The 72,089-nt window shown below is 36.7% G+C and overlaps 5 protein-coding genes and 2 non-coding genes across 8 annotated transcripts; 5 read left to right on the forward strand and 2 right to left on the reverse strand.

The window, feature by feature from the left end:
- Positions 1–2,038: 2,038 nt before the first annotated feature.
- LOC141682479 (small nucleolar RNA R71) lies at positions 2,039–2,143 on the reverse strand. Its single transcript, XR_012559794.1, has one exon. It is a non-coding gene; the product is annotated as a small nucleolar RNA R71 (small nucleolar RNA).
- Positions 2,144–19,388: 17,245 nt separating this feature from the next.
- On the forward strand, positions 19,389–20,936 carry LOC141691301 (uncharacterized). The gene has a single exon (XM_074496051.1). The coding sequence runs from the start codon at positions 19,389–19,391 to the stop codon at positions 20,934–20,936; it is 1,548 nt and encodes a 515-aa protein (XP_074352152.1).
- A 1,438-nt stretch (positions 20,937–22,374) lies between these two features.
- LOC141691360 (uncharacterized) lies at positions 22,375–23,010 on the forward strand. Its single transcript, XM_074496110.1, has one exon. It carries the CDS (start codon positions 22,375–22,377, stop codon positions 23,008–23,010), a length of 636 nt encoding a protein of 211 aa, XP_074352211.1.
- A 7,441-nt stretch (positions 23,011–30,451) lies between these two features.
- On the forward strand, positions 30,452–34,389 carry LOC141665309 (uncharacterized). Of its 2 annotated transcripts, XM_074471296.1 has the most exons (3): positions 30,452–30,549; positions 30,819–33,019; positions 33,971–34,389. In XM_074471296.1, exon 2 carries the CDS (start codon positions 30,898–30,900, stop codon positions 32,836–32,838), a length of 1,941 nt encoding a protein of 646 aa, XP_074327397.1. In that variant the 5' UTR covers positions 30,452–30,549; positions 30,819–30,897; the 3' UTR covers positions 32,839–33,019; positions 33,971–34,389. The 2 variants fall into 2 exon arrangements, with proteins under 2 accessions (XP_074327397.1, XP_074327394.1); XM_074471293.1 differs by lacking the exon at positions 30,452–30,549 and having other exon boundaries at positions 30,556–33,019.
- A 1,490-nt stretch (positions 34,390–35,879) lies between these two features.
- LOC141665318 (uncharacterized) lies at positions 35,880–40,237 on the reverse strand. The gene is made up of 2 exons (XM_074471300.1): positions 39,219–40,237; positions 35,880–36,334 (listed from the first exon to the last, which is right to left on the reverse strand). The coding sequence occupies exon 1, from the start codon at positions 40,150–40,152 to the stop codon at positions 39,247–39,249; it is 906 nt and encodes a 301-aa protein (XP_074327401.1). The 5' UTR covers positions 40,153–40,237; the 3' UTR covers positions 35,880–36,334; positions 39,219–39,246.
- A 4,364-nt stretch (positions 40,238–44,601) lies between these two features.
- On the forward strand, positions 44,602–46,678 carry LOC141665322 (polyubiquitin-like). The gene has a single exon (XM_074471305.1). The coding sequence runs from the start codon at positions 44,602–44,604 to the stop codon at positions 46,432–46,434; it is 1,833 nt and encodes a 610-aa protein (XP_074327406.1). The 3' UTR covers positions 46,435–46,678.
- Positions 46,679–65,848: 19,170 nt separating this feature from the next.
- LOC141682674 (small nucleolar RNA R71) lies at positions 65,849–65,955 on the forward strand. The gene has a single exon (XR_012559906.1). It is a non-coding gene; the product is annotated as a small nucleolar RNA R71 (small nucleolar RNA).
- The last annotated feature ends 6,134 nt before the right edge of the window (positions 65,956–72,089 follow it).

A 72,089-nucleotide genomic window follows, 5' to 3' on the forward strand; every position in this document is an offset into this window, starting at 1 on the left:
GACGATCCGGATCCCCGACCCCGGATCTGGGGGTGTTACACTGGAAGCCCTAAATGCAATCCCCACCTTCACTGGAAGCCCTAATTGAATAAACACCTTCACTGGAAGCCCTAATTAGATCCCCAATTCAATTGAAGAACCTGAAGCCCTAACTAGAAAGTCCTAATTTAACTACTAGAGATTTGATATGTTGAGATTGGTAAGAGTGGCGGCGAAATTTAGCAGAGAGGGGTGAGAGAGGTGAGCAAGAGAGTGAGTCAGAGATAATGGAAAGTAAAGTCAGATATGGAAAGAGCGGGGGGAGAGGGAATTTTTGTCCAAAATTTCAAGACTGAAATTTGGAGCCCAAATTTTGGGTTGGAGCCCAACATACTGTCCAGTTGTGCAAGTCCCAAATTAAATTTTTATTTTTATAAATTTTAATCATAAAATTTGTTAAAAATAAAAAAATATAATTATTTATATATTTTATTATCTTTATAATTTAAATATTTATAATATTTTTTATTATATATTTTTGAAACATATATATGAGTATTCGTACAACACTCTTGTAAGATTAAATTCATATTAATATTTAATCTTAAAATTTATTATATTTATACTTTGATACTCTAAGATAACTCTTTAACAAAAATGTTACAAGCTGCAACACTTTCTACCTAATGTAACATCACATTTTTGGATAAGGTAACACAAAAATCACAATGTTACATTAGACCATCTGTAGCATTGCTAATGAAACATATTTGGGTAACATATTTTTTGGAGGGGGTTGCGATAGGCTATATTTGGTGTAGTGTAAGATTATTTGTTAATCTCTATTGAAGAGAAAGTGAATATAGAGGTTTAGAACTTGCCATGCTAGCATAGGTTTATGTATGAGTTGACATACATAATTTGTGGGTAATTTTAACCATCTTATTCACCCTATGTAATCATGATAGATAACTTGCTCTTAAACCGATATGTTTTCAATCTTTATAGACATATAGGGACTAAGCATAATTAGTGTCTGCTATCTTCTATCTTAATTGTCGATGCTTAGTAGTAGGGTATATGTACAACGAAAGTTGGCGTATACTAGCTTCGTGTTATCTGATTAGTTGTCATCACCATCACATGCTAAGGTAAAAAAAATATAGACTTTGAATGAAGTATTTAATGAAGTTAGAATCCCATATTTATTCTCATATAAGTAATTCAATCGTAATTCTCTTAGTTAATGATATTTAGTATAATCTCTTAGTTAAATCAAAACTCAATTTATTACTTGTCTTAGCATTAAACGATAACCATACATTATTGCATAGGTGCATAATATGAACTTAACCTAAATCATCCCTATGGGAACGAACTTGACTTATATCTTATATTACTTGTGATCACGTGCGCTTGCGTGTATTTTCGTGTATATTTCAGTGCAAACAAGTTTTTGGCGCCGCTGCCGGGAACATCGGTGTTAAATTTAGTTTATGTGCTTGACATCAGTGGTTGTTAAAGTTCACTGACTCAGATATTTTACTTACTTGTTTACTTTGTTTGTGTTTCAGGTACTCTAGATAGCGTGAATACGAACGCGTTCTCAATCTCGTAAGGAAACACTGGACGAAGTTGAAATAGTTGAAGTTGAGAAAGTTAAAGAAGAAGTTCTTATTGTAATGGGAGAACCAGTAGTGAATCCGAAAGGTTTGATGGATTATTCTCAACCAAAGATCAATGACATTCAGTCTAGCATTGTCAGACCGGCCATCGCGGCTAATACCTTTGAAATCAAGTCTAACACGATTCAGATGGTGCAGAACTCAGTCCAGTTTGGGTGTTCTCCAACTGGACATTAGAGATTTCATAGAGAGCTGCGACACCTTCAGGTTCAATGGTGTGTCTGAGGATGCGGTGAAATTGAGACTGTTCCCATTCTCTCTAAGGGATAAAGCTAAGTGTTGGTTGCATTCTCTACCACCAGGTTCTATCACTACTTGGGAGGATCTTGCTCAGAAATGTTTTTACTAAATTCTTCCCTATGGCGAAGACAGTTGCAATCAGGAATGTTCTTACTCAATTTACAGCAATCAGGAGAATCTTTGTGTGAAGCGTGGGAGCGCTACAAGGAGATGCTTAGGAAGTGTCCTTATCATGAAATGCCTGAATGGATGATTATCAATTGCTTTTATAATGGTTTGGGAGCACAGTCCAGACCCATGCTCGATGCAACATCAGGTAGAGCCTTATGGGCTAAGAGCTACGATGAAGCTTATGAGCTAATTGAGTTGATGGTTGCTAATGAATATCAGAACCCAACTCAGAGACTACCTCAAGGCAAGGTAGTAGGAATTATAGAGGTGCATACATCTACGACTAGAGTTGCTCAGCTAAAGGCGTTAACGATGAAAGTAGATTCTTTGACTAATTATGGAGTTATTCAGTTTATAAGTATTTGTGAGCTTTATGCAGGTGCCCATGAGACGGAGCAATGTGCTATATATAATGAGGTAGCCCAGTTTGTGAGTAACTTTCAAAGGTCACAGCAACCAGTTCCTATCATGTATCATCCTAACAACCGCAATCATCCTAACTTTAGCTGGAGCAACAACCAGAATGTGGTACAACAGCCTTATCAGCAGTTTGGAGCCAAGCAATTCAACCCTCCTGGTTTTCAACAACAGTATACACCAAGACAATAACCCTAACTTCAACTTTAACAACTACCGCATGGAAGTGCAGGTCAATCTACTAATAAAAAATCTGAATTGGAGGAGTTGAGGCTTATGTGCAAAAGCCAAGCAGTTTCTATCAAGACTCTGGAGAATAAAATAGGACAAATTGCCAATGCTTTGTTGAATCGTCAACTAGGAACTCTTCCTAGTGATACAAAAGCTAATCCAGGCTAGAGGGAAGTCAAGGAGCAGTTGAAGGCAATCACATTGAGGTCAGGAAAGGTCACGAGCCCCCAAATTCAGCAAGATGAAGATTCTAAAAACTCTTGTTAGGAACATGTTGTAAACTTGATGATAAGTTAAACAAAACACCTTAGTAGATTTCATGTTGTGAACTTGATGATAAGTTAAACAAAACACCTTAGTAGATTTAACATAGTGTATTTTGTAGCACTCGATAGATGATCAAATATAGTCCCGAAGGATGACTTAATATAGTCTCGACGGATGATAAATTTATAGCCATCGAGTGAATAGCTTATGTAATAATAAGTATTATAGCACAATTTTGCAAACAACTTTGTGTAGATTCTGTAGTAGCATATGAGTCATGTTGTCTATATGCAGAATAGGTTGATTAATTGTAAATATGAGATGTCTTGTAATTCTGCATAAGTGAAATGGAGACAAGTGACAAATAGCTACCCGACGGATGATCAACGAAGCTACCCGACGGATGATTAACAAAGCTACAAAGCTACCCGACGGATGACAAGCATGTACCCGACGGATGATCAAATTCAAATATCTTTTGACAGTGACAACACAGTCACATACGTTGGGTGTTTGCAAAAGGAATGTGGCAGCCTATTAAGCAGGGATTTGAGAACAAAGAAGCATTACCATTTCCATGCTATTTTGAAGATATTCAAAGATGCTGGAATAGAGTAGTGAAGTAGCATAGAGTTAGACTAGATGTGTTTTGTTATATTATCTTGTCTTATTTTCATGTAAATCTGGTAATATATAAACCAAGTGTAGCTAGTAGAGCAACAAGCAACTAACTAAGTACACACATTTTCAGAGAAACATTTTCAAGCTGTATTTTGTAGCATTTCTCTGTAAGTTTAGTTGTTCTACTTGTAAGCAGCTGTGAGCTATTCAAGCTTCACAGGGTTATCATTCGATATATATATAAATATATATCTGGTGGATACTTTCAAATCCACCATAAAGTTTTAAAAGCTTATGTTTTTATTACTTTGTGTTTTGATTCATATAAATCATTTATTCCGCACTCTGCAAATCAAACACATATATATTATCAAGTAAGAACTGTTTAAAATCTTGAAAAAGAAGCCAGAATTACATTCAACCCCCCTTCTGTAATTCTTGTTGTATTGTTAGGGAATAACAATTGGTATCAGGGCAATCTCTTGAAGTACAAAGAGTGTAAAGATCACAACAAACAACAAGATGAACAAGAAAGATGTTGGAGTCAAAATTCCATTTCTGGACAAAGACAATTATCACCACTGGAAGGTGAAAATGCACCTACATATTCTTTCCCAAGATGAGGCCTATGTGGATTGCATAGAGAGAGGTCCTCATGTACCAATGACAACTGTAACAGGCAATGAGCCATCTGTTCCCAAGCCTAGGCATGAATGGTCAGATCCTGATATTAAGCAAGTTAGGAAAGACAAGAAGGCCATGAATATACTGTTCAATGGAGTTGATGGTGATATGTTTGATAACATCATTAAATCCAAAACAACCAAAGAGGTTTGGGACACAATCCAGATTATTTGTGATGGTACTAAGCAAGTAAGGGAAAATAAGATGTAGCTGCTAATTCAGAAATATAAGCACTTCCACTATGAAGAAAGTGAGTCTCTCACAAACATTTTTAGTAGATTTCAAAAGCTACTAAATGCTCTGAAGCTGTATGAAAGAGTCTACAAAAGACTCTAACCTCAAGTTCCTTGGATCTCTTTCAAAAGAGTGGAAGCCAATGACAGTCTCATTGAGAAATTCTTAGGATTACAAGGAGTTCACTTTGGAGAGACTGTATGGCATCCTAAAGACTTATGAGCTTGAAATAGAGCAAGATGGGAGGATGGAGAAAGGAAGGAAGAAAGGAGGGTCCATAGCACTAGTTGCTGAGTTAGATAAGGAGAAAAAGATGAAGGTAAAAGTTGTTGAGTCTACATCAGAGGTATGTGAAAGCAAGGGTAAAGGGCTGGTAGTTGAAAATGAAGATCATTTGATCCAAGATGACATGGATGATATTGATGAACATCTAGCATTCCTATCCAGAAGATTTGCCAAGATTAAATTTAAAAAGAATTTTGGAGCAGCCAAGCCAAGTAGAAACATGGTGGATAAATCAAAATTCAAATGTTTCAAATGTGGCTTGGCAGGGCATTTTGCAAGTGAATGTAAAAACTGTGATTCTAGCAAGAAGAAGTTTGAGCCTATTGATTATAAACAAAAATACTTTAAGTTGTTCAAGCAAAAGGAAAGGGTTTTCATCACACAGGAGAATGACTGGGCTGCAGATGGTTTGGATGAAGATGAAGAAACAAACTATGTCAATCTAGCCCTAATGGCCAAGTCTGATGAAATAGAAACAAGTTCTTCAAGTAATCAGGTAATCACCACTAACCTAGCACATTTATCTAAAGTTGGGTGTAATGATGCCATAAATGACATGTCCACAGAATTATATCACTTGTGTGTTACACTTAAGTACCTCACTAAGGAAAATGCTAAAATTAAAGAAAACAATTTGTTTTTAAGTGAGAGGAATACTGTGCTAGAGTCTCAGTTTATTGAATTTGAAAATTTGAGAATTGAATGTAAGATTGCTAAGGATGAATTAACTGAGTCCTTGAAGAAAGAAGAGATTTTAAAGAAGCAGCTTGAACGAGAATAGGAAGTAATTAAAGCATAGAAATCATCCAGAGATGTCCATGCTCAAATCACTAAAGTTCAAGGTATTGAGTCCTTTTGTGATGCAACCTGGAAAAAGAGTAAGGAGAAGCTGGAATCCAACTTGGTTGGAGGATTGTTGGCAGATGTGGACTCGATGGATGATGAAAATCATATGTCGGATAATCAAAAGGATTATACATCGAGTGACAAAGAGCCACATATGTCGGCTGTGAGTAAACCTGTGAGAAAAGCCAAGCTTGCCAAGCAGAATGAGAAATATGGATCAGTTTCTAAGAACTTTATTCCAGGAGAATCAAGTCAAGTGAAGAAGGAGAAGAAAGTTAATGTTGGTCATATGTCCATCAAGCAATTGAATGACAGATTAGAAATGATTGAGGTTAAAACAAAAACTAAAAAGAAAAATAATAGAAATGGGAAAGTAGGAATTAACAAACATAATAACTACACACCTGATAAATATGCACCAAGAAAAATATATGTTAAGTGTGGTAGTGTTAATCACCTGTCTGTTAATTGCAAACTTGCCATGCCTATTCCTATGTCTGTACCTCCCTCTTTCCCCAACATGACTGACATGCCTACCATGCCTATGAATTCTATATCTACTCAGAATATGAATGCACAATTTGCTAATATGCCATTTATACCTAATCCTTACTATGATGCATTTAGTATGCCACAAATGCCATTTAGCATGCCTTACTGGAATAACATGTTTGCAAACAACATGCCTTTTCCTATTAATCAAAATGTGCATGATAATTCTGTTTTAATGACTGGTTTCAAAGATCCAACTCAAATGACTAAGGATGAATCAGAGATTCCCAAGTCAAATGAAATTAAACCTAAGAAACCAAAGAAGAAAGCTAACAAGGCAGGACCCAAGGAAACTTGGGTACCAAAATCAACTTGATTTGGTTTTGATGTGTGCAGAGAAACAGAAAAAATCTTTGGTATCTGGATAGTGGTTGATCAAGGCACATGACTGGAGATTCTACCCTGCTCACAGAGTTCAAGGAAAGAGCTGGCCCAAGCATAACTTTTGGAGATGACAGCAAAGGTTATACTGTGGGATATAGCTTGATTTCAAAAGACAATGTCATCATTGAAGAGGTTGCCCTAGTGGATGGTCTCAAGCATAATTTGTTGAGTATCAGCCAACTTTGTGGTAAGGGCAACTCAGTAACCTTCAATTCAGAAGCCTTTGATGTGACAAACAGAAGGAACAACAAAGTGGTTCTCATTGGAGTAAGAAAAGGAAATGTGTATCTAGCTGACTTCAACTCATCTAATGCAGAATCTGTCACTTGTCTTCTCAGTAAAGCAAGTCAAGATGAAAGTTGGCTATGGCACAAGAAGCTATCCCATCTAAACTTCAAGACCATGAATGAGCTTGTCAAGAAAGAACTAGTTAGAGGTATTCCTCAAGTGGAGTTTACTAAGGATGGATTGTGTGATTCCTGCCAGAAAGGAAAGCAGATCAAAGCATCATTCAGAAAGAAGCTTGATTTAACAATTGAAGAACTTTTGTAACTGTTACACATGGATTTATTTGGACCAATCAATGTGTTGTCTATCTCAAGAAAAAGATTTTGCCTAGTTATTTTGGATGATTTCTCAAAGTTCTCTTGGACATATTTCCTAAACTCTAAAGATGAAGCTAGTGAAATCATCATCAATCACATAAGGCAAGTCAACAATCATCCTGATTTTAAAGTAAGGAGAATCAGGAGTGACAATGGAACTGAGTTCAAGAATTCTGTGATGAGATCATTTTATGAAGAGAATGGGATTATGCATGAGTTTTTTGTAGCAAGAACCCCACAACAAAATAGAGTAGTGGAAAGAAAGAATAGATCTCTTATTGAAGTTGCAAGTACAATGCTTGAAGAATCAAAGTTACCAACATATTTTTGGGCTGAAGCTGTGAATAATGCATGCTACACTCAGAATATTTATTTGGTTAATCAAGCAAAATCTATGGCACCCTACCAATTGTTCAAGTATAGGAAACCAACTCTAAATTTTCTTCATGTCTTTGGATGCAAATGTTATATCTTGAGGAATCAAACTGATCAACATGGGAAGTTTGATGCTAAAGCAGATGAAGGAATTTTTATTGGATATATTGTGGGAAAGGCATATAGGGTCTACAATCTAAGAACCAGCATTGTTATGGAATCAATACATGTTGTATTTGATGATAAAAAGATTTAAGGACTGCAAGATGGAGATTTCCATGAAAGCCTCAAGTTTGTTAATATGGAGATGGTTAGTGATGACAGTGATGATGAAAGTGATCAAGAAACAGTGAATAAGGATAATGCAGAAAAATCCACAACTAATGAAACACATAATTCAACATCTGTAGAGTTGCAAAATGCTTCATCCGTCGGGAGACAATCTACCTTATCCGTCAGGAGACAGTCAGCTTCATCCGTCGGGACATAAAGTGCATCATCCATCGGAACATTAAGAGAAGCTGAAAGTCAGAATAGATCACTTAAAGAAAGTTCCCCTTTCTCAAATCATGGATTCACAAACTCAGGGGGAGTTTCTAATAATTAAAACTCAGTCACACATCAAGACAACAATGAGGCTTCTTCATCTAGAACTAATCTACCTCAACAAAGGAAATGGACTAAAGATCACCCTTTTGACCACATCATTCGTGATGCATCTTCCAGAGTTCAAACAAGAAGAGCAACTCAAGAAGAATGTCTATATAGCCGCTTCCTATCTAAGGAAGAACCAAAGAAGGTAGAAGAAGCTTTGTTGGATCTTGATTGGATTTTAGCTATACAGAAGTAGCTAAACCAATTTGAAAGGAACAAGGTATGGAAGCTTGTACCCAAACCTAAAGGAAAGAATCCAATTGACTCCAAGTGGGTATTCAGAAACAAGATGGATAAAAATGGCATAGTGGTCAGGAACAAAGCTAGATTAGTTGTTAAGGGCTATTGTCAACAAGAAGGAATAGATTTTGATGAAACCTTTGCTCTTATTGCAAGACTTGAAGCCATTAGAATCTTCTTAGCCTATGTAGCTCATGCCAATTTCAAGGTCTATCAAATGGATGTCAAAAGTGCTTTTCTGAATGGAGATTTGGAGGAGGAATTCTATGTTAGTCAGCCTCCTGGTTTTGAAGTCCCAAATTTTCCAGAATATGTCTACTATCTTTTGAAGGCACTTTATGGACTGAAGCAAGCACCTAGAGCCTGGTATGACACTTTATCAAAGTTTCTTTTGGAAAATCACTTCACAAGAGGTACTGTTGATAAAACTTTATTCTTTAGAAATGTTAATGACTCTAGCATACTTGTTCAAATTTATGTAGATGATATTATATTTGGCTCTACAGATGAAAAACTTTGTAAAAAGTTTGCCAAATTGATGCAAAGTAAGTATGAAATGAGCATGATGGGAGAACTAACTTACTTTCTTGGTTTAAAAGTTAAGAAAGTTAATGATGGAATATTTATTAGTTAAACTAAATATATTCATGATATTTTAAAGAAGTTTGATCTAATGGATTGCACATCTGCAAAAACTCCCATGGCCACTGCAACCAAGCTTGAATTAAATACTACTGAAAAGTGTGTGGATATTTCAAGCTATAGGGGCATGGTTGGCTCACTTCTGTACTTAACAACCAGTAGGCCAGATATAATGTTTGCTACTTGTCTTTGTGCTAGATTTCAGGCTGATCCTAGAGAATCTCACTTAGTAGCTATCAAGAGAATTTTCAGATATCTCAAGGGAACTCCAAAACTTGGCATTTGGTACCCTAGAGATTCTAGTTTTGATCTAACTAGTTATTCAGATGCAGATTATGCAGGTTGTAAAATAGATAGGAAAAGCACAACAGGAACCTGTCAATTTCTAGGGAACAAGCTTGTGTCCTGGTTCAGTAAAAAGCAATATTCAGTTTTTACTTCTACAGCTGAAGCTGAATATATTGCTGCTGGTAGTTGTTGTGCACAAATTTTATGGATGAAAAAACAATTATGGGATTATGGTCTACAAGTGGATAGAATTCCCATTTTCTGTGATAACACAAGTGCAATTGCCATCACTGAAAATCCAGTGCATCACTCAAGAACAAAGCGCATAGACATCAAGTACCACTTCATAAGGGAAGATATGATGAATGGTACTGTGGAACTTCATTTTGTTCCAAATGAAAAGCAGCTTGCAGATATATTTACCAAGCCACTTGATGAATCCACCTTTTCAAGGTTGGTAAGTGAGTTAGGTATGCTTAATTATTATTGAATTATTTTAGATATTTTTGCAAGTTTTAATGCAGCCAGAAGAATAATTGATTTTTCAGCTGTGGATGAAATTTTGGCTAAGCCAAAATTTACATCCCGATGGATGTTTATCGAGTTTGATCATCCATCAGAATATTATTTGCTAATAGAAATCAATTACTTTTCTGGATTATTTTATGACCTGACGGATAACTGATTTATCCTCATCCGTCGAATAGTCTCAATCTTAGCCGTTAAAACTCTGAACATTATCCATCGAGTATACTTACAGTCTGTAAGCATGACACGACAGATAAGTGACATAATTTTTACAGTTTATTCATTTTTAAACTGCTATTTTGGGCTATTTTGATTGGTCACTTTATTTTACTTTATTATTTTTTACAGTTTATTTCTGAGATAGTATAAAAGCAGAATTCATTTTTATTTTACTCTTTTATCATTCTCAAGAATTAATTGCTCTAACTTATTTATTCCTCAAAAGAAAACTCTCTCTGCATATTTCAAATCTTTAGCAATGGCTCCTGTAGTAAAAATCATGTCTCAAACTGGATATATCTATGAAAAGAGCAACTTCACAGCTCTTGTAAACAAGGAGATTCTCAGTCTGGAGATTATCACAAAATGATGGCTTTTGTGAAAGGTTGTAAACTCAACTGTGTTATGCTGGAATCTCCCACAATCTATTGTGAAGTTGTGGAGGAGATATGGACAACTGCAGTGTACAACTCTACTGACAAGACCATCACTTTCACTCTCAAAGGTAAACAGTTTTGTATGAATAGTGACATTGTCAAGGCATGCTTTAGAATTCCTGATAATACTGCTACTATTCCACACACAGAAACAGATATAGCTAACATGCTAAATTCCATGGGCTATGCACTTACTACCTCTAAGTTAAGTGAAATTAGGAGGTTAGGTCTTAGAAAGGAATGGAGCTTTTTGTGTGATGTGGTAACTAAGGTATTCTCTGGTAAGATTAGTAACTTTGATTCTATTAATATTTCCATGCTTAACATGCTTTACATGCTAGTTACTGATAAGTACTTTAATTTCAGTGACTTGGTCTTGTTTGAGTTAGGTTTTAAGTTAGAAGAACTCAATAAGAGAGTTAAAAGTGTCTATTATGCTAGATTCTTTATGATGCTTGCTAACCATCTTATTGAGAATATTGTAATTGAGAAACCAACCAACAAGCTGAATTGTTCGGTTCAAGAAAAAAGAATTAATGCAAATCTTAATAGAGCAAATCACCACAAAGAAGGGCTAGTAATGGAAGGACTTCAGGTAAGTGAGGTAATTTCTATTGTATCCACTCTCCCAACCTCACACATTTCTTTGCCTTCTAGTGTAGCTATGGCATCTGTATCAATGACCCAACAAATGCCTACCCAAGCTACTAAACCGCAAATTTCAAAATCCAAGTCTAAGAAAGCCCCCTCTGGTTTCTTTCAAAAGAAACCAGTTGCAAAATCCACTTAAAACCAAAGAGGGGAGTGTGAAGGAGGGTTAGCAAGGTGAGGGACAGGGTGAAAATCAAAGAAGCCCTAAGAATAAGGTTGGAGAGGTGAGTGTTTCAGCCTAGCCACACTGCAGCTTCTCAACAAATTGCAGTGCTTAAAAAGGACTTAAGCTCATTACTAGTTGCATCCTCCCAAAAGGAAGTGACTATTGAACAAAGCTCTCAGCCAAGAGCACAGGCCAAGAGGGTAAGGGACACTAGCTCACCCCCAAACTTATGCCAGAAAGAAGAAATCTAAACCAACTGGGGATACACAGGGTGCACACACTGTGCAAACTGAAACAATAGACTCGGTCACTGCACCCTCTCAAAGTTAGTTTGATGTGGCTCCAGTAAATGTGGAATCACAGCCAAAATCTCTAGTGATAGAAGCACCTCAAATACCAAACTCACCCACACACTCACTGGATGTTGACATGATCAATACATCACTTCCAAATTCTCCATCTTTAACTCTTTTGGAGAAGCCAAAAATCCAAGCAAGTGAGCATCATCTTTTAGATGATTTGTTGGCTCACTTGCCATTTCTTTCTGAGTCTGTTGAGATATATGTGCCTAAATTTTCATCAATCTGCACAGAGCCTACGATAGTCTCCACTCCAAACTCATTCATTTCTTCTATCCCGATGGATATTCATCATCCGTCGAGTAGTGATTATATCCCAACAGATAAGCCTAACAGCAGGCATCCGTCGGATAGCCATACTACTATCCCGATGGATAATCCTCATCCGTCGGGTGTCTCTGCACAACTTCAAATTTCTTCAATTCTCACAAGTGTAGAAGACTTAGTAGTAATGCAATCACTCTTAGGACTGAGGGAAGGGAGTGAACTGGGTGAGAGGCTGGGTTGCTCCCAGGAAAAAGGAGAGAATATGAATGAACAAATGCAGCCCATTTCTTCAGGACTGGCAAAAGTGAGTGAGAGGAGTCCCACCTTAGATGGTGAAGGTGAGGGTGTGAGGGTGGGAAGCCAATGGGAGCCTTTGATGCAAGAACAGAGAGATCATGAGAGAAATGCAGGTACAGGAGAAATAAGGGTGGCCATCATTGTTAGTGAGTCAATGAATGTCAATGAAGCAAACAGAGAGGAACTACCTCGGCATAGTCAAGCTGTTATAGATCCCACCTCTTTGGATGCTGAGGCATTTACTCATCCTGTTCCAGCATATCAACTTTTGGCTGGACAGGGCAATAAAAATGCAGAAAAGATGCTAAATTTGGTGCACACCACCCAATCCATGCAAAGAGCAAAGGATGCCATCACAGCTATGACTTCTACAGCTGGTGATGACATAGATTATGAGGCTGGTGGTTCAGAAGAATTCTTTGGTGATGATAGTGAAGAGGGATCACTGGACATAGGGGGAGAAGTAGGCCCTAGTTCCAGATCTGGTATGCCAACTTGGGCATTTTCAAAGCAATATGATGAATATTATTTCAAGACCACCCTCATTAAACTCATCATTCAGACACAATCTGCTCTTCAATCAACATCAAATGCCAACACCAAGAAGCTCCTACAAGCACACCTTGCTTCTCTTCAGTTACAGCAAATCCAAGGCCTTCAACACAGTCAGAATGTCAATTCTATCAAAAATGAGGTTGATCAAATGAAGAAGGACATTTTTGAAAGATTGGATGCTAAACTTCCAGAAGCAACAATGATTGATATTAAGAGACAACTAAGAAAGAACTCTGATCTTGCCACAAAGGTGGAGTCCTTGGATAAAAGGATGACTACAATGGAAGCTTCTCTAACAGTTATACATCTACATCAAGCACAACAAACTCAACTGCTGCAACAATTGGTGGCTGCACAATCTTCTTCCTCCAATCTACTTAATGATAACAAAAAGGGGGAGAAATCATTATCTCAAGTCAGTCAAGCAGATCCATCGAGTGAGGGGGAGAAATTGATAAATGTACAAATCAGCCAAGTAATTGTTCCAAAAATTACTATGCCAAAACCACCAGTATTGGACAGTATTGATCTGATCCACATAGCAGCTGCTAAGCTTGAGTCACAGTCAATCCCTAAGAAGCTTGATGTTGCAGCTGTGGAGAAGGAACTAGATGATAAATAGGGAAAAATATAGGCAGTAATTCAACAAAAGTTTGGGCCAGTTCAGAAGCTATACAAAACATTCATTCATCCTTCTCAAGTCAAGAATATTTCTGCGAATGAAATGAGTATGAATTATCTGGAAAAAGGCCAAACTTCTTGCATCAAATCTCCAAAAGCAGATCTCATCATAAAGCCTAAAAGAAACTACTTAAGGTTTTCAGACAAAAATCCTATGGATATTGTGTATGAGACACCTAGGCCAGATGAGAAGAAGCTATTGGTTAGGTCAATTATATTTTTCAAGGATCCTACAGATTCAGCACTTAAAAGAAGAATTGCCAAGATTTACAGAAATGGTAAAGAAATCTGTGTGGTGGTCGGACACCCTCAGTTTGTAGAAGCTAAAAAGGAAGAGAAAGAAAGAATTAGGCAAGAACAGAAGCAAGCTGCCTTAGATGCTAAGAAGCTCAAACAAAAGAAGGAGCAAGCTGCTATCTTGGCCAAACTTCAAGTTGTAAAGTCTACAACTGAGATTTCTGCACAACCATCTGTGATTGCTGACATAAAATGCAACAGAAACCCTAATAGATAAAGAAACCAAGGTACAAGCAAAGGATCAAGAGAAAACTGGACTTCAGTGATGAGGAAATGGAAGATTATATTCCCAAAAAGTCTACAACTTCAACTTAGACATCAAAACCCTTAGTGGTATTTGAAGAATTCAAGGTGGTGGATCCAACTAGGAACATTCATGGTGAACCCATTATTCCTTAGGATGAGCCAGTAGACTGGGATAGTTTTCCAATTCTTGAGCTAAATTTTCCTATCTTCAACAAGCCAAAGAAGACAAAGACTAGAGCAAGCAAGAAAGTGAAGCATGTAACTCTCAGATCCAAGACCCTAACCAAATCTCAATCTACAGTCAACAAGAGAGATTTGTTATACATCTGTGACATCAAGGAGTTCTCTGACATAAACCTTTACTTAGATGAATTGGAAGAAGTAAGAAGAATTGATGCTCACAGACATCTTCCTGAAAGACTAGTGTTAAATATAAGGGAGGAAATAAGATGATATGGCCACTTCATAGGATTCTTCTAAAAAGCCAATCAGTTCTAATAAAGATCTACTCATCTTTCAAAAAGAACTTTAGATACAATGTGACTATAAGGAGATTAGTTCTTAAGAAGATTTAGGAGTTGAGGAGTAATAGAGCCAAAGATGCACTACCAAAAACTTTGTCAATTCCCTTCACAGGAAAGAGAGTGCATTTGAGGCCCTATTGGCTGATGGAATTCAGGGATGAAAAGGGATTAAGAAGATTCTTCAGATTGGAGGACCAGTTAAGTATCTCTAGCAATGAAACTCTATTGGAAATGCAAGAAATGCTAGATCTCTTAGAAGCTGATGAACTTGAGTTCCACAGACAACTCCAAAATCAGATAGAAGAGAACAACAGGAGGCTTGGGAAGAAATCCAGACAATCAAGGAAATAGACTTATCTGCTCAGACTAGAAGAGCACCTTGATAATGATTGTGAGAAACTTCTTTGTATACTTTGCTTTGTTCAATTTTCAGTATATTTTGTAGCAATTATCAGTTTTATCTACTATTTTCAAATCTGTATTTTTAGGGTATTTTGTTATTATCAAGTTTCTCTTAATTTATGGCTACAATTCTAGTAGACATAAATTGGGGGAGATTGTTAGGAACATGTTGTGAACTTGATGATAAGTTAAACAAAACAACTTAGTAGATTTAACTTAGTGTATTTTGCAGCACTCGACGGATGATCAAATATAGTCCCGACGGATGACTTAATAGAGTCCCGACGGATGATAAATTTATATCCATCGAGTGAGTAGCTTATGTAATAATAAGTATTGTAGCACATTTATGCAAACAACTTTGTGTAGATTCTATAGGAGCATATGAGTCATGTTGACTACTAGTAGATATGCAGAATAGGTTGATTAATTATAAATATGAGATGTCTTGTAATTCAGCATAAGTGAAATGGAGTCAAGTGACAAATAGCTACCCGGCGGATGATCAACGAAGCTACCCGACAGATGATCAACAAAGCTACCCGACGGATGACAAGCATGTACCCGATGGATGATCAAATTCAAATATCTGTTGACAGTGACAACACAATCACATGCGTTGGGTACTTTCAGAAGTTACTTGTCCCCAAAAACATATTTAAACAATATTTCAAATACAGGGGATACATAACTTAAAATGTTTATGTTCCTGTTCGAAAATAAAACAACATTTCATTCATATATACTGAACCATAAGAGTATGGTCAGGGGTACTTGCCTTGCAGAGCTTTACAACTATCTCTGATTGACCTCGAACCGATTTGGACGCTCAGTTTTATCGCCTTACTATTAGACTATCCTCGATCCGACCTCAACACTTGGCTCTTCGATTGGAACCTTGCGTAGCTTGTCGACTGATCACTAGGTTATCTTTAGTCCAAAGCCAACTCTCAGGCTTTCCGACTAGAACCTACAAAGTCGAAATACCCTAATTTAGATATTCGATTATGCTTGACATATCCTCGCTAACAAACCTACCCATTTGATATCAAACCCCGACTCATAATTATACATATTACAATAACATATGCAACAATTAGGGTTCACGTTTTCGAAAATCGGTTAGGTGTTCGTTTCCAGAAAATACGTATACTCGTTATTTTACGAAATTACGGTTACTTTTGGCAAAATACTTCACCACAACATACAATCAAGTTTGGAATAAGATATATATTTATATATTTGCTCGATATCCCGATAATTACCGGATACGCTCCCGTATTTCCGTAGTTTGATTTCCCGGAAATCGGGCAGCACTTCCTTTATTTATCAGACTATCCTGTCGAACCAATTCGACGTCTCAACAACCAATAATCACAATCCAATCTAATAACACAATCTAAATTATCCAGAGAATAAATATTTATCCACTACTATTATTTCGAGAATCATAAAAATAAAATTTATAATTTATTATTTGGCTCGCGAATCATCATCGCCAATAATCCGTCGGCTCAACGAGTTCATCACCGACGGCGGCATAATTTCGACGGTGCCCATACGGGTTTCCTATCGGAATTTCTCCAATAATTTACAAAATCCACTAATACCCGATTTGAATTAATCACAGGGGAAATAATCATAATCACAGAATCAAATATACGAACCAAACTTGAAAAACACTATGATCAACCCACAACATAACGTCCTCAGTCACAACAGCGGCAACACACACGCGCGGAAATACATACACACGCGCGTGCGTGTATATACCACCATCAAAACTGAGCAAACCGGCGAAGTCATCGGAAAGAATGAAAAAAAGGCAAACGGAGAAGCAATAACAGGCAGCAGCAGGCGGCACAAATAATTACCAGCCACAGGAAGTAGTCGGGGAAAAGGATGAGGGAGTTATCATGAAAAACGGAGAGATATGGGGTAGGAATTCGGCGGTAAAGGAACAGGGGATGGGGGGTGATGGGTTTTTTTTATATATAAATAACCTTCCCCGATTAACAATTGACACAGCACATAACAATTTCTGAGAACACAACATGTGTCCCTGCTTACAAATCTGATTTTTCCTCGTCTCGTTTTATACTGATTATCGAACAAAGCTGCGGGTAAAATTGATCCAAAAAATTACCAACTAAATAATAAAATTCTCAGAATAATTAAAAAATTAATAAAATAAAATTTTCATAATTTTATAAGCCTTTTTGAAAACACGACATACCCGCAATTCGATAGTGCACATAAAACAATTTCAGAAAATTACGAGTATAAAATCCAGATCTAATATCCAGCAGTTTATTCACTTTATTGTCCTTTCTTTCCATTTCTGTCTCCCACCCATCACATTTGTTTTCCCCCCTCTTTTCCTTTACCATTTCTAGTAATTTCTCTCATCTTCCTTACTCCTTCACCATTGCTTTTCTTTCCCGAGCTCACTATATCTGCAACTTCTTGTTAATTCTAATTAACTATGGGGTCTAGAAACTCAGAACATTCAGGAAGTATGAACTCATATGAGTTTTCGAATTTTATTGGGCATAATTATATAGAACCACCTATGCTTGCTCTTCCTGCTATCGACCACCAAGTTTTCTTGGCTGAAGCTGCAAGGAATAGTGACTGGTCTCCCACTACATCACAAAGGATCCATGATGAAACACGACTGATTCTTAAGGGTGGTTCAACTAGGAGTGAGTCTGGACCAAGCAATGCAGTTTCCTATAGGGGCTCAACAAAATCCTCAAGCTCAACAGCTAACAAAGGTACTTCTAGCCCTCCTATGTTAGAGGATCTTCATGATACTATCTCTGTGTAAAATGGTATACTTACGGTTTATATCCCAAAAGAGACTGTGATTGAATCTAGTGCACACATGGAACCTTTACCAAATAATGATGCTAGTACTGAAAACAATAAAACTTGGAGTTCCATTGTAACTAAAAGCATTCCTTCTAAGGAACCTACACCTAATGATGCTGCAAAAATTACTTTTAATGAAGATGGTTCAGCAACAGTTAGACCACCCAAGGATTTTCTGGCTAATGCTCGCAAAAATTGGAGTACTAGTATCATAGGACATTTCATTGGGGGAAGTTTCGATTTTAGTTTTGTGCGAGAGCAAGCTTTCAAATATTGGAAAAACCATGGCTTGAGCAGAGTATTTTATAGCTCCAAGGGCTATTTCACTTTTAAATTCAATTCTGAGAAAGAGAAGCAGGATATTCTTAATCTAAATTCGGTTGTTATGGGAGGTAGAACTCTCTACTTACTGCCTTGGATGGAAGCTAACAAATTTAAAAAAAAAATGTTATAGAATCAGTTCCTTGTTGGTTGAAACTTGAAGATGTTCCACATTCATATTGGTCTCGGGATGGTCTCACTCACATTGCGAAGGCAGTGGGTTTGTCATTGAAATTTGATGAAACAACTGCAAGATTTGAGCCCACTAAGTATGCATCTGTTCAGGTGATATTGTCCTACTCTAGCCCCAGGCCAGACTTTGTATGGGTGCCAGTTCAAGATGAATTTGGTGAGAAGGAATTAGTCAAGGTTAGCATAATTTACCCACAATTACCTTACTCTTACAGCCACTGCAAAGCATTTAGGCACTCATTCTCGAGGTGTGCTCATAACCCTAATGTTGTTAAACCAAATCCTAGACCAAGACCTGGGGGAGCTAATCAGGGTGGTTCAAAATTGGCAAAGAAAAATCAGCCTTCCAATGAGTTAGCCCAAATACAACATGCTAGTCCTAGTATTGCTATTAATGAAAATAATGAAGATGTTAACCCTGTTGGGCTGTGACCTGGTCTTGGATGGTGATCAGACTCTTGAGGTTGTTCAGCAACAGGAAGACAACACAGAAAATATTGATGATTTAGAGGAATTTGACAGAGAAATTGATACTAATGTTTTGGTGAATTTTACGGCTCAGTTAGAGGAGCCAATGGTGGTACCTTCTGTGGTGGAGCTTCCTACGACCCCTTTTGTGGAACCTACTAGCACAAATGATGGCACAGTTGTTGAAACTATTGTTACTAAATCTCCAGGCCAAAAAATAAGAAGGGATCGTAGTCAGGATGCTACTCGAGTGGCATCACAGCCTTTGTTTGCAGCACCCGCAGCGCCTATAGCACACGCAGTGTCTGCAGCGCCTGAAACACGCACAGCGCCTGTAGTAGCTGCAGCACCCGCCCCTCAAACCCGCTCGGTGGTAATTGCCCTCAAATCCCCCATTTCAGACTTGGTCGATGAGGATGGATTTACCAGGGTAGTCAACAAGAAAAGTCCAGCACACAAGAGTCCCAAGCTGGTTGTTCAGCCAGTAAGCTTAAGACGTTTGAAATGAGATTTGCCTCATGGAACGTGAGGGGGCTCAACAAGAGTCCGCATCAAAAGGAACTTCAAAATTTTGTCACCATGAATAAAGTTGGTTTAATGGGTGTTCTTGAAACAAAAGTAAAGGCTCATAATGCCTTAGTAATTTCTAAGAAAATTAACAGAAATTGGCGTTGGTTATTCAACTATGAGCATCGTTATAATGGTCGAATCTGGGTTGGCCGGGATCCTGGGGTTTGGCAAGTTTCTCTTCATTCTAGTAATGCTCAATGTATCACGTGTTTTGCTACTTTCCTTGAGAAAAATATAACTATTCTAGTTTCTTATGTGTATGCTTTTAACGATGCATGTGACAGGGTTCCCCTTTGGAACTACTGTACAAATTTGAATCAAAGTTCTTTGCCTTGGTGCTTGCTAGGTGACTTTAATTGTGTTCTTGGCATCAATGAGATTTCTGGAGGAGGGGAACATTGGACTCCCGACATTCAAGTCTTTAAAGATTGTGTTACTGATTTAGGCTTGGGGCATGTTCGAACTCTAGGTAAACTCTACACTTGGACTAATAAACGTTCTCAAGACCTTGTTCTTAAAAGATTGGACCGTATGATTGCCAATGCTTTGTGGTTTAATACTTGCACTGAGGGTAATGCTGTTGTCCATCATCGAGGCATTATAGATCATAATCCCCTCCTCTACGAAGAACATCTTCAGGTTCAACTTTTTGGGAAACCATTTCAATTTTTCAACTTTATGCTTGATTTGCCAGGGTTTACTGCTTTGATTTCCAGGGCATGGTCCCTTGACTGCAATGGTAACCCTATGACTCAGTTCAACTTCAAGCTCAAAAATGCTAAACAAGCTCTTCGAGTTTTTAATAAGGAACATGGTAATTTACACAATACTGTGCATATTGTGAGGAACCAGCTTGTTGAGGTCCAAACTACTTTAGTCTTGAATAAAACTCCCGATTTGATGCATGAAGAACAGACCCTTGTTGAGAAGCTTAATGTGGCTATTCTTCAGGAAGAACATTTGTTGCTCCAAAAGTCTAGAGTCAAGTGGATGAACATAGGTGATGGTAACAACTCATTTTTTCACCAGCAATGTAAAGCCAACAGGATGCACAATAAAGTGCTCAGCTTGGAAGATGATAATGGGGACTTGGTTTATGGGCAACAGGAATATGCTAATGTTGTTGTTTCTTACTATCAAGGCCTCTTAGCTAATGTTGCAACTCAAGACTCAATTGATCTCAACTCAATCAACTGCAACACTGTCACCAATGAGCAATCAATTGCATTGGTAGCCCCTGTGAATAATTCCCTGATTCTCAAGACCTTGAAATTCATGAAGCGTAATAAGGCACTGACACCTGATGGTGTCAATGTGGAATTCTTCATAGCTACTTCGGATATCACAGGTCCTAGCTTTTGTAAAGCAGTGAAGTTCTTCTTCTCTACATGCACACTGTCTACGGGTACAAATTCATCCTTTATCTCCCTTATTCCTAAGGTTCCAACACCTTCCAAAATGAAAGATTTTAGACCTATTTAATAGTGCACTGTTATGTATAAATGCATTTCCAAGATCATTGCTAATAGGCTTAAAAAGGTGTGCTCCCTCGCATTGTTAATATTACACAATCAGCTTTTATTCCAGGACGCTCTATTTCTGATAATATCTTGCTTGCACAAGAATTATTTTGTGGATATGACAGAGAGACAGGGGCTTCTAGGTGTGCTCTAAATATCGACTTACATAAGGCATTTGATACCCTGAAATGGGAATTCATTTTGGCAGTTCTTCAAAAAATTCGGGTTCCTGATCTTATGATCTCCTGGATTAAAAGCTGTGTCTGTTCTCCTAGGTTCTCAATCAAGCTAAATGGAATTATTCATGGCTTCTTCAAAGGCACAGTGGGCATTCGTCAAGGGGACCTCATGTCTCCATACTTATTTTCCCTCTGCATGAATGTTTTATCTTGCCTTCTAGCCCAAACTCCTATAGGGTTTCAGCATCATTGGAAGTGTAGAGAGCTCAACATCTCCCACTTATTTTTTGCGGATGACGTGCTTCTCTTTTCCAAAGGTTCCAAGGACTCAGTGTTATATATAATGAATAGCCTTGCCAAATTTTCAGTGTAGAGTAGTCTTAATCCCAGTGTGCACAAGAGTAACAATTTCCTTTGCAATTGTGACCCTGAATTTGTTACATGGTTTGATGAAACTTATGCCATACCAAGGGGGACTCTACCCGTAAGGTTCCTGGGAGTTCCTTTGATCTCCTCCCAACTCAGCATAAATGACTGCATCCCCCTCATTGAAAGAATCACTTCTAAGCTCAATTCTTGGGCTAATCTGTTTCTTTCATTAGCTGGTAGAGCTTTGCTTATCAAGACTATTGTCCATGCCATCCAAGCATTCTAGAGTAATCATTTTCTCCTGCCCTCAGCAGTGCACCAATATATACAGTCCTTGTTAACTAGATTCCTTTGGAAAGGAAATATTAATCATAAGGGTGGAGCAAAGGTAGCTTGGGACACCTTATGTCTCCCCAAAGCTGAGGGGGCCTAGGTTTCAAAAATATGATGCACTGGAATAAAGCTCAAATTATTTATCACTTTCTTAAGGTGGTGACAAAATCAAACTCTATCTGGGCTTCATGGATTAATCGAACAGTGCTCAAGCATAAGCACTTTTGGATCATGGACCTCCCAACAGATTGCTCAGGGATATGGAAGAAGGTTCTCAGATCTCGGAGCATAGCCTTACAGTTCATGTCTTACTACATTGTGGATGGTTCATCTATATCTCTTTGGTTTGACCCGTAGTGGCAAAATTGTTATCTTGCAGCATCTCATACTTCTCCCATTATTGGCCAATGCTCTCTCACTGCTAGTGCTATGGTTGGCCATATAATCCATCAGGGATCATGGCTCTTACCTCGTCTAAACCCGAGAGTTCACCACATTGCACCCTTACTAACTAGATTAATGGAGGATAATAATCTCCCTACCATTCATTCTAGTGGTACTGATCACATTTTGTGGGAAGGCTTAGATGCTTCTAAAATTAAAATCTGGCATATCTGGGAGGCTATTCGAGACAATAGGCCTGTGGTGCCTTGGTACAAAGCAGTTTGGCATCGCTTTCAGATTAACAGGTATGCTCACTTCCAGTGGCTGACTTGTTTGGTCGGGATTAGCACATTAGCCAGGCTCCATAGATTTGGCATCTCCAGCTCTCAACAGTGCTTTCTCTGTATCCTTGGACGAGAGACCACAACACATTTGTTCTTACATTGCAACTACAGCAAGTGGATTCTACATCAACTTTTTGACACTATTGGCATCTCCACTATGCATGAATCATGGAACCACTTCTTGGTTAGTTTGATTGATTTGGAGGATAAACCTAAGGGAACCATTGCCCTTTGCTATGCTCAGGTGTTTTGCTATCATTTGTGGCGAGAGAGAAATGCTAGAGCCCATGACAGAGGTGTTTGTGGTCCTTCGAAGCTCTTGCAAGGAATTGTTCTCGATATCAAGGCTAGGCTTGGTACTTCTAAGTGGTTCAACTCGGTTATTTGTAATAGGCCAGATTTAGATTTAGATAAATTGTGGTTGTAATTTCCTTTTGCTTTCTGCATTTTTTTTCTTTCTCCAATCTTTCCTTGAGATTGGTTAAAGATAGCATTATCTATGGCCTGTCATAGATCATAGGGTAGATCCCTTGTATATTCTTTTTCTCTTTTTATAAAATCAATTTAGCAAAAAAAAATGTTAGAAATATCCCCAAGTAAATAAACACGTAATTTTCATAATTTTAAAATAATTTCTGAAATGAAATTTATACCCACTTTTAACAATTAAACGATTTAACGCACGGGTGAAATTAATCCCAAAAATTTCCAAAATAATTTTGAAATTCTCGGAATATTCCAAACTTAAATAAATATGAGTTTTGTAATTTTTGAAGCATTCTAAATTTAATATTGATTTTACAAATAACTACAGTCAAAAAATTATTTAAGGGTAAATAATTAATGAATTATTGATTTCTAAATTTTATAAAATCCCAAGAATTTAAATAAAATTATAAAGCAATAAAAATAATGTTAGAGATAACGCAAGTATTTATGGAAATAAATCTTGAGTAAAATCACCTTTAAATATAAAAACAAAACAACACAGCTCCACAACGAATTACACAACTGACCCTCAAACACCAACGATCACACATACTTAATAACAAAATAATATCCAGCTGACAGAACCCATGTACATATTTTATTTATTTAATTATTCAATAATTACACATTTAAATAATAATAAAAATATAGGAGTCGTTATAGAATGGGCAGAGATTGAAGCATTACTACGAAGATACGGCGAACCGCAAGGTGGTGAGCGTCGTTCTTTCAACAACCTGATTCAAAGATTCACGTCAAGCTAGTGACATAAACCAAGCGCTTTGTGGGAGGCAACCCATGTTTGTTGTATAGTAGGTAAGACAAGAAAAAAAAAAGCAAAAAAATTTCAGTTTTCCATTATTATCACGAAGACGACTAGTAGGCAACCCATGTTTGTTATATAGTAGGTAAGACAAGAAAAAAACAAAAAAATACAGAAACACAGCACGCCCGTGCAGAGATGTGGGCCGACCGTGCGGAGGTTCTGGAGAAAAAAATAGAAAAACTCAAAAAAACAAAACAAAAACACCCCATCCGAATTTTACCCCTTTTTCTACGATAATTCATATTCCAAAACAATTCTAAACCCTACCCATTCCCTCACCTATCCTATATATATACCATTGTTATCACGAAGATGACTAGTTGACGACTAGTCAGCGACTAGTCGACCCGAAGGTACTCAGGCGCCGAGAGTCTCGAAACCCGACTTATCATCGACTAGTTGACGTGAAGGTCGTCCAAGAGTCACGTAACCCAACTTCGGGTCTTCATAACAATAATTGTGGTGTATCGTGCATATTTTAAACTTGATATTCTATTACTTTTGATTTAAATCATAAAACTAACATGTTCAATTATATTATATATTAAATCAAGTAATTATATGTATAATGAACATTTTGTCGACTTTTTTACGACTAGTCAGGAGAATTATCAACTAGTCTTCACAAAGGTACTCGGGCGTCGAGGGTCGACTTGGCGTCGTGATAACATTGATATATACACGTCTCTTATATACACACATCTTCTTATTCTCTCAAAACCCTAGCTTCTCCTATACACTACTTACACACAAAATTTCTATTATTTTAATGGCACCCAAAAGATCTAGAGTCGTGGTGAGTAGCAGCTCTAGTCCCTCGTCGAATTCGAGTGCTAGTGGAGCTGTGGCTAGATTTTCTTCTCCGGAGGCACAAGCTGAGTTTAATCGATTGATGTCCAAATCAATTGCGAAGGAGAGGGGTTTCTTACCCACTGCTAGAGATGGAAAGCTCTTGAAGATGATTACTGAGATGGGATGGCAAACTTTCTATGAGGTACCCACCGTAGTCCCGATGAGCATTGTTCGGGAGTTTTATGCAAATGCAAAGGTGGATAAGAATGGGTTTTCTGTGGTACGTGGGTTGACAGTGGATTACACACCGGCGGCTATTCGTAGGGTTATCAATCAACCTGCGAGAAAGTCGATGCAAGAGGAATGGGTGAACAAGTCAAAGGAGGATTTTGATCTTGATCATATTGTGGCTGAGTTGTGTGTTCCGGGAACACAGTGGAAGTGCAAGAGGGGCACGAATGAGCCGCTCACTTTTCCGGAAGCATGCATGAACAGGTATTCTCGGGCATGGAATGCTTTTGTGTGTGCGAATATTATGCCTTTTTTGCGTCAGCATGCTGTTACTGTTGATCATGTTATTTTACTTTGGGGGATTATGTGGACCTCGGCCATGTGATATATCAGATTATGTTGCGGTTTCTGAAGAGCAGGACATCAGGGGCAATTTCTCATGCCTCTATTGTGATAAAGCTTTGTGTTTCAGTGGGTGTGCATTGGCCAGAGTTAGAGCAGTTGCAGATGCCGAGCGCTCCTATTGATAGCTCCACGATCTCAGTCATGCAGGAATGGTATGGTGGAAAGGCTGATAAGAAAGGTCTAGATTACAGTTATGATCATTTGCCCGATGGCCAGCCAGCCGATCAGACTTATGCTGGTGGTTCTTCTCCGGCTAAGCATGCAGCTTGGAGAGCCGCTCGTAGAGAGGCTAGCTTCGCATGCTCAGCAGGAGGCAGAAGATGGTTCTGGGCTTGGCGATGTGCATATTCAGAGATTGGCCAGGCGCATGGATGCGATGCACGATATGCACAGTCATTTTGCGGCCGACTTGACACGGGCTTTGGGCATTGCTTTCCGAGCCACTAGTGTTGAGGTTGATTGGCCGGTGTTTGGTGCTGATTCTGTGTATCCGCAACCTGATACTCCACCCGAGGAGGGTGATTTTTTTGATGACTAGGTATTCCTGAAATCCTTATTATTACCTTCAATGAGGACATTGAAAATTTAAAGTTTGGGGGTGATAATATAAAGATTAGTTTGTGTGTTTCCATATAGATTTATATAGATTCATGTTGCATGTTTAGTAGTATTTCATTCATATTTTTGCATTATTTTTCATATAGGACATATTTGTTAGTGCTTTTATGTGACTTCATATAGTTACATTTGCATGCATATAACATGATCCCTTAGGTTGAGTTATTTCTGATTGATAAGTTGATGTTAATTTGAGTGTGGGGATGATGAATAGAGGGTTGTTTAAGTCTTAATGAATTGATTTGCATGTCGGGGAAAAAAATTTACAAGTCTTATATGATTGCTTTTGAGCTAGATCATGATCATAGTTGTTTATTTGTTGAAATTTAATCACTTGCTTATATTTAGAATTTTTGGTATTCTCGTAATGACGTAGGAGCACCGAATTTCTAAAATTGGAGAAAAACTTGGATTTCATTGCTAGTTATGAATAAGGTTAGGCGTCAAATGGCTAGTAGCCGGCTCATAATTTATGAGTAGTCTAGGGTTGAATGAGATGGAGCGAAAAACACTCATTCAGAAATTTTTGAAAAAAAAAAGAAACAAAAAAGAAACAAAAAAGAAACAAAAAAAAGAAAAAAAATATGTGTTGATGCATAATTGATCAAGAGTAAGCTCTTTAATACTCGAGTTATTAAGTTCTAGAGGACTTTGTGCCTAGTGACATAAGGCTTTGATAGTCTGGGATCCGCTAACCTAACGCTCGCTACAAGGGTATTATTGTATAAGTCTTTTGGGACCTCATTCTTTGCACGGTCAAATAAGCATCTTTGTTATATGTTCAATAATAGCGTGAATCCTTGTATAACTCTAGTAGAAAGGAAGTGTTGAGAGTCATTATGCGTTTAAGATCTATTTTGTTTATAAATTTGTGATTGTTTTGTTGATAGATGAGTTATGGTTATTGATCTAGTATCGAGAGTATATCTGTTAAGCATCCACACACGCACATTTCTGGTTTGTGAGTTGGTTTGTGGGGTTTATTCGAACTCTATTAAAAGTCATTGCATTCTTAGAGGCATTGGCTTTTTGGTTGGTTATGGTTATTTTGAGGGGATCAATTGCATTATCATTGAGTTGCATTCACGTAGTTGCATTCATGCATTAGTTTTGTTTTGTATTTTTGAGTCTGTTTATGCTTGAGGACAAGCACCGATTCAAGTTTGGGGGTGTGATAAGTAAATTTTATATCTACTTGGAACGCTTCATTACAGACTTAAGTTGGTGTTTTGGACTCAAGTTATTGGTATTTTTGATGTGTTTTTGTGTTATTACATTACAGGCATTAGTTGGATGAATAAATGAGCTTTGCAAGGAAATATGTTGAAAAGATATCAGAATTGGAAGCCTAGGCCATGTTCATGTTGAAGAGCATCTCGATAACTTCACGTGGACTATTGATTCACTGAAATCGGATGAACGGAGCTCAAGTTACAATAAAAAAGAAAAGAATGAACGTTTCATAAGCACGGCGCGCCAGCGCGGAAGGCGGGGCGGCCGCGCCAGAGTTACAGGAAGCACGCGCGCCCGCGTGGAGGTTGGGGCGTCCGCGCCAGGTCATTTTCCCAGAATCCTGATTTGACTTGAATTAGAAGATTTTGCAAGCCCAGGTCATCCATAAGCATATATATATATAAAAGACGTTTTTAACAACAAGGAGCCAAGGGAGAGCAATACGAAGACCTGGAGACTTTTGTATTTTTCAAGATAGTTGATACTTTGGATGCTTGTTTTCGATTTGTCTTTGAACCCTAGTACTCTTTTATTGTTTTATATCATATTTTCATTGGAACCCATGGTGACGATGAGTTCGATTATGAACTAATCGTTGTCATGGGGTTCTAACGAATTTATTTATGGATTTCAATAGTTAATTATTTTATAATCCTTTGTGTGTGGTGAATTATGATTTCCTAGTTTGGTTGTGCTTATTCGTCTTTGATGCGTAGCTAACATCTAAGATTGTTTGTTAATCTCTATTGAAGCAGCATCAAATATAGAGATTTAGAACTTATCATGCTAGCATAAGTTTATGTATGAGTTGACATGCATAATTCATGGGTAATTTTAACCATCTTATTCACCATATGTAATCACGATAGATAACTTACTCTTAAACCGTTATGTTTTCAATCTTTATAGACATATAGGGACTAAGTATAATTGGTGTCTGATATCTTCTATCTTAATTGTGGATGCTTAGTAGTAGGGTATATGTACAACGAAAGTTGGCGTATACTAGTTTCGTGTTATCTGATTAGTTGTCATCACCATTACATGCTAGGATATAAAAAACATAGACTTTGAATGAAGTATTTAATGAAATTAGAATCCCATGTTTATTCTCTTAGTTAATGTTATTTAGTATAATCTCTTAGTTAAATCAAAACTCAATTTGTTACTTGTTTTAGCATTGAACGATAACCATACATTGTTGTATAGGTGCATATCTGAACTTAACCTAAACCAACCCATGTGGGAACGAACTTGACTTATATCTTATACTACTTGTGATCACGTGCGCTAGCGTGTATTTTCGCGTGTGTTTCAGTGCGAACAGTAAACCCTACGGTCACACGCAATAACTTGCAAATTACGTGAACCAAGGTAAACTACATTTAAGCGACATGCTCTACCTCGGGAGACATAATCATAAATACTCCTCCCGTAAATTTCGAACATGTAACCAAGAGGATAGTTATCCACTTTTTAACCAATTGAGCCAACTCTTGCGGGCAAGTATTTTGTTAAGTTATCGTTAAGCATTCGAACATATTCCTAACATAAGTAGAGCCTTAAATTCTATACATAATGAATTTAGCAATACTTGTCCATTTAAATTAAGTACTTCTTATTTAGTTTATAATCCATTCCATAATTTTTTTTGTCATGTTATATTCAATTTTAGGGAAATAAAATACTATAATAGAAAAATGGTAAATGTTCAATATGTCTTTACATTCAAAAAGTTTCTAATTTCCCATTTATCTTAAATAAGTTATGTTTCTTATTTGCTTTCTATTTATTGAACTAAATTGTGTCACCGACATGGTTGTAAAAATCGGTGATTTCTCCGATAAATCGGCCGATAAATCGGTAATCGGAGAGTCGCCGATCTATTTTTAGGTTATCGCCGGAAAAAACGTATTGCAAGAAATTAGTCAAAATCGGTGAAAATCGGGTCAAAATCGGTAATAAAATTGATATAGATGGCTAAGAGACGCCTCCAAAGGAGATGAAGTTGATGTTTAACCATGTAAATCGAAGATATAGTGAAGAAGAAGATATATATACACTTACGTATATGCACATACATCAGCAGGAGCATAGATACATGAGCATATGAAAGAAGAAGAAGGATGGTTAAAGGAAGAGGGAGAAGAAGAAAAGAAAAAAATGAAGAAAGAGGGTGAACGGAAGACGGAGAAGGAGAACTCAAAATGAAAAGTAGTAATTAATAGGGGTTGATGTAGGTAGCCAGGACTGTTTTTTCACACACATATATATTTATAATATAATAATAAATATATGTATTTGTAATTTCACAGTTAACAAAGTTAGTTTGGGTGTTAATTATTTAAAGCTACATATATATACAAATTTTGTATATAAAATAATGGTGGTCTAATATAATAAATATTATAGAATTCAATATTAAATTCAATCCGATTTATTTCCGATTTATAATTCCGATAAATCCCCGATTTCCGATAAATCGCAAATCGGTGCCTCTGCCGATCTATTCCGATTTCCGAAATCTGTAACACTGGTCACCGACATAAACTGAATATTCAAATGATTTCAACTAAATTCTTTATATGTCCTTTTCCCCTGATATCGGCCGGTACCGAAATTCACTATTATGTTATAATTTATTTGACATTAATATTCTTTAATCGAGAAGAAAAATATTTTTTTTCGTATATTCAAGATCCCGTTTGGTATTATTGTTGCAGACAACTACAACTGTTTTTTCTCAAAAATGGTCAGAAAAGTATTTGTTAAATTCTAAAAATTACTGTTTGAAAAAACGCTTTTGGTCTAAAAGTTACCGTTAGCAAAAGCATGTCCCCTTATATTTTTGAAAAAAATTGTTTCAGCTTTTGTAAGAAGTATCTATCAATTTCACCATCAAATTTTCTCAAAAATATTATTTTTATATTATATTTCAAAATATGAAAAATTAAAAAAAATATGTCCGCAAGGGTTGGCTCAGTTTCATCTAATTTTCCTGATAGCACTTTTTCTCAGAGTACAGCAGTTTTTAACAGCAGTTTTTAACGGGACACTAAACGGAGCCTAAGTCTTTTTACAAGAACTTCATTATAATATACAAACTCTTACTATTTTTAAAATTGTTACAGGTATTACTCAATAAGTCTTTATAATTTTTGGAATGTGAGAATGTAATTTTTCTTTCATTTATATATGTATACAAAAAGGTTTTAAAAAATGTGATTATATAAATTATAAACTACATGTAATGTGATAAATACATTCATCCAAAATCTGTGTACTGCCAGAAACTTCAAAGGTACCGTTTTGCAGTTTTGCAAAATTACAGGGTTTCATCTGATTTAGCTGCCTGAATCACTTTACAATCAGGTAAAAAGGCAGAACCTTTCTTGTATTTATATATACACTTATATATCTGTATGTATATCTTGTGTTTATTTAATCTGCAAAATGTAAGAGAAGTGTAGCTACCAATGAGCTCCTCTAATGGCTTTAAAGCTCTCATCTTTAAGATATTCCATAAAAATACTGAGATGGGTCACCTTAAATTTGAATTATTCTTCAGTTTCTTGTGCAAGTGAACTGAAAATTATACATGAAATGGATGAGAAACAACTTAGTTCTGTTGAGTTTGACAGGTTCTTGAAAAATAAGATAAGCCCAGATAGCTTAATCAAGGTTTTGGATTCTACACATGATGTTAACTTTTCGGTAAAGATGTTTAGAGAGGCATCCCTTCAGAAAAGGTTTAAGCACAATGTAGATACTTATTTTAGAATAATTTTGAAGTTGGGAATGTCGGGGATGGTTGAGGAAATGGAGGGGTTTTGTAAAGAATTGGTTAAGGAGAAATGCGTAGGTTATGAGGAAGGGCTTTTGAGATTGTTGGATTTGTTTGTTAAAGAACGTAGGTTGGATGAAGCTTTAAGGGTTCTTGGAATTCTTAGGTCTAGTAACTGTAATGTTTCGATCGCTGTTTTTAATGGTTTGATGGGTTCACTTGTGGAGGAGAAGAAAGATTTGAAATCTGTGTTGTTTGTGTATAAGGAAATGGTTAAAGCGGGGATTGTTCCGACTGTTGATACATTGAATTTTTTGATAGAGGCATTGTTTGAGGCCAATGAAGTGGATATTGCTCTGAATCAATACAGAAGGATGAGGAAGAAAGGGTTCCTTCCTAGTAGCAGAACTTTCGAGATAGTCATAAGCAGTCTTGTTGCTCGGAGTCGGAAGGAAGAATCAAAGATCGTTTTGAGGGAAATGTCTGAGCTTGGATGTGAGCCAGATTTGAACTTCTACACCCATATAATACCCATATTTTGTAGGCTAAATGAATTGGAAGTTGGTAAGGGGATGTATAAAAAGATGAGAAGTTCTAATATTGTGCCAGATACATTGACTTGTGGAGTTTTGATCAAGTGCTTATGTAAAAATCTTCGCGTAGATGATGCAATAGTCCTTCTCGATGAGATGGAACATTTTAATTTGACACCACCTGACCATGTGTTTGTCAACATAGTTGATGGGTTTTGTGCATCAAGTAAGCTAAACGAAGCTAAAGTGTTTCTGCAGGATAGACATGTATTGGACACATGTTCTCATAATGCACTTCTTAAAGGTTACTGCAGTGCTGGTTACCTTTGTGTTGCAAAAAATGTTTTTGATAGAATGGTAGAAATGAAAATAGATGGCAATGAGTCATGGAACAACCTTCTGAGATGCCTTGCTCTGAGTCTGGGAATCAACAAAAGTCTGGAATTTCTTGGTAGAATGATTGTTTCGTCTGTCGTCCCCGATTGTGACACCTACTCTTCTCTTATTATTGCTAAATGCAAAGCAAGTGAGGTAGATGATGCTCTGAAGCTTTTTAATCAGGTATGTGCCAGAAGTTGGGTTTTGGATAAGATCTCTTACGCTGAACTAGTACAATGTCTTTGCCAAAAGGAAAAGATTCATGAGGCCGTTGAGGTTTTTTGCTATATGGCTGGTAATAGATGTTTGTTGTTGATGTCTTCGTTCAATTTTCTAATAGAAGGGCTTTGTACAACTGGAGAGGTTGAGACCGCTGTCAGGTTGCTCTCATTGACCAACTATTCTGGCACATGTTGTTCAACTGCTACTTACAGTACTATCATGCTAGGTTTGTTAAATTCTAATAAGGTTGATGATCTTTCCATAATAGTTGCGAGAATGTTTATAGAAGGCTGTCCTCTTGATGTTAAAGCATATTGTGTCCTCATCGAAAGCATGATTGCAGTTGGTCGAGCAAAGGATTGTATTGTGTTTATGAAGTTAATGTTAAGTGAGGGCTTGAAACCAAATCAAGATACATTAGCTAATTTGATTTCCATTCTGGCAAAGCAGTCTCAGTTGCATATGATGATGCCTTTAATCAGTAAAGATATATCTAAGTATGATATTCTTAGTCCAGCTATGTATGATACACTTATAAATGGTATTTGGAGTGAGGGTTTTAAAACTGAGGCTTCTCATCTATTGGATATCATGTTGGAAAGGGGTTGGATTCCAGATGCTTGTACCCATAAATTATTTATAAGTTCCTCTGATCCGGAGGAAAAAGACGAGAAAATGTCTGGACGTGAAAATGTTCATGTACAAGATAAAGTAAGTAGCATTCTAGCTGAGGGTCTAGCGTAAACTAAAAATGCTTTTCTATGAGAGGATGAAGCCTAAGCAGTTACCAAACCCTTTCACTAGATGGAGAAATGCTTGAAAGCAGCAAGTTCAAAGTCTTAACAGCAATTATACTTTTGGGGCTGATTTTGTTAAGAATGACAAGGCTGCAGAAATCTTCTTCCTCACTTCTGAAATGAGATAGGTTAGTTCATCAGGCTGTGTTTCGACAATTTTAATTATTGCTACTACTGCTATAAAGTATCAAAAATTAACTGGTCATTCTTGCCATATATAACATGTTTTGGATCAAGCTATATTTCCTTTTTTTTTGGTCTTCCTCTATGCTTCTTTCTGTTCTATTTATTCAAACTCCTGCTAGATATATGTTATGTTTGTCTTCTGTATAATATACACCACAGTAGGATATATACTTCATCTTAAGAGAGTGATCAAGATTGTATATATATAACTTTGATGATTGAGGATGATACAAGGTTAAGTTATTCATTCTCATCTCCCATGTTTTTATTACAGATCCTTGTTAACTGTAGAGGCAGGTTGTCCACGATAACAAATTAGCAACATATTTATTCTTTTTACATCCTTAACTTGAGCATAATTTGCAGAGTTAATTATGTTCTTCTAGGAGAGGATTTATGTGTTCTGTCTTTATCTGAATTATTGAGAGTCATTATGCAGACCGTGAGGATGTCAATGTAATGTTATAAATAAAATAATCCGGGAAAGTTGTTTCCTAACTACTCTTTCTGTAGCTGGATTCTTAGAAGTTAATAGGCAATATTTATGGGCCCCTCTTTTTTTTCGTAACTCACAATTCATTCGGGATGCTTTAATTCTTGGATGAACTAATTTTTATTTACTTTTGGATAAATAGACCCTGTAACTTCTACTGTTTCTTTATAGTCGTCCAATTTTCATTATATTAGATATCATACTATATACTGAGAATAAATGTTAAATTTAGAGGCATAGAAGTGAACGATTTATTGATTTGGAATGGAGGGGTCATGTGTGTGAGATATCTGTATATGAACTAAGACATTAATGTATATGAACTATTATAGCTCTGGGGGTTTGGGGGATGATATGAAGTTGAGGTTTCAAGTATAATCTCTTGCATTTACTTTTGCAGGAATCCTTGTACAAATGAAGATGATGAGCAGGAGCAGTCAGCAGTATAAGGACACAAGTTCATCTCTCTTGTTGAGTTTGCTCTTCAATTTTTGGCTGTTTACCTGTTGTGTTCTATAGCAGGAGGCAAATAATGTCTAGGGATGCCCAGTTTTTACGGCTTTGCTTACCATCAGTACGCGGCATGTATATATATAACGGTATTTGACTCAGGTGTTGAAGGAAGTTATTGGATGGTTTTACGCTGTTTCGTTGCAGATTGTTTCTAGCATCAGTTTGTGTTGACTTCTGTCAAACATGATTTCTTATTAATCACAAATCCACAATCTACTTAAAAGTCTTCACTGCAGATGGATAATGTAATGTTGTACAGATATTATGCAATAGGCTGGGATGAAAATTGAATAATTAATTTCTGTATTCTGGAATTATAAACTATCATCTTTACATGAGCATGGATTACTAATTTTGGTTCCATTTCTTTTCTTCTAAGCTAGACATGGTGTTTTCCTAGTACCTTAATTTCAAATTGAAGTCTTCGTGTTCTTATTTTGCTCTTAATTTTTGTTTTCTTCCAAAATTAATTACGAAATATCAGCATGTCTCTTGATCCCCTTCCCAGGATAACCAGCATAAGACCAATGCCCATATCATTATAGGTGCTATCAGAAACTGTCAGGGTGTCCCTTGCACCTCACTTTTGAAAACTCATACGTTTGAAGTTCACTCCGGCGGTAGAACATGCTCAATTAGGAGGTTAGTCTAATATATACTGCAATGGGAAGCTGTTGAATTCCCAATTGAAGGTGAAGAGGAAGATATTCTTGTAACACGATACACTCTCAAGTCACCAGGGAGATAGATGGAGTAAAATTATCAGTTTGTAAAGCCAGCGATGCTTTTCGATTTCGGGTAGGTTTTCAATCTGAATGCATATTGGTAACCTTTGGCTTTGCTGGTATTCAAATGATCTTGTCATTTCCTTCTGGGCTCTTGGTGAAAGGGTAGTCTTTTCTTGTTGCATTTGGTTCACCAGTTACCGTAACCCCTTGGCTAATCAAGGAGTAGTTGATAGCCGATTGCTTGTTTCAGACAGCGGTGCCACTTCTTAAAGAAGCAGACTCAACTACATGGCTAAAACTCGACATGCTAATAGTCGAAATTGTAGGCCCATAATTTTAACAAGTATAAATTAGATTCTTGATGTTGCTATCATCAGTGCTGCTATTATCATACATACATAAACTTCACACAACAAGTAATCGAAATTCAAAATTCATCAAAGTTAGCATACAAGAAATATCACACACGTTTCTTGATAAACTAATGAAATAATAAAAAATCAACCAGACTAAAAAAACTACAAGATCCTAACTATCCAGCAAACACCAGACCAACCCACAAAAGGATATAGTACTGTGCATCTGCTGATCAAAAATTCAAATTATACCAGCAGAACTAACCTATGAAACTAAAGCCCGCTGTAATTAAACAGGCACATTGTTAGAAACATATGGAATATAGTAAGACCGTAATACAGAATATAGTAAGACCGTCCTACAATCTCCTAAAGCACTTGCTAGGGTTTTTAAATACAAATCCAGGATCTCCATGCTATAAACACTGGTCTTTACACAGTTGACTTGGTTTATATTTGTAAGCTCTCACTGACATATTACTAAAATCAATATTGCTTCAGTTATTAATTTCCTTTTATCTCACAAACTGACAAACATGTAATTGTTGCAACTACAATCACCTAGAACTAGTAAATGTACAAACATCAAACAGAATCCCTTAGTAAATACTTAGTTTAAATCTCTTAGCCTAAGTCGTGGTACCAATTACAAGAGTACCAAACCTTCACAACTACCATGTACAATTACCATAAAGTAAAACTCCACTTCCAATGAAGAGCAGCCAGAATAAGACATACTTACTATCTAAATTAAAAGGGCAATACATCGTAGAACTAAATATTAGTCTCTACTATTAGTTTCTCAATGCATCATTTATGGTGATGCTGCGTTGCTTTGCACTACACTTTGGCTAAATAAATATAATTTAGCTTTCATGATGTGATATTACTATCACTTATCCTGCTACTATCATACATCAAAAGCTCCCAATATCTACCTCTAAGTATAACAAATCCGAAATTTGACATTGTCAAACAAAGCTAACATACAAAAACGTAACAAAAGTTCCTTAATAAACTTCAAAATACTGGACATTCAGTTGGATCAAAACTAGAGATTCCGACCATCTGCCAGAGACCAAGCTACAGAAAGCACTTAGTTCTTTAACACTGTTGATCAAAAAGCCAACTAGACCAGCAGAACTACCCTAATAAACCAACGCTCACCTGCAATCAAACGCATATACCGTTAGAAACATGTAATGGAGTAACGCCGCCTACTGTCCTAATACACTTGCTAGGGTTTTAATTAAAATGCTTGGATTTTATTATCTAACCACTATTCTTTTCTTTTTTTTTCTTTTTTTTTCGTAGGTAACCCGCAGCCTCTACCCTTCGGGTGCGCACTGGGCTAATCTTGACACAATGAGATTTGGATTTTTATTCTCTAACCACCTTCATTGACACACTGAGATTAGGTTCTACAAGTTACAATAGCGAGATTAATTAGGCTTAACCTCCTTAATATCTAACTTCCTGCCTCTATATAAAACGCATATAGGGTGTGTTATACTGTTGTAATACATATCACAAGTAAACAAATAGGAAACAAGATCTCGATCTCTCTTTCACACAAACGCACACACAGACACACCCATGTTGTAACAGACATCAAATACGAACCTAAACACATACTAGAAACATACCTACCCTTGACATCCCAAGCATCTAAATAACTATATCTTGCTCATTCGCTTCAAACTAAATTTTCTAAAGAAGTGCTAGGGTTTTGAATAAAATGCATTAACACATTCTCTAAACTTTGGTCTTTGCCTAGTAAAATTAGGTTCTACAAGCTATCAGTGCTCAGTGTTCTAAAACTTGGATTACTCGAGACTCGGCCCTATTTCCGATCCGGCTTTGGTATACTGTAAGTTAAATTAAATATTCAAATTAAAAATTAGTATATTATCTTACCTGAGTTTTTAACGAAGTACTCTTTCCAAGTACTCATTACTCCATACTTCGCCGAGTCAAACTGAGTACCGATTTTTAGAACACTGCCGGTGCTAAGTTCATTATATATCGATTATGCTTCACCACCTTATTACCGTTCTGCCTTTATATAACACACAAATATGTCGTAAAATGTAATCTATACTATATTATAATAGAAGAAACATTAAAAGTTTGGTAGTCGGTCGGTCAGTACTTGCTGAAATTACTTAATTACCCTTATTTAATTGTTCTAATTCTAATTATTGGGTCGATCAATTCTAATTCTAATTGACATTGAAGTCAACTTCCCCTATTATTTTATCAATTTCAATTCGAAATTCTATTTTATATCGAACTCTATATCACTATAATTTATATTAAATTCAACTTCTTCTACCAATTTAAATTTTAATTCATATTGAGTTCTATTCATTCTAATTTGTTACTTCGGGCTAAATTAAATTTAAACAAACTAAATATAATTTTTAAGATTTGGTTGATATATAATGTAACTCAGGTTAAAATAAAATAATAATACTATCAATCTTTCTAAAAAAATTATATCAATGAACTTGGATAAACAAAATAATATATTTTATTTATCCAGGATAAAAAAATAAATTATACAATTGATTCAGACTAACACAAAACTAAAATAAAAATACAATTCGACCAACAAAAAAAACATATATACTAATTATTCAGTCTAAAACAAAATTATCTTACTGATCCGGACTTTACAAAAAATTAAAATTAAACTAAAAATAATTAGTTTGATTTGGTTGGTGTATTGGGCATCGGGCTAAAATAAAATAATGTAAATCACTGATCTGAGATAAATCAAAGTAATATTAGACTAAGTATAATTCATATCCTATTCATGTAAAATAAAAAATCAAATTTTATTTAAAACATAAATTTTTTAAATACACTTAAAATTATCAATAAAACTATATCGTTCAATCAGTAATATTACATTTTTCAAATATCTTTTATAGAGTTATAGTTAATCGATTAAGTAATCACCATGCTAAAATAAGGTACCAACATAATGGAGACATTATATTTTTACCCTCAATAAAATAATAATTTCATTATAATAATATTTTCCCTTTACCAATGTTATCACTTTAAATAAGTTTAAATGTTCTAAAAAGTTATGAACATATACGTGTACTTATATAATTATCAAGAAATCATATCATTTAAAGTTTTAAATGAACAAAATTAAGAAGTGAATTCAAGTATTTTTTTTTTGATAGTATGTAATATTAAAAAAAATATGTGCAATCTGTGCATCGCACGGGTTTTAAGCTAGTACATATAACAGGTAAAACATAAAAAACACAATTTTAATCACAAAACACACATCACACATGTTGTACATATCGCAAGGTAAGAAAAAAAAATTACAATCTTGATATGAACATTAACACACAAAATATATAAAAAGCTCGGTCGCGTATCCCTTAGGCCTTAACATTGATTGCATTGAAAGGACTTAAACTTGCCACCATTCCCTTTAAATTAATATTTCTATATTACAAACAGAGGGTGTAAAAGTAGAATGACAGAATTTCCTGTTAAATAATCAGTTCATCTAAAACCTTAAGGTTGTAGAGGAAGGCCTGAACAGGATCTTATACTCTTTAACACTCCCCCTCAATCGTACGATACGTTTCGCTACGATTGACAACGACAGATACAACCAATATCAATAGCAACAACAAATATTTAAATTAAATAAATGAGGGTGGGAGGACTCGAACCCTCCCTAAACCGAACTCTGATACCATGTTAAATAACCTAAAACCTTATGGTGGTAGAGGAAAACACGAACATGATCTCGTACTCTTAAACATTTCCATCCCCCAACTTTGTTGTCTGGCAAAATTTATTCTAAAATAATTATGAAATTCACACACCAATACAGCTATCACTGCAAAATGATTAGTCTAGGCATAAAGATGTTGTCCTAATATCACAAATTAAAAACAAAACGTTGATTACATGAAAATGCAGTAACCACTACCAGAGTGTTAAAAATAAAATATTATCTTGGCCTCAACAAAAACACAAACAATAAACAGAGATAGCCCGAAAGCTCAGTCACCTGTCTATTCACATCCAGCACATCAAAATCACTGAAACACACCACCATTCCCTTCTCTGGGATGACCATTCTGCACAAAAGGATACACAGCAGCAATAGGCCTAGCCTCCAAAACCGGAACCACCTCCCTACCATTCCCATTACTCAAACCATTCCCATTTCCTCCAACTCCCATCGAAACCATCCCAACACCCAACATTCCATTCCCATTAACCCCACCATCTTGCCTCCCCTTCTCCCTCAAATCCACAGCATTAAACGCTGCCAAAACCGCACTCGAATTATCCACCCTATCAAACAAACTCCTCTCCCCCACATTCCCCCCAAACCCAATCACCCCATTTCCCACACTTCCCACATTCCCCACAATGGCCTCATTCTCCAATTTTTCTGATACATTGGCAACATGATCAAGAGCCTCTTTAGCCCTTTTTCGCGTAAAATTGGCCTCCTTAACCTTCTTATCAGCTTCCAATTTAGCTACACAAGCTGCCTTGCTCATGGAATCATACGAAATCTTGGCAGCAGCAAGCAATGCAGCTGCACTTTTCCTATCAATCCCCCCGTTACTCCCTCCACTCTTCCACCCGAAAATCGGAGAAAATTGAGCAGTGCAAAGTGGACAAATATAATTTTCCTTACTAGGGTTTTCTCCAAGACACAGAGTGTGTGAAACAGAGCCACATTTAGTACAAGGGGTAGTGTTTAGTTGGGCGCGTGGGTCATGGAGGGTGAAACAAGTGGGGCAAAAGGCGTGGGAGTTGGCGCGTAGAAGACACGCGGTGCAGAGACGACGGAAGAGACCGTGGTGGTGGATGTGGTGGAGAAAGGGGCGCGCATCGACTCCACATTGGCCGCAGTTAATGAGAGTGAAGGTGGGGATTGCGGTGGGGATGGGTATGAGAAGGGTTGGGGTGTTTGGTTGTTTCATCATGAGTGAGCTTGGGAGAGTTTGTGTTTGGTTTCTGGGAGTGAATTATAGAGACAAGTGAGTTGGACGTACCATGTTTCAGAGGGGATTGATTTTTTTTGTCTATTTTTATATTTTTATAGAAAAATAAATAAATTAGTTTAAAAAGTAGAAATAAATATATATAACATTCATATTAATTTATAAAGAGAATAATTATTTATATCATTATTAATAAAAACACAATTAAGTTCCCCACCAACAAGTATTTATACTGTTATTTATTAAAATAAAAAAACGAAAATATTATACATTTTAATGAGAAGATTGGACAGCAATAACCTCGTTTATAAATAAATAAAAACAAATCCCCCAAACAATTTGGTTTGGAAGTCAACTCTGATCGAAAAAAGGTTTTATTCCGCTGAAAATTTCATCACAGATAAAAATTAGCTTAATACTTAAAATTATCAACCATCTATGTGATATTAACTTAAAATTAAATATATACCTTAAATTTAAAATTTTATAAATATTAATTTTAGTAATTAGTTATTTACGTTAAAATTTATTAAAATTATATTTATTTTAAATAAACATATATATAAATATTTAATGGACGGACGTAAGATAATAGTTAGGTATTTCCTCCTTCTCAATCACATACGTCTATTTTTGGGAAAAAAAACTGTCCCAAAATTAGTTATTGTGATATGAATACAAATTTAAGAGTAATTTTTTAAAATTATTCCCATCTTTATTAATTTAAGTAATTTTTTAAAATTATTTTTCATTTTTTAACTATATTCACATTTTTTAATATATTAAATAAATAAATTTTGTGAAAACCCTTAGCTAACATGTAATCTCTCTCTCATTCAATTCATTACATATTTTTTTCAAACACTCGACATGTATTTTAAGATAAATATAAAATATATTTTCATATTTAGTTTTTAAAATTTTATTTTCCTATATTAAATTTTAAATATTAAATTTTTATTTAAAAGAAAAAAAAATCAAAAAAATTAGATAACTATACTTTAAAAGGAGGATTAAAAAAACTCCCCATTCCCAAACGAGACAAACCCGATGATGAGAGAGAAGAATTAACTTTTTGTTTAACTTTTTAGAAAAGGAAATGTAGAATTAAAATGATCACGATACGAGCGGTGTTGTTTTTTACTTAAATCGCAAACTAAACTGCAAATGCGGTTTGATCAAATTTTCAAACCACACCCGCACTACGTAACTTCAAAAATCGCATAAACCACATCACGAAAATGCGGTGCGGGTTGTGCGGTTTATTTATTCAAAAAATTTATATTTAAATACAAATATAATAAAAATTTAGCTAATAAGAAAGTTAAAAATAATATATTTTTGATTAAAAATAAAAATATATCGGTAATTTATAATATGTAAACTAGTATTTATAACACAAAACTATAATAAATAAGAATTGAATCTTTAATATATAAATATATTTATATATACATTATATAAAATTATAAATTATAAAAACTAACCTTAAACTAAAAACTAAAAACTAGTCTAATTAATTAATGGACCAGAACTTTATCAGTCCAACCCACTTCGATCATCACTACACAAACGTTGTTTTTCTGTCATCTTTTCTATTCTCCATTACAATTAATCAACCACCATCTTTAATCTAACTCACCCACCACCATACCCGATCTATCTCCGCCCGCCATTACTACCTACCACTAAATTCTTCGATTTTTATAATCACCTACCTTCAATCATTGTTTATATTATATAAATCATTAGTTTGTATAACAGAAAATGATGAAGGTGATCAAAATAGGAAATACAGGACAAAGATGTTGGTGATTGACATCTATTGAACGATTACGGTAAAATAGGAGGGAGAGATATATTAATGAAATATAAAATCATTGAACAATCACCAATAACAACCACAAATTTTTAATAAAAATATCAGATCTGAAATTTCAACATGATATATGAATACATATACTAATGCGTATGAAATAAATCACTAGATCTACTCTTCAATCACTAAATTGTATGACGGCGATCATTGAGACAGAGGAATTAACTTTTTGTTTAACTTTTTAGAAAAGGAAATGTAGAATTAAAATGATCGCGGTACGAGCGGTGTTGTTTTTTACTTAAATCGCAAACTAAACTGCAAGTGCGGTTTGATCAAATTTTCAAACCACACCCGCACCACGTAACTTCAAAAACCGCATAAACCACATCACGAAAATGCGGTGCAGTTTGTGCGGTTTATTTATTCAAAAAATTTATATTTAAATACAAATGCAATAAAAATTTAGCTAATAAGAAAGTTAAAAATAATATATTTTTGACTAAAAATAAAAATATGTCGGTAATTTATAATATGTAAACTAGTATTTATAACACAAAACTATAATAAATAAAAACTGAATCTTTAATATATAAATATATTTATATATACATTATATAAAATTTTATAAATACTAACCTTAAACTAAAAACTAGTCTAATTAATTAATGGACCAGAACTTTAACAGCCCAACCCATTTCGATCATCAACTACACAAACGTTGTTTCTCTATCATCTTCTCTATTCTCCATTACAATTAATCAACCACCATCTCTGATCTAACTCAACCCACCACCATGCCCGATCTATCTCTGCCCGCCATTATACCTACCACTAAATTCTTCGATTTTTATAATCACCTACCTTCAATCATTGTTTATATTATATAAATCATTAGTTTGTATAAAAGAAAATGATGAAGATGATCAAAATAGGAAATACAGGACAAAGATGTTGGTGATTGACATCTATTGAACGATTACGGTGAAATAGGAGGGAGATATATATTAATGAAATATAAAATCAATAAACAATCACCAATAACAACCACCAATTTCCAATAAAAATACCAGATCTGAAATTTCAACATGATATATGAATACATATACTAATGCGTATGAAATAAATCACTAGATCTACCTTTCAATCACTAAATCGTATGCCGGCGATCATTGATTTATATCACACAAATCACCAATTTGTATTATGAAAATTACCAAATATTATATATGAGACAAATACATACAAACATATTTTTACGACATAAATCGATGAAAATTGTTTATTTTGTTGGTGGGACAAGTTAGTGATGATTTAATATAGTATGAATAATTAATTTACTAAGAATGAGTGGGGAAGAAAGTGTTCCAATTGATGTAGTAGGAGAAAGGTGTAGTAGGAGATTAATGGTGTATGCTGAGGAAAGAGATTAGATATCGGGAGAAATGTGTGGTACAGGAGAAATGTGCAGTAGGAGAAAGCCATAAATCACTAATTACGTTTACAAGAATCACAAAAATTTTGAAAGTTCTGAAATTATAATAATTCTGGTTTAGTGATTCTGTTAAGTATAAATAGTGATTTGTAGTTGTAATATAGCAAATATGATATATAAATTAATTGCTGGGAGATGGAGAAAAATATAATGAAGTCGAATTTTAAAAAAAGTTTGTCGATTAATGAAAAAATTAAATTTAAAATAGATACAAAAGTATTTAGATGTACGAGAGGAAGTGACCGTTAGAATTGAAGGGAGGAGAGAGAATGGGTTGGAAAAATTTGTGTGGTGGACATTCAATTAAAGCTATAAAATTAGTAGTTGTTATTGGTTTCTAATTTTAAAATAAGATTAGTTTTTATTTGATTCTCTCCCTATATATATATGAAATTGTGGTACAGTGTGATTAGAACTGCATTGATAAAATGTGAAACCGTAACTATATCGTATCACGTGAGTTGTCAAAAATTTAAACCGTAATAGCATCATAAAAAATTAAGAACATATTTTACGATACAGTGCATGAAGATGGCGACGATTTACGCGATCTGATAATAACTCTCGGACCCGTAAAGTAAGCGAACCCATATTATCTGTCCTGAGAAAATGGCCATTCATATACCGCACTAGAGGAACGTGTACATAAACACGAACCTAGACCATTGCCAAATACCAACACTGTATATTGAGCCGACGTTTGCAGTTACAAATGTTACAATCCTAAACTTATGATCCTCACTTCAATTTAGTTCTTATTTCTTCTGTACTTTATCTCCTCTCCTTTCCAGCCAAGGTATCTTGTTTATTAATTCCTTTCCAGGGTTTCATACCGTAAATGTTTATATATTATTATGATTTCAGAACTGTTTTTTTATGGATTCAGAACCAACTGCATCTGCATGCCAACACCCCTTTGTGTTTATTTATATTTTGGATGTCTGATTTGTAGTTTCTATTCCATGGATTGATCTTCTCTTTAGTGTGTACTATATGAACTCTGCATGCTTTTAGGATTTCAGAATTGTAGAATTTTTAGTTAATTAATTGATAAAGACTTTAGATTGAAACAAAACTAACTGCTAATTGGTTTGTGTTTTCTTGATTTGTTGTTCTTAATATGCCTACCACGCAGATGCAGGTATTCGTTAAATTCCTTACAGGCCAGACTATTACTCTTGTAGTTAAATGCTCTGATACCATAGACATTGTGAAGACTAAAATTTATGACAAGGTGGGGATCTCTGTAAATAAGCAAAGGCTGATCTTTCCCGGGAAACAACTAGAGGATGGACGCACCTTGGCTGAGTATGGAATTCAGGAGTCGACATTTGACTATATTCTCTGCCTTAATGTGATGAATGTTTTTGTCAAGACCCTTACTGGCAAACTTATGGCCCTTGAAGTCGAAAGGTCTGACACGGTTGACATTGTGAAGGCTAAGATTCAGGGTGTGGAAGGAATTCCTCCTGAGCATCAGAGGCTAATTTTTGCTGATCAAGAGCTCCAGAATGGTTGTGCCTTGGCTGATTATAAAATTGAGGAGGAGTCGACGCTCCTATTAGTTTTCTGTCCTTGTGGTAGGATGAAGATTTTTGTAAAGACAATGACAGGAAAGAACATTTCTCTTCAAGTTGAAAGTTTTGACACCATTGTCAGTGTTAAGTCAAAAATTCAGGATGTAGATGGTATTTTCCCACACCAACAGATGCTGATCTTTGCCGGGAATCAGCTGAAGGATGGTCGTACTCTGGTTGATTATGACATACGGAAGGAGTCAACACTCCACTTGTTTCTCCTTGTTGATGTGATTCAGATTTTTGTGAAGAACCTTTCTGGTAAAATCAGTAGCCTTAAAGTCCAAAGGTCTGACACAGTTGATAACATTAAGGATAAGATTCAGGAAATTGAAGGAATTCATCCGGATCATCAGAGGCTGATATTTTCTGATAAAAAGCTTGAAGATGGTCATACTTTGGCTGATTACAATATTCAGGAGGAGTCAATACTCCTCTTGGTTCCTTGCCACTGTGGCAGGATGCAGATATTTGTGAAGAACCTTACCGGTAAAACCATCACCCTTCACGTCGAACGATCTGACAAAATTTATGATATAAAGGCTAAAATTTATGATAAGGAAAGAATTCCTATTAATCATCAGAGGCTTATCTTTGCTGATGAACAGCTAGAAGATCACCTTACCTTGTCTGATTATAAAACTAAGAAGAATTCAGTACTGCTCTTGGTTCAGTGCGTCTGTGACAGGATGCAGATTTTTGTGAAGAACCTTGCTGGTAAAATCATCACCCTTGAAGTTGAAGGATCTGACAAAATTCATGATGTTAAGACCAAAATTCATGATAAAGAAGAAATTCCTACAGATCATATGAGGCTAATCTTTGCTGATAAACGGCTAGAGGATGGACGTACTATAGCTGACTATAACATTCAGAAGAATTCTACACTCCTCCTGGTTCGCTGCCACTGTAGTAGAATGCAGATTTTTTTGAGGAACCTTTCTGATAGAACAATTACCTTTGAAGTACTAAGATGCGACACACTTGATATTCTTAAGGCTAAGATTCAGGACAGGGAGGGAATTCCGCCGCATCGTCAAAGACTACTTTTTCAAGGTAAACAGCTTGACGGTCCCCGTACCATGGCTGATTACGACATCCAGGAGAATTCAACCCTATTTTTGTTGTTTTCGATCAGTGGTGGAATGCAAATATGTGTAAAAGACCTTTCTGATAAGGCCATAACTTTAGACGTGGGGACCTGGGACACTGTTGGTGATGTTAAGTCTAGGATCGAAGATAAGGAAGGTATTCCACGAAATCTGCAGAAGCTGATCTTTGCTGGTAAAATGCTCGAGGATGGTTGTACCTTGGCTGATTACAACATTAAGGAGGAATCAACTCTCTGTTTAATTAATAGACTCTTTGATTGTTAGGTTTGGTTCTATTTACTCAAGCCAAATTGTTGTGGGTTTTAGCCCATGAGGGATGTGGATGATTATGTTTTCATGTTTAGATTATTACCAATTCTATTTCCTTTAACTTTTAGGTTGAGAGATGTCATCAAGTTAGTGTATTTTCTTGGACGGTTGACAACATCTTGGTATAGTGATTGTTCTGTGGTACAATCATTGTTTTTGTTTTAGTAGTCTCATTGGTGTCCTGCATTAGCAGAGCCAGACTGAGTCATAGAAAATTCAAATGGCTGCTCATCGCAAAGCTCAAAATCTATTGCCTGTTGGGTACAAATTGCCATAATATATGTACTACTTCTACTTAATTATAAATACTAGTTCGCTTAGCAAAAGTAAATATAAATACTAGTTGTATGATATACTTTGATACATATGAGCTGTGCAAATCAGAGATACTACCTAGAATCTGGAAGACTGCAAGTTGAAGGTACTGTTTTTGTGGACATACCAGTTTCTTATATGAACCAAGAAAGGTGGACAACGATACGAGAGGATAGCCAGGGAGGAGGCAGTGCATGGAATGAATGGCCACAACACAACTTATGTGCTCAGCCATCCATTTCAAGCGCTGCATCATCCCCGTCTACCCTCTTTTGTCCTTAATATTGATGGACAGAAACTCATAACCATGTAGTATATGTCAAAGTAACTATAGTTCTTCATGAATCATGTTTACGTGATGTGCTTTTATCGTTAATTGACATTATAGAATAGCACTGATTATAGTAGCACAACATCAAACATTGAGCGCAGACACTTGTATGTCACATACGAAAGATACAAATCTGTCATTGTATGTTACTAACTAGTGAGTTGAGTTCACTCTTGCATAGAAGATATATTTATAATGGTCCCCTTTCCCAACTATAGTTGGTTGGGGATCATTTTAGAACCAACCGATCTGGACAGTTAATTTCAAAAATAAATGGTAAGGATTAAACCTTTCTGCAATGATTCATTGCGGAATGCTGAAATTATGTTTTTACCCTTAGTTGCTTCCGTAATTAATCATTGCGGAAGTCGGAAATTACTTTTCTGTCCTTAGTTTCTTCCGCTATGAATTATTGCGGAAGTTTTAATATAATTACCCGACCCGTTAGTTGCAGATTTCTCTCATTCTTTATCACATATGATTTGAACAGAGAATTAAGGCGGCTAGAAGGAAACGGAGGAGAAAATCATTAGGTATATCTCTTGGTAATTTGGGTAACAACATCAAGTTACAAAATCAAGTTCTTGTGGAGTTTATTGAAAGATTAGAATCTAGGGTTCTGAATTTGGGGAAATCTTGCTGGAATCTTGTTTTGTGGTTTGGTTGATTGGATTGAAGCTTAAAAACTTCGTGCAGGTATAATCTTTACCTTTCTAGTATCAATTTTTATGTTTATACTTGTTTTTGGTATTTATGTTAAGGTTTGATGAAGATTTTTCTCTCCTTAATGTCGTGTATCATGAATTGGATGAAGTTCAAATTTTTAATTATGGGTTTTTGTTGAATTTTTGTATGTGTTAATGTGATTTTGGATGTTTTGAGTTCTTGAAGTTACAGTTTTTAATTCATTTTGGTCCTGGAAGGTGAATTATGTGTCTTATTGATGTTTAAGAAGGCAAAACTTCGAATGTTTTTCGGGTTTTTATTTCCTGGAAGGGGATTTTGTGATGAAAATGTTGTCTAGGCATAGAGGAATGAAGCAATTTTATGAGAAATTAAAGTTTTATCCGACCTCTATTAGTTGTATCCGACCACTGCATAGAGGATCATTTGGCCTTTAAATTATAGCTCTGCCCTAGTGTAATATAAGATAACTGCCTTGTATATTAGACTAAATCTTAATGATCCCATCAAATGTATAATGGAATGAGTTATCATAAGAATGGTTGAAAGATTTCAACTGAAAGCTCCTAACTTAATTAGCTAAAAAATAGCTCAATACTCATAATAATCATATCATAATCCATATTACAAGCATATACCACGGTTTCCGCAATGAATCATTGCGGGCGTGGCTTCCGCAATGAATCATTACGGAAGGTGACGTGGCTTCCGCAATAATTTATTGCTGCAGTTTTGAACGACCCAGATTAGTTGGTTCCACAGCCACGTGGAGCTAACCGTGGCTGTGGAACTTTTGCCTATTTATAAAAAAGGAGATATTGTGGAAGGTGTTGATAGAGCCCCAATCAGATACACGTATTCGAGGCGCAATAAAAGGGGTGGCTAGACTGTCTAATTGATATTACTAAATCAATTAGAAGATATGTAATATATATATGCTATTATTAATTAATAGGAATCTGGGAGAATAAATTAGTATCTTCTATATTTGGAAAGTACTGATTGTGACAGAATATATTGTCAAAATAAGAGTTCAGAGAGACGGGCAGCAATTGATTTGTATTGAGCTACTTATGCTCTAGGGAGAGTACCAGGTCTCTCGAATACCTGGGTATCTATCTTTCTGATATTATATTCAATAAAACACTCTTGAATCTCTGATATTCTTAGGCTATTGTTGGTTTTTTTGCTGATATATATCAAAGGTTCTATCATTTGGCATCAGAGCGAGGTTATGACAAACATTAGAATGGATACGCGGGTGGAGTCAATGGAAAGTGAATTGAAAATCTTGAAGGAAGACATGAAACGTTTGCCTGTAGTGGAACAAGGGATTGCAACCTTGGTGGACCAATTTCAGCAGATGCGACGTGCACAAGAGGAACTTATGAAAGAACTGATAGGCAATGCCAAGTTGCTTGGAGAAAAAGGGTCGAAGTCAACAGAAATGCCATCTTTTAACCAAGGAAGCAGCGCCAATGGCCGGGAGAAGGGATCCTGGGAGAGACCTGATTTTAGGGCTCGAAAAATTGAGTTGCCTATTTTTGAGGGTGAAGATCCAGATTCATGGACTTATAGGGCTGAACGTTTTTTTACTCTAAATCGTCTCAATAACGCTGAGAAATTGGAAGCGCCTGTTGTGTGTTTAGAGGGTGATGTTCTTAATTGGTTCAGATGGGAAGATAAGCGTAGGAAGATAACAAACTGGGAAGAATTGAAGTCCTTGTTACTGAGAAGGTTTCGTAACAATCAAGAAGGCTCTATGTATGACAGATTTCTTGGCCTGAAACAAGAAACTACGGTGAAGGAATATAGGAAGCAATTTGAGATGTTGGCTGCCTCATTGGAGCAGATATCAGAACCTGTTCTGGAGTCTACATTTGTAAAGGGGCTAAAATCATATATTAAGGGAGAATTAAGGGTACTGGAGCCCAGTGGATTAGAAAAGACATTGGACCTGGCTCAAAAGGTTGAGGACAAAATTAACATTCACAAAGAACAGAAGAGAGGATTGGGTTTATTTAGGAATAACGGGCTAAATCCTAATAACCTCACCGGGGATGTTCCCAAGACCAACGAACGTGGGACTGTTGTAGGAGAACGCCGTGGTGGATACCGACGTTTGACAGATGCGGAGCTACAAGCCAAACGTGCCAAAGGGTTATGTTACCGTTGTGATGAAAAGTACTCTATCGGCCATCGATGTAAGAAACCAGAGTTACAAGTGTTAGTGAAGCAAGAAGGAGAGTTGGAGGATAATGAAGAAATTGAAGAGATAAAAATCGAGGCCCACGATGTACAAACTGAAGCACAAACAGTGGAAGTATCCCTAAATTCAGTGGTTGGGCTAACTCCACCAAAGACTATGAAAATGACCGGCAACATTAATGGCCTTGTTGTCGTAGTTCTTGTGGATAGTGGTGCTTCACACAACTTTATTACAAAGGAGGTGGTTCAGAAATTGAATCTGTCCATTACTCCAACAGAAGCTTACGGGGTACAAATGGGGTCTGGACAAGCAATTCCAAGCGAAGGTGTTTGCAAAGGAGTGATGATTTCTTTACAGGGTATAGAGATTGTTGACGATTTCCTTCCGTTGGAGTTGGGAAGCACAGATGTAATCTTAGGAGTACAATGGCTTCAAACTCTGGGTAACACATATCATAACTGGACAACACATACCATGAAGTTTACTATCGGAAGAAAAACTATCACGTTAAAAGGAGACCCGGCTTTAGAAAAACACAAATATCTCTAAAGGTTATGTTACGAACTTTGAAACAAGAGGGAGCATGTGTAATGGTGGAACTAGGAAGCTCGATTGTTAAGACTACCGAGGATGATGCATCAATTTCTTTGGAAATTACGGAGGTGTTGCAAAAGTTTGAAAAGGTTTTTCACATGCAGACAACTCTACCCCCAAGTAGAGGCCACGAGCACGCTATCATTTTACGAGACGGAGTGCCTCCAGTTAGTGTACGACCGTATCATTACCCTCAAATTCAGAAGGATAAAATTGAGAAGTTGGTGAAAGAAATGCTGGTAGCAGGGATTATACAACCAAGCAGCAACCCCTTTTCGAGTCCAGTTCTATTGGTGAAGAAAAAAGACGGGAGTTGGCGTTTTTGCATAGACTATCGTGCTCTGAATAAAGAAACCGTGCCCGATAAATTTCCAATTCCAGTGATTGATGAATTGCTTGATGAGTTACATGGGGTTAATATGTTTTCAAAATTGGATCTTAAATCTGGATACCATCAAATTCGCGTGAGAGAGGAGGATGTGCATAAGACAGCTTTTCGAACTCATGAGGGACATTATGAATTTCTTGTCATGCCTTTTGGACTTACTAATGCTCTAGCAACCTTCCAATCCTTGATGAACGAGGTGTTCAAACCATACCTCCGTCGTTTTGTGCTTGCATTTTTTGATGATATCTTGGTGTACAGTGCAACCATGGAAGCCCACGCAGAACACTTGGCTGCGGTATTAGAAATTCTGGATTATCATGAATTATATGCTAATAGGAAAAAGTGCACTTTTGCCAGGCAACGAATTGAGTATTTGGGTCATGTAATATCGGGTGATGGAGTGGCAGTGGATCCATCCAAGATACAAGTCATGGTCAACTGGCCGATTCCTAAAACTCTTAAAGAGTTGCGTGGTTTTTTGGGACTCACCGGATATTATCGCAAGTTTGTGGAAGGGTCGGTAGTATAGCACGACCACTAACGGATCAGCTGCGAAAGGATCGATTTGGGTGGACCTCGGAAGCCACAATAGCATTTGAAAAGCTTAAAACATCAATGGTTTCTGTTCCGGTTCTTGCCTTGCCTGATTTTAATAAATAATTCGTGGTGGAAACTGATGCATCTGGATATGGGTTAGGAGCCGTGTTAATGCAGGATCAACGTCCTTTAGCTTATTACAGTCAAGTTCTTAATTCTCGATCCCAGATGAAGTCTATATATGAGAAAGAACTTATGGCAATAGTCCTCGCAGTGCAGAAGTGGAGACCGTATCTGTCAGGAAGACAATTTGTTGTTCGAACTGACCAGCAGAGTCTTAAGTACCTTTTGGAGCAGCGTTTGGTGAGCAATGAGTATCAGAAGTGGCTGATAAAATTGTTAGGGTATGATTTTATTATTCAGTATAGGCCAGGTGTTGGAAATCGTGCTGCTGATGCTTTGTCTCGCAAACCTGTTAGGGCTGATTGTTTTGAATTAGTATATACCAGCTGGGCAGATTGGAATGTACTCAAACAAGAGGTTGAAAATGATGAATTTCTATCTCAGGTTGTAGCTGATTTAAAGTTGGTAAAGAAGGTTCTTGAATTTAGTTTAGAACGAGGTAAATTGTTGTATAAAGGTCGACTGGTCTTGGCAAGGACCTCATCCTTGATACCTACATTTTTGAGGGAGTATCATTGTTCTCTTATTGGGGGTCATGCAGGAGAGGTGAAAACTTACCAGAGGTTAGCTGCTGATGTTTAGTGGGTGGGTATGAAGAAGACCGTAAGTGAATTTGTGAAAAGTTGTGACACTTGTCAGCGCAACAAACACCTAGCAATGTCACCTGCTGGTCTCCTACAGCCTCTTGCATTACCAAGTCAAGTGTGGGAAGATCTAACGATGGATTTCATCGAAGGGCTACCAAAATCTGAAGGAGTGGACACAATTTTAGTTATCGTGGACCGTTTGAGTAAGTATAGTCATTTTATTACTCTCAAACACCCTTTTAATGCTAAGAATGTGGCTGAAGCATTTTTGAAATATGTTGTTAAGCTACATGGTGTGTCGCGTACTATTGTGTCTGACCGTGATAGAGTGTTTCTAAGCAATTTTTGGACAGAGTTGTTTCGGTTGCAAGGTACTGACCTTCGCCATAGCACGGCTTACCATCCATAAATGGACGACCAATCTGAGGTGGTAAATCGTTGTTTGGAAACTTATCTCCGGTGTTTTGCTTCTGGCCAGCCTCGTAAATGGGCAAAGTGGATTTCTTGGGCTGAGTATTGGTACAATACTAGCTTTCACAGCTCTCTAGGTTGTACTCCATTCAAGGTTCTTTATGGTCGAGATCCCCCTCCGCTGGTTCGTTATATAGAAGGTTTAACTGCAGTAATTGAGGTAGAATCCATGTTAGAAGAACGAGATGCATTCCTTGATGATTTAAAAATGAATCTTCTCCGTGCACAACAAAAGATGAAACACTTAGCTGATACAAATCGTAGGGACGTCGAATATCAAGTTGGAGATGAAGTATATGTGAAAATTTGACCCTACCGACAGCGTTCTTTGGCTGGATGCAAGAACGAGAAGCTAGCTGCTCGTTACTATGGTCCATTTAAAGTCCTACAACGTGTGGGTCCAGTGGCGTATAAACTTAGTTTACCTCCTACTACTGCTGTGCACCCGGTATTTCATGTTTCTCAGCTGAAACAAGCCAAAGGCACAGCTCATTCTTCTCCCACTTTTCCACCACAGTTAGCAGCTGATTTGGAAATGATGGTTGAACCGGCTGCACTGTTGGACGTGAGGTCTGGAAGATTGCAAAATTCCCAGGAGCTGGAAGTGCTGATTGAATGGAAGAATCTTCCCTCTTTTGAAGCCACTTGGGAGAAGTTTGATGCAATCCAAAGTCAGTTTCCTGATTTTCACCTTGAGGACAAGGTGAAAGTTCTGCGAGGGGGTAATGATAGAGCCCCAATCAGATACACGTATTCGAGGCGCAATAAAAGGGGTGGCTAGACTGTCTAATTGATATTACTAAATCAATTAGAAGATATGTAATATATATATATATATATATATATATATGCTATTATTAATTAATAGGAATCTGGGAGAATAAATTAGTATCTTCTATATTTGGAAAGTACTGATTGTGACAGAATATATTGTCAAAAGAAGAGTTGAGAGAGACGGGCAGAAATTGATTTGTATTGAGCTACTTATGCTCTAGGGAGAGTACCAGGTCTCTCAAATACCTGGGTATCTATCTTTCTGATATTATATTCAATAAAACACTCTTGAATCTCTGATATTCTTAGGCTATTGTTGGTTTTTGTTGCTGATATATATCAAAGGTTCTATCAGTGTACATGGTAGTACTTGGTACTTATTAGACGAGCAGTACCTTGTCCATATTCTGGTAAAACTATACTGTAATGTACATTATATTTTATGAGATTATATATATACTACATATATATGGCCATCTAGCATGTTTACTGCAGGATTCCATCAAGATAGCCTTGATTTGTAAGTTTAACAATCATATTGTCACAACTGAAAGTGTAGATTAGACCATAGAGTTGTACATGACTACAATTCACTAATTGACGATGATTCTCCAGTAAATATCCTTGGAGTTCCGTAAATCTATGCCCTAATGTATGACTAGGATGTATCGACTGCTTCATCCAATAATAGCATTACAATTTTCTTATTTATCTTGTAATGGGATATGATGGATCAAATGCATTCCTCAGGACTCAAAAGCATTATATTTGGACCTAAGTTTCACAGACAAAATCATCTAATGTGTCAATAATTTGGAAACAAGGCAACCCTTCATATATATTCTGTGAGCTATGGCTAGGCCCGATCCTTAGGGCAGACTGCGCAGTTTAGAAGACACACGATCTAGGGTCCAAAATTTTAAGGGACCCAAAATTTGAAAATTACTAGTTGTTAACTCGTGCGAAGCACATACCTGAAATTAAAAATAATACTATCATATTATTATTTACATAAAACTAAAACTCATAATCCGTGCAAAATACAAATCTAAATATAATAGATGAAACGCTGTTAAAATATGTAGTTAAAAAAATCGAAATTAAGTGTAACTCTAAAATTTCACCGTATAGTTCTAGTTATGCATTCACCTTGTTGTGTAAGACATGTTTGTATTTTAACAAGATTAAGACAATTTGCCAGCCCTAAGTAAGTTGTATTGTTATCTTAATTTATATTTTATACTTGTAACATTTAAAGTCTCTAAAAATGTAAAAGAGCAGACTGAAGTCTTTTTGTTTAAATAGTATCAAGCCTAAGAATTCTATCTGAAAGAAGATCAAGAAGGTCATGCCTCAGAAGAATTTTTGAAGAAGCTTGGAGTTGAATAAATCTGTTTGGATAAAAATATTTTAAGTCAAGATCTCTACAAGTCACAGATTTAGTGTTATAAAGAAGTCACTCGAGAACTCCAAATAACTTATCGAGAAGTCAGGAAAGGTACTAGAGAACTCACAGAGATATCGACAAGCCAAATTGAAGACATGAAGATTGGAGATATCGACAAGTCATTTCTTCACTAGAGAACTCAGAGTTATCGACAAGTCAAAATTCATTAGAGAATTCTGAGTTATCGATAAGTCAAATTTCACTAGAGAACTCAGAGATATCGATAAGCCAAAATTCATTAGAGAACTCTGAGTTATCGACAAGTCAAATTTGACTAGAGAACTCTGAGTTATCGATAAGTCAATAATCCACTAGAGAACTCAAAGATATCGATAAGTCAAAGTGAAGATATGAAGACTAGAGATCTCTACAAGCTAAATTCTCTTATAGAGAACTCAGAGACCTCTACAAGTCAAATCTGCTATGGAGTATTAGAGATCTCGATAAGCTAATATACTTATTAAGATGTCAAGTTCTTCATAGACCAAAGGGAGATCTCGAGGTAAAATCTCAAAGTACAAAATTGCAGACCAGTTCAATATCCAAGATCTATAATCAACAAACAATCCAAATAGCTAGATTGACAAGTCTACAAAAAGCAGCTTGAAGGATGTGCAAGATCAATAGTGAAGATTAACTGACAAAGGAAGATCAAAGTAAACACAGGATGCTAAGATATGCCAAGTCAGAAATAGAAGATACGCTTTTCTATAAATAGAAATGACAAGTGACTGTTTGCAAAAGCTAATAGCACGTCTTATTGTACACTGTGTAAACCAGCAGTTAACTAAATTATAAAGTTAACACTAGTCCTTTAGTCAGTTGTAACAATTTAGGTAGAAAATCTTGTAACTCTCTCAGAGAAGCTAAGCTCTTTATCAACAAAGAGCCTAGAAATTTGGTAGCAAAGCATTCTTAATTTTAATATAAAATTAAGTGAGTGTTAGTCGCTAAACATGCGCTAATAATTCACGCAAGTATACGCGTTCGCAAGTAATATAGAATATATTCTAGTTCGTTCCCACAGAGACTGGCGTTGGTTAACTATGTAATTTATGCACTTAAGCAATAATGTATGGTTATTATTCAATGCTAAGACGATAACAATTTGGGTTGTTATAACTAAGAATTAAGCTAACAATTACAACTAAGGGAATAAGATTGATTGAATTAATATATATGACAAACATGGGATTCTAACTTCATTAAATACTTCATTCGATAGCCTTACTGTTCGTAACCTTAACATGTAATGGTGATGACACTAATCAGATAACACGAAACTGATAAACGCCAACTTTCGTTGCACGAGTACCATACTACCAGACATCCACAAAAGAGATAGAAGCTGAATAGACACCAATTATATTGAGACCCTATATGTCTATAGAATTTGATAACATAACGGTTTAAGCACAAGTTACCTATCTTGATTACATAGGGCAAGTAAGATGGGTAAAATTACCTACGAATCATGCATAACAATAACACATGAACCTATGCTAGAATGGCAAGTTCTAAACCCATATATTCACTTTCGTTTCAATAGAGATTAACACGTTATTTTATAAGTTCGCGACGCTCATAAGACGAATAAGCATAACCAGTATTAGGTTATCATACAATCACCACACACTAAGGCATCAAAATAATTTAACTAAAGAAATCCATAAATAAATCCGCTAGAACCCCACGATAACGATTAGTCCATAATCAGACTCATCATTAACTTGGGTTTCGATGAAAGCATGGTATAATAAACTTAGTCTTTATACCTAAATAACAAAGCTAAGTACGAAACACGAGTAAAGGTTCACAAGTAAGAAAACTAGCATCCAAGTTACAACTTTAAAACAAATATTCACAAGTAAAAACAAGGTCTTCTTCGTCTTCGTTGAATCGTGCTATACGGTCTTCTTACGGCTCTCCTCGCGCTCTGGTACGTCTCTCTCATGAAAACGGTCTTATTTGAATATATATAACAACCTTAATCAATCTGGAAGTCTCCCAAATAGAATTGCATTGGAATCAGGATTCAAAACTTTCGCACCGGCGCGGGCGCGCTGTCATTCTGGAATCCTGGCGCGGTCGCGCGCTAACACAGCGCAGGCACGCCGTCCTTCCGGGGAAAACTCATATTTCATCTTTTTCCTTGCCGCTGCGAGCCGGCTTTCCACGAGCTTTTATTCCAACACCACCTTGACACCAAATTAGCACAAAAATAATGCTAATTCACCTGATTACCTAGATAATGCCTGAAATGCAAAAACACTAGAAAACACATTAAAACACTTAACAACTTGAGTATAAATGCATCAATTCAAAGCTTATTAGAGCATAATAAAGTGTCATAAATGCCACTCAACATACCCCCAAACTTGAATCGATGCTTGTCCTCAAGTATAAACAAACTCAAAGAACAAGAAACAAAAATGCATGAATGCAACTATATGAATGCAATGATCCCAATAGAATAACTCAACCACTCAATAAGCAATATATCAACAAATGCAGCTACTCGCATAAAGATCAATTAAATCATACAAATCAACTTACAAACTAGAGACATGCATGTGTGCAGATGCTTACAGATATACTATAGCAACTAGATCGACAATCATGACTCACTACTTATCAAAACAATCGCAAGTTTATAAATAGAATAAAAGCTAGACTCAAAATAATTTAGAACACTTCAATTCTTATATTGGAGTTTTATACGGATTCATGCTTTTTTTCAGAACGAAATAACACATGTATGCTTCTTTGACCATGCAATGAGTGAGGTCCACAAAAGACTTATACAATAGTACCCATGTAGCGAGCGTTAGGTTAGCGGCGTTAGGTCACTAGGCACAAAGTCCCCTAAGAACTTAATAACTCGAGTACTAAAGAGCCCACTCGTGATCAATTATACATAACACTTATTCTCTTTTTTCCTTCTTTTCTTTTTTTTTTCTTTTTCCAACAAATTTCTGAATGATTGCGTTTCGCTCCATCTCATTCAACCCTAGACTACTCATATAAATATGAGCCGACTACTAGCCATTTGACACCTAGCCACACAACTAGCAATGAAATCCAATTTTCTCCAATTATAAATATCCATGTCTTTATTATTAAAAGGAATATCCTAAATTCTAAATATAAACAAGCGATTACACCTTGACAAATAAACAAACCATGACTATGATCTAACACTTAAGCAACCTATAAGACTTAGTGAAATACACGTGTCTTTAGCATGCAAATCAACTTAATACGACTTAACATCTCTAAACACGACATCACTACACTAGCATCAATATCACAAGTCAATTGGAAAAATTATCTAAGGGATCATGTTATAATGCAAATGCATGAAAACTATATGAACAAATTAACTTAAAACTATCAAAAAAAAACTATATGGCAAAATATGAAAACTATATGAACTAAACTATCATGAACATGCAACTATATAAGACTTACACAAAAACATATTCTTTCAACTACTACCCCCAAACTTAAAATATTCACTGTCCTCTAGGGCTGAGCAGAAAACCGAAAAAATCCGAATCTGAAACGAAACTGTTGAAAACCGTTAAAATCCGGACCACAAGAAACCGATCCGAAACCGAAACCGTAAAATTAAAAACTGAAACCGAATCTAATTTTTTGGATGCGGTTATAAGTGAAAATCGAACCGAAAAAACCTGATCCGAACCAGGTAATTAAAAATAAATAAATAAATTATATTTATTATATATGTAATTCAAGTGTACTATTCGTCTCTTTGCATTTTTCAATGATTTCCTCTTGCTATTTTTAAACTACTATCGGTTGTACAGTTGTAATTCCTGTTATGACATTCGTATTACTCGAATTTGTATAGAAATTGAGTTGGAAACTTAGGAATAGAATTTTTATACTCAGTTCACTATGAAACCATTTAACTGTGATATCCTAACTCAGTTAGATTATAGAAATGGTTTAGTAACATTAAATGTAAATAACACTAGATGACCAGATACACATATGCTACTTTGTATACTTTCATCCGCTACTTCCTCTATACATTCATCTGCTACTTTCTTACCCGTTTAGTGTCCAAATTATGAAAGTTTTGTATTCTTATTTCGGAACAACTTTATATTTGTAATTTATATGCTTAAGAATTTTACTAATCATATTTAATTTGTTAATTTTATTGGACGCGGTTTATAACCGAAACCGATCCGATAAAAACCGAACCGAGGTTTTTAAAACCGAAACCGAACCGGTGGTTTCGGTTGCAGTTGCAGTTTTAAATTTTAAAAACCGAGGATATGCGGGTTCAGTTTCAGTTTTATTTAAAACTCGCACCGATCCGCCCCGCGCTCTCTCCTACTGTCCTCAGTGAAGGTAATAGTAAGGAATTCAGGCATACCTAATTAGAATCAGGCTCCTCACCCTCAACGGATGGAGTGTCAGGTGTGTTCGGAGGTGGATACATGGAATCCTCACCAAAAACTGGCCACTAGATATCAACACTGGTGGCTCTGAACGCTGTCCCAAGTGCCTGGGTGAGATCACGTGCGAACCTGATATGGATGTCATGCATCGCATCCATCCTCCTCACCAAAGGCCTGTACTGTGTCATGCTCATGCCAGCTCCCATATCAGCCCCTTCCTCCTCCTTATGTGCCTGCTGCGATGGCCCTGCCTCATCTCCTAGCTGAGATCTCCATGTAGTCCTGCTCGCCTGAGTGGCCACAGCCGCTGGCCTCCCACCAGGTAGGTGGTCAAAAGTATAATTAAATCCCTTCAGATCGGGCTTGCCTCCATCCCATTCTTGCATCGTAGCCAAAGTAGTGCTGTCAATAGGAGCACTCGGGATCTGCAACTGCTCGTGTACGGGCCAATGAACACCAACTGCCACGCACAGCTTCGTCACCACGGACACATACGGAATAGACCCCGTAGTACTCCCCCTCAAGAACTTCAGAATCCCCTGATAAATCACCATCCCCATATCTATATAATTGCCCTGAAGAATGCCCCATAATAGCCGTGCACGCTCCACAGTAATCTCATGCACATGCGAATATGGCATGATGTTAGCACATATAAAAGCATTCCATGCACATGCAAACCTGTTCATTCTGGAATTCGGGAACGTAGAATACTCGGTCGGTCCCCTCTTGATCTTCCAGTGAGTATCGGGCTGGCACAGAGTAGCAACAATAAGATCCAGATCAAATTCTTCTGGAGTCTTATCGTTTCAGGTGTCCTGCCCGGGCTTCCTTACGGGATGCTCATTCGCAGTCCTGATGGCCTCTGCACTATACTCCATCGTCCTCCCTCGAACCACCGTGAAGCCATTCTTCTCGGCCTTGGCATTCATATAGAACTCGCGAACAACACTCATAGGCACAACAACAGGTGCCTAGTATACTCCGCTTCAGCCTCGAGATTAGAGAACCTTGGCCTTACACCACCCATACTTGATGAATCGGTGGTGCTGCTGTCGACTTGTGTTCTTTGTCTCTTGGATGTTATTGGAAGTGAGTAGAGAGAATAAGATTTGTGTTTGAGAGAGAATTTGTGTTTGAGAAATTATGAATTGGTGAAGAAGTTTGTGTATGAGGTGTATGTATATATATGTGGTGAAAAGAGAATTATATATGGAATAGAAGTGGGATTTGATTATGGGAATAATGGGAGTAATGGGTTTGATTTGGAGAGGGAATTATGGGATGTGGGGGAGTAAAATTCGGTTGGGAATTGATTTTGGAACAAAATTCCCGTTTCCCCCCCTAACCGCCTTTTATTTTTTTTTAATCGGGACACGGCGCGGCCGCGCGCTACTTCTTCCAAATCGGAGCGGCCACGTGCTATAATAGCGCGGCCGCGCGTTATAATAGCGCGGGCGCGCCATGTTTCTGTGAAATCAGTGTGGGCGCGCGCTAGGACAGCGCGGGCGCGCTAGGACAGCGCGGGCGCGCCAAACTTCTGAAGTGAGCTCTGATTTTTTTTTATTTTTCTAATTTTTTTGTTATTTTCTCTTTTCTTCTTGCTTCCTCTACTTACTAATGTACAACAAACTTGGGTTGCCTCCCAAGAAGCGCTTCTTTTACGTCGCTAGCTCGACGTAGAACCTTGAGCTCAAACGGACAATAGAAAGACACTAACCACCTCGCGGTTTGCCGTGTCACCATAGTAATGCTTCAACCCCCCTGACCATTTACCTTGAATGCCTGGCCCGAATCATTCTAAAAAATTTCCACCGGTCTATGTGGAAACACAATTTTGATTATGAAGGGCCCTGACCACCTTGACTTCAACTTCCCAGGAAAAAGACGGAGACGAGAGTTGAACAAGAGAACTTGTTGCCCCAACACAAATGATTTGAGCACTAGACCTCGATCGTGCCACCTCTTGACTTTCTTCTTGTACATTTTGTTGTTCTCATAAGCTTGAAGTCGAAACTCGTCAGGTTCATTCAATTGAAGCATCCTCTTCATTCTAGCCGCATCCAAGTCAAGATTCAATTTCTTCAAAGCCCAATATGCCTTATGCTCAAGCTCCACAGGAAAATGACACCCCTTACCATAAACCAACTGAAACGCAGACATTCCCAATGGGGTCTTATATGTTGTTCTATACGCCCAAACAGCTTCATCAAGTTTCAAAGACCAATCTTTCCTCGACGGGCACACAACTTTCTCTAAAATATGCTTGGTTTCTCTGTTAGACACCTCAGATTGACCATTTGTTTGAGGATGATAAGCCGTGGCAATGCGATAATTCACATTATACCTTCTCATCATAGCAGTGAACATGTGATTGCAAAAATACGGCCCCTCATCACTGATTATGACTCTTGGAGTTCCAAACCTTGTGAATATCTGCTTGTAAAGAAAATTAAGCTCCACTTTCGCATCGTTCATTGGCAACGCCTTAACTTCCACCCATTTTGACACATAATCAACCGCCAACAAGATATACTGATTGTTATAAGATGAGACAAATGACCCCATGAAGTCAATTCCCCAGACATCGAAGACTTCAATCTCGAGAAGCTCATTAAGAGACATCTCATCCCTTTTGGACATATTACCCACACGTTGACATCGATCACATTTCAAGACAAACTGGTGAGCATCTTTAAACAATGTCGGCCAAAAGAATCCTGCTTGAAGAACATGAGCTGCTGTCTTTTCTCCACCAGAATATCCTCCATAAGCTGTTGAGTGGCAATCTCGCAAGATCCCCCCCGTTTCGCTGTAAGGAATACATCTCCTGATGATTTGGTCAGCTCCTTGTCGAAAAAGAAACGGCTCATCCCACATATACCACTTCACTTCATGTAGAAACTTCTTCCGTTGAGCATAAGATAAATCGGGAGGCATGATATTACTCACCGGGTAGTTCACAATGTCTGCAAACCACGGTTGTTCTTCTCGTACTCCAAACAGCTGCTCGTTAGGAAAAGACTCATTTATCAATGTCTTATCCAATGAAGTAGCATTAGGATTCTCTAAATGTGAGAGATGATCAGCGACTTGATTTTCAGTTCCCTATCTTTCCTTGATCTCTAGTTCAAATTCTTGAAGCAAAAGAACCCATCTAATCAATCTAGGCTTCGAGTCCTTCTTTGAGACGAGATATCAAATTGCAGCGTGATCAGTGAAAACTGTCACCTTAGTCCCAAGTAGATAAGATCGAAATTTCTCAAAACCATAAACAATAACCAAAATTTCTTTCTCCGTAGTAGTGTAATTCAGTTGAGCACCATTAAGAGTCTTACTAGCATAGTATACCACATGAAATATGTTGTTCTTCCTCTGTCCAAGAACTGCTCCAACTGCATAGTCACTTGCATCACACATCATCTCAAAAGGTTCATTCCAATCAGGTGCAGTTATGACCGGTGCCGTGATTAAACTCTTTTTCAATGTCTCAAAAGCTGCAAGGCACTCGTCATCAAACTTGAAAGGGACATATTTCTCTAGCAAACTGCACAATGGCTTTGAAATCTTAGAGAAGTCTTTGATGAAACGCCTATAGAAACCCACATGACCAAGAAAACTGCGAATTCCCTTAACATAAATAGGTGGAGGAAGATTCTCAATGATCCCCACCTTGGCCTTGTCCACCTCTAGACCTTTACCAGAAACCTTGTGCCCGAGAATAATGCCCTGACGCACCATAAAGTGACATTTCTCCCAATTGATAACCAGATTGGTCTCAACACACCTTTTGAGAACGTGTCCAAGATTTTGCAAGCATTCATCAAAAAATTGCCAAATACAAAGAAGTCTTCCATGAACACCTCCACATTCTGGCCAATCATATCAAAAAAGATGGCCATCATACATCTCTGAAATATGGATGGTGCATCACACAAACCAAAAGAAACTCATCTGAAAGCGAAAGTACCAAATGGACAAGTGAAGGTAGTTTTCTCCTGATCTTCTGGAGCGATACAAATTTGATTGTAACCCGAATAGCCATCCAGAAGATAATAGTAATCATGCCCAACCAATCTATCAAGCATCTGATCAATGAAAGGAAGAGGGAAGTGATCCTTCCTTGTAGCCTTGTTCAACTTCCTGTAGTCCATGCAAACTCTCCACCCTGTGACTGTTCGTGTCAGAATTAGCTCATTCTTCTCATTTGCTACCACAATAATACCACCTTTCTTTGGCACACATTGAACCGGGCTTACCCATGAACTGTCATAAATAGGGTAGATGATCCCTGTATCTAGCCACTTAAGAATTTCCTTGTTCAATATTTCCTTCATGATTGGATTAAGGCGTTTTTGCTGCTCGACCGTAGGCTTGCTGCCTTCCTCTAGCAGAATTTTATGCATACAATAAGAAGGACTGATTCCCTTTATGTCTGCTATAGTCCAGCCAATTTCCGATTTGAACTCTCTCAGAATCCACAAAAGCTTTTCCTCATCACTACCTGAAAGGTCAGATGCAATAATAACAGGCAAAGTAGATGCATCTCCTAAAAACACATACCTCAAATGCTCAGGTAAAGGCTTAAGCTCAAGAGTGGGAGCTTCCTCAATAGATGGCCTGAGACGTTTAGGAGCTTTGTTCAATTCCTCCATTCCAAGAGATTCAAAAGTCATATCTATCTTCCTCTTCCAGGGAGAGGCATTCAAATACTACAATTGTTCTTCACCTTCGTCATCTTCACTATCTGAATTTCCCAATAAGGCTTTCTCTAAGGCATTAGACCTTAACAATTGATCAATTTCTGAAGTAACTACAAAATCGACCAAGTCCACCTTTAAGCACTCCTCACTTTCCGTATGAAATTTCATAGCATTGAATACATTAAAAGTTACATCCTGATCCAGCACTCGCATCGTAAGCTCACCCTTCTGCACATCTATCAAGGTTCTTCCAGTTGCCAAGAAAGGTCTTCCCAAGATTATGGGAATCTTCTTATCCTCCTCGAAATCAAGAATTACGAAATCAGCAGGGAAGATGAGTTTATCAACCTTTACCAAGACATCCTCCACAATACCTCGCGGATATGTAATAGAACGGTCGGCCAACTGCAAGGTCATATAAGTCAGTTTTGGATCAGGTAAGTCCAACTGCTTGAAGATTGACAAGGGCATCAGGTTGATGCTAGCTCCCAAGTCACATAAGCATCTGTCAAAAGATACTTTTCCAATAGTACACGGAATAGTAAAGCTTCCTGGATCCTTAAGCTTCGGAAGTAACTTCTGTTGCAGCACAGCACTGCATTCCTCCTCAAGAGCGACAGTCTCTAAATCATCTAGCTTCACTTTTCGAGAGAGAATACCTTTCATAAACTTTGCATAACTAGGCATCTGCTCAAGAGCCTCAGCGAAAGGTATGTTGATATGAAGTTTCGTGAACACCTCCAGAAACTTCTCAAATTACTTGTCCAACTTTTTCTTCTGCAGCCGCTTAGGAAAATGCGGTGGAGGATAGATCTGTTTCTCCCCTGTATTACCCACAGGAGGAGTGTGCTCAATAATAGTCTTCCTTGGTTCCACTTCTACTTCCTGCTGCTCTACTTCTTTCTCAGCCTCAGCTTCTTCAGTTAACATTTGAGTTTATTCGGGATTCGCAACCTTTCCAGACCTTAAAGTGATTGCCTTTACCTGCTCCTTAGCTTCCCTCTTTCCTGGCACTTCAGTGTCACTAGGTAGTATGCCAGGCTGACAATTAAGCAAAGCATTGGCAATTTGCCCAATTTGATTTTCCAAGGTTTTGATAGAAACGGCTTGACTCTTTCACATAAGTTTGAACTCCTCTAATTCAGATTTTTCATTGGCTTGTTGCAGCTGGATTTGTTGTCTTGGTGCATATTACTGTTGCTGAAAACCAGGGGGGTTGTACTGCTTAGCTGGATGCTGCTGCTAAGGCTGTTAAACCGCATTTTGAGTGTTGCTCCAACTGAAATTAGGATGATTGCGGTTGTTGGAATGATAAGTGGCTGGCGTAGGTTGCTGCGATCGCTGAAAGTTGCTCATAAACTGAGCTGATTCACTAGAAATTGTGCACTGATCAGTCTCGTGGGCACCAGCACAAAGCTCACAGACACTAGCGATTTGATCTCCATAATTAGCCAAAGTGTCCACCTTATCATCAAAGCCTTAAGTTGGGCAGCTATAGCAGTTGCTGCATCCAACTCCAGAATTCTTGCTACCTTTCCCTGAGTCAGTCTCTGGGAAGGATTGTGGTACTCATTAGCAGCCATCAGTTCAATAAGTTCATAAGCTTCATCATAGCTTTTAGCCCACAAGGCTCCTCTTGATGCTACATCAAGCATGGGTCTAGAAGTAGCACCCAATCCATTGTAGAAACAATTAATAATCATTCAATCAGGCATGCCATGGTGTGGGCACTTCCTTAGCATCTCCTTATATCGATCCCAAACCTCACACAGAGATTCTCCATTTTTCTGAGCAAACTGAGTAAGAGCATTCCTGATTGCAGCAGTCTTCACCATAGGAAAAAATTTAGTGAGAAGCTTTTGAGCAAGATCCTCCCAAGTGGTGATAGACCCTGCTGATAGAGAATGTAACCAGCACTTAGCCTTGTCCCTCAGAGAGAATGGGAAGTGTTGCAGCTTGATCGCATCTTCAGTCACATCACTGAATTTAAAGTGTCGCAGATCTCGATGAAATCCCTGATGTGCATGTTGGGGTCTTCAGTAGGAGAACCCCCAAACTGAACTGAGTTATGTATCATCTGAATCGTGCTTGACTTGATCCCAAAAGTGTTAGCCCTAGGATGTCATTAATCTTAGGCTGAGAATAGTCCATCAAAGCCTTAGGATTTTCTGCTTGATCACCCGTCTCTACTAAAGCTGGTTCCTCGACTTTCTATTCTTCTTCTATCTTCTATTCTTTCTGAAAAACTTCCCTTCAAACCACCACAAGTTCTTCCTCGGCTTTATCCAATGTTCTCTTACGAGTATGCGTACGCGTATGCATACACCCTCACTAGAGTATCTGAAATAAGACAAGGAAACAAATAAGTAACAATGTCCGAGTCAATGAACTTTAACGACCACTGATGGAAAGCACATCAACTATAAATTAACACTATAGTCCCCGGTTGCGGTGCCAAAAACTTGTTAGTCGCTAAACACGCGCTAATAATTCACGCAAGTATACGCGTTCGCAAGTAATATATAATATATTCTAGTTCGTTCCCACAGAGACTGGCGTTGGTTAACTATGTAATTTATGCACTTAAGCAACAATGTATGGTTATTATTCAATGCTAAGATGATAACAATTTGGGTTGTTATAACTAAAAATTAAGCTAACAATTACAACTAAGGGAATAAGATTGATTGAATTAATATATATGACAAACATGGGATTCTAACTTCATTAAATACTTCATTCAATTGCCTTACTGTTCGTAACCTTAACATGTAATGGTGATGACACTAATCAGATAACACGAAACTGATAAACGCCAACTTTCGTTGCCCGAGTACCATACTACCAGATATCCACAAAAGAGATAGAAGCTGAATAGACACCAATTATATTGAGACCTTATATGTCTATAGAATTTGACAACATAACGGTTTAAGCACAAGTTATCTATCTTGATTACATGATTACATAGGGCAAGTAAGATGGGTAAAATTACCTACGAATCATGCATAACAATAACACATGAGCCTATGCTAGCATGGCAAGTTCTAAATCCTTAAATTCACTGTCGCTTCGTTAAGAATTAACACGCTATTTTACAAGTTCGCGACTCTTATAAGATGAATAAGCATAACCAATACTAGGTTATCATACAATCACCACACACTAAGGCATCAAAACAATTTAACTAAAGAAATCCATAAATAAATCCGCTAGAACCCCACGATAACGATTAGCCCATAATCGGACTCATCATCAACGTGGGTTCCGATGAAAGCATGGTATAATAAACAAAGTCTTTATACTTAAATAAAAAAATGAAGTATGAACCAAGAGTAAAGGTTCACAAGTAAGAAAACTAGCATCCAACTTACAACCTTAAAATAAAGATTCACAAGTAAAACAAGGTCTTCTTCGTCTTCATTGAATCGTGCTAATACGGTCTTCTTACGCCTCTCCTTGCGCTCTGGTACATCTCTTTCATGAAAATGTTCTTATTTAAATATATATAGCAGCCTTAATCAATCTGGAAGTCTCCCAATTAGAATTGCATTATAATCAGGATTCAAAACTTTCGCATCGGCGCGGGCGCACGCTATCACAGCGCGGGCGCGCTGTCATTCTGGAATCCTGGCGCGGGCGCGCGCTAACACAGCGCGGGCGCGCCGTCCTTCTGGGAAAAACTCATATTTCATCTTTTTCCTTGCTACTTCGAGCCGGCTTTCCACGAGCTTTTATTCCAACACCACCTTGACACCAAATTAGCACCAAAACAATGCTAATTCACCTGATTACCTAGATAATGCCTGAAATGCAAAAATACTAGAAAACACATTAAAACACATAACAACTTGAGTACAAATATATCAATTCAAAGCTTATTAGAGCATAATAAAGTGTCATAAATTCCACTCAACAGTGAGTTTTAAAAACATCTGTGTTCTTTATTATTGCATATTTAATTTCTGCAGTAAAACATTTCATTACAAGATTCAATTTACTTTGTTTAACCAAAAAAAGAATTCAAGAAAAGCATAAAAAAATAGTAAAACACATTCACCCCAACCTCTGTGTGTTATTCATTTCTTAACAAGTGGTATCAGAGCAAAATATGAAAGTAAACAGATTCAAGATCTTGGAAGAATGAATACACAGAAAATTAGTAGCATCAAAATTCCTACCTTTGACAAAGCTAACTACATTCTTTGGAAAAAGAAAATGTTGTTGTTTATCAGGATGGCCAATCCACTCTATACTCAGATTCTCAAAAATGGGTCTTTAACTCCTATGGTTAGAGTTGAAGAAACAACATATGGTGATATGGTCATTCCAGCTCATTATGCTCCAAAAGACCCTTCTGAGTATTCTGAGCCTGAAAAGGAGAAAGTTTCCATGGATAGTGGCTTGCAACTAATACTGATAAAATCATTTGACAATGTGATGTACAATAATATTATCAACTGTAACACTGCCAAAAAAATCTGGGAAAAGATTGAAATACTCTGTGAAGGAACTGAAGAGGTTAGATCTAATCAAAGAAGGATACTAATTTCACAGTATGAGGGATCCATGGCCATGCCAAAGAAAGTATAACTGATGTGTTTGAAAGATTCAATAAGCTGATAAATGACTTACAGCTTCATGACAAATACTATGAAGCTGAAGAGGTGAACTTAAAGTTCTTGCTTACTCTCCCTGATCATTTGGAACAGAAAATCTCAGCAATCAGGGAAGGGAGAGACTTGAGCAGAATAACACTGAAGTTCTATATGGAATTCTTAAAACATATGAACTAGAAATGATTCAATGAAAATCATTGAGATCTGGTCAAGGACATGTAGTAGATGGCTCAAGTGCTTTGATTGTCAATAAAAGCCAAACATTTGATGATGAGCCAAGATCTCAAACTCCAGTTGCTTCACCAAGTGAGCAAATAACAAATGATTCACAGGAACAAGTTATAACGACTCGTGTATTTTTGAATTATCTAAATATGTGATTATAGAAATTATTAAATAAATAAAATACGTGTATTGGTTTTGACCACTATGTGTTGTTTGATTATCATCTATGTGTGATTTATGGTGTACCGGGTTGTCCCCGTGATTAATTATGGAGTCGTATTGAATTGTTTTCAATTTTAAAAGTGGATTTAGTGCAAATTTAATTGCATAAATATTTAGAATGTCTTTAAAATTGTTTATATGGTTCTATAATTACAATAATTATTTTTGGGATTTTATAAAATTTAGAAATCAATATTTTATTAATTGTTTATTTTTAAATGATTTTCTGATTGTGTTTATTTGTAAAATCCATATTTAATTCCAGAATTATTCAAAAATCACAAAATTCATAGTTTACTAAGTTTATAATATTCTGTGAATTTTAAAATTATTTTGAAAATTTTCGGGATTAATTTCACCCGCTCGTTGATTCGCTTAATTGTTAAATGTGGATATAAAGTGCGTTTTAGAAATTATTTTAAAATCTTGAAAATTATGTTTTTATAAAGTTCGGGATGTTTATAAAATTTTAAGAGTATTTTGGTAATTTTGCGGGCTTTCGCTACCCATGTACTCAGTCGTTAAAATAGCGTATTGCAAGCGACCCGGTCTTCGCGGGGAATAGTTATCAGTCCAATTACACGTGTCTAATTCTTATGAATTAGAATACACGTGTTATATAGGGTGTGGACAGTATTTTATTCAGAAAAGAAAAAGAAATCAACCCCTCCTCCCTGTTCATCATTTTCGGTTCAATCTTTCTCCAGTCTCTCGTTTTTTTCTTTTCCTTTTGATTTCTCGATCACCCTTCTTCTTCCTCGTTTCTCTCCCTGTACTCAGGTGAGTTCCGGTCGTTTTGAACTCCGGCCATCATCGTTATTCTGGCTACTGATCCTGATTTCAAGTTTTGTTTTGCTGATTATGCCTATATATATATATGCATGTATGTGTGTATAGTTGCGTATTCAGTTGTGGGCGTATCTGTTTGCTTCATGTGTTGGCTGTCCGGTTGCCACCGTCTGGCTTTCCGACAAGGCGGCCGGATGTGCGGGCATTGTCCGTGCATGGCTTGATGTTTTGATTGTGATGTTTATTTCTTTTAGTTTCTCTGAATTTCAGATTAACCGAAATAGAAATTTGAGTGATTATTTTGAATTACTTGATTAACTTCTGAAGATTCGGGGCAGATATTTAAAATATTTATTCGGATTATTTGGAATAAATTTTCATAATTATTTGTATTATATTTTTGAAAATTACGAGTTAATCGGCGAAATACGCGTTGAAAACCCAAAATTAATCGGGTACCCGCGAGTTTTACCGCCGTCAGCGATGAATTTCGATGAGCTAACGGTGGACTGTGATGACACGATTCTGAGTCCTAATATTTTTTTTAAAATAAATAAAATTCGTGTTATGTTTTTAGTCTGGGTCGAATAAATATTGTATTGGGATGGTTAAAATTGGTTGTGATTATTGAATTGTATCAATGATTGGGAATTCTAGAATGGATTGGTGAATTATTGTAGTTGTTATTGTTGTGAACTTTGTGGTTATGACGTCGATTGATGTTTCGACGGGTAGTCCGATAAACAAAGGAGACGCTGCCCGATTTCCGGGAAATCAACTATGGAAATGCGGGAGCGTATCCGGTAATTATTGGGACATCGAGCGAATATATATAAATATATGAGCATATGTTTTATACGAAACCTGATTGTATGTTGTGATGAAACGTTTTACCAAAACCAATAACCCTAATTTCATACAAGGATGAGTATACATATGTTTTTCGAAAACGAACACTGAAGCGAGATTTGAATATATGAATCTTGTATGTTACGTGTACTATAGTAATGTATATGAGTACGAGTAGGGATTGTTATCGATTGGATAAGATTGGTATCGAGGATATGTCAAGCATAACTGAGTGTATAACATAGAGTATTTCGCCCTTGTAGGTTCTAGTCAGGAAACCGAAAGTGGACGTTGGACTAAAGATGACCTAGTAGTCAGTCGACGAGCTCAGTAGAGTTTCAACAGAAAAACCTGAGTGTCGAAGTCGAATCCAATGGGATCTAGTAGTTGGACGTTAAAGCCTGAGCGACAGAGTCAGCTCAGAGTAGATGAGTAATAGTTGTAAAGCCCTGTAAGGCAAGTACTTCTGAATTTTTCTTCGAGATATATCGCAAATATTTTCGAACTGTTTCATAACATGTCGCTATTATTCAAAATAACTCTTGTTTTTATATTACAAGTGCTTTAAACTATTTAATCTTGAACCCTGATTTTTCTTGATCTTGAGCCATAAGCCTTATTCTTGGTAAACCATCCTTTGCTGATCCTCAAATACCAAATCACGCAAATATGATACCACTCCTCAAATGTATAACTACCAAACACCAAACACTGGAACAAAATTGTTTAAAAACACAGAAACTATTATACCCAACCATTCTTTATAACATCAAAGAACTATACCTTGAAAAGTCATTATTTGTCTAATACCTGATCCTTTTTACAGACTGAAAACAGTTTCTTATACATACCCTGATATACCCTTGTGATATCCATGAGTTTCCTTACATTTTTATTCAAGTGTTTAATCATCATTAATTATGATCTGTTTGTATCGAATTATATTGTTTATCATATTGAACTGCTTTAGAATTGGATAGTTTTTTTGTATATATGGACCAGATTCGTGGTCAGACCATATCAATGGTCAAGTTAGGCCAATGTGTGCCTTGGATCCAGTAGTTAGAGCAGTGCTGTGTGCTTTGCTCGGGGTTAGTGCGTGACTGATCAACAACCTAACCTTGGTTTTAAAACTTAAAATGAATATCCAATTCTAATGATTAGTTAAACAGAAACTTGTTTCCTCTGAATCATCTCATTTGATCATTGTTAACCTCAGTTATCGTTATTATGACTTGTTGAGCCAGTTA

This window comes from Apium graveolens, chromosome 1 (genome assembly GCF_009905375.1).
Source record: "Apium graveolens cultivar Ventura chromosome 1, ASM990537v1, whole genome shotgun sequence".
NCBI classification, from domain to species: Eukaryota; Viridiplantae; Streptophyta; class Magnoliopsida; order Apiales; family Apiaceae; genus Apium; species Apium graveolens.

Coding starts and splice junctions, on each gene's coding strand:
- LOC141691301 (XM_074496051.1), top strand. CDS start 19,389: ATGAGATTTGCCTCATGGAACGTGAGGGGGCTCAACAAGAGTCCGCAT.
- LOC141691360 (XM_074496110.1), top strand. CDS start 22,375: ATGGAGGATAATAATCTCCCTACCATTCATTCTAGTGGTACTGATCAC.
- LOC141665309 (XM_074471293.1), top strand. CDS start 30,667: ATGGCTTTAAAGCTCTCATCTTTAAGATATTCCATAAAAATACTGAGA.
- LOC141665318 (XM_074471300.1), bottom strand. CDS start 40,152: ATGATGAAACAACCAAACACCCCAACCCTTCTCATACCCATCCCCACC.
- LOC141665322 (XM_074471305.1), top strand. CDS start 44,602: ATGCCTACCACGCAGATGCAGGTATTCGTTAAATTCCTTACAGGCCAG.